The sequence below is a fragment of the Dendrobates tinctorius genome, unplaced genomic scaffold, assembly GCF_039654945.1.
Source record: "Dendrobates tinctorius isolate UK_male_01 unplaced genomic scaffold, ASM3965494v1 ptg000116l, whole genome shotgun sequence".
NCBI lineage: Eukaryota > Metazoa > Chordata > Amphibia > Anura > Dendrobatidae > Dendrobates > Dendrobates tinctorius.
The window spans coordinates 27183409-27255497 of record NW_027361784.1 but is presented as its reverse complement, the minus strand read 5'-3'; the positions used below and the strand labels follow the sequence as shown (position 1 = coordinate 27255497).

Here is a 72089-nt window from a genome sequence, read left to right as displayed (position 1 = left end):
CTAAGGCTCGATTGTTCAATTTGTCCGGGCCTGAGCGCCAAGCCATGAAGGAGTACATAGCTGAGAGTCTCCGCAAAGGGCATATCAGGCCTTCTGTGTCACCAGGATTCTTCTTTGTGAAGAAGAAAGATGGTGGTTTGCGGCCCTGCCTCGACTTTCGGGAACTGAACAAGATAACTGTTAGGAATACTTACCCGCTTCCCCTCATCCCAGACTTATGTAACCAGTTAGCTGGGGCCCAATGGTTCTCCAAGTTAGATCTCCGGGGGGCCTACAATCTGATACGCGTTCGCAGCGTCGGACTGGAACACCTTGGGCCCACCAGAGAAAATCATTCTTGGGGCCCACTATGTAGCTGCATAGAGTTACATACCAGACCACCAATTATGCGGTAAAACACGCTAATATCCGGGTATAATATAAGGTTGTACATGTCTTAATTATGTAGCAGGAGTTGGGGTAGCCCCCTCATAGAATATAAAGAAGCCCCTTCACATAGTATAATGCAGCCATCTCATAGAATATAATGCAGCCATCTCATAGAATATAATACTGCCCCCCTCATAGGGTATAATACTGCCCCCCTCATAGGGAATAATGCACCCCCTCATAGGGAATAATGCACCCCCTCATAGGGTATAATGCACCCCCTCATAGGGTATAATGCACCCCCTCTTAGGGTATAATACTGCCCCCCTCTTAGGGTATAATGCTGCCCACCTCATAGGGAATAATGCACCCCCTCATAGGGAATAATGCACCCCCTCATAGCGTATAATGCTGCCCCCTCATAGGGTATAACACTGCCCCCCTCATAGGGTATAATACTGCCCCCCTCATAGGGTATAATACTGCCCCCCTCATAGGGAATAATGCACCCCCTCATAGGGAATAATGCACCCCCTCATAGGGAATAATGCACCCCCTCATAGGGTATAATGCTGCCCCCCTCATAGGGTATAATGCTGCCCCCCTCATAGGGTATAATACTGCCCCCCTCATAGGGAATAATGCTGCCTCCTCATAGGGTATAATGCTGCCTCCTCATAGGGTATAATGCTGCCTCCTCATAGGGTATAATGCTGCCTCCTCATAGGGTATAATGCTGCCTCCTCATAGGGTATAATACTGCCCCCCTCATAGGGAATAATGCACCCCCTCATAGGGAATAATGCACCCCCTCATAGGGAATAATGCTGCCTCCTCATAGGGTATAATGCTGCCTCCTCATAGGGTATAATGCTGCCTCCTCATAGGGTATAATGCTGCCTCCTCATAGGGTATAATACTGCCCCCCTCATAGGGAATAATGCACCCCCTCATAGGGAATAATGCACCCCTCATAGGGTATAATGCTGCCCCCCTCATAGGGTATAATACTGCCCCCCTCATAGGGTATAATACTGCCCCCCTCATAGGGAATAATGCACCCCCTCATAGGGTATAATGCTGCCTCCTCATAGGGTATAATGCTGCCACCTCATAGGGTATAATGCTGCCTCCTCATAGGGTATAATGCTGCCCCCTCATAGGGTATAATACTGCCCCCCTCATAGGGAATAATGCACCCCCTCATAGGGTATAATGCTGCCCCCTCATAGGGTATAATGCTATATAGATATATAGATATAGAGTTAGATAGATATAGATAGAAAGATAGATGTAGAAATAGATAGATATAGAGATAGATAGTAGATAATGGATAGAAAGTAGATAATGGATAGATATAGATAGAAAGATTCATAGAGATAGAGATAGATATAAAGATAGATATAGAAAGAAATATAGATAGATAGATAGATAGATAGATAGATAGATAGATATAGAGATAGATAGAAAATAGATAATGGATAGATATAGAGATAGATAGCTATAGATAGAAATATATAGAGATAGATAGATATAGAGATAGAGATAGATAATAGATAGAGATAGATAATAGATAGAGATATACAGATATAATAATAATAATAATAATAATAATAATAATATAGACATATATAGATAGATATAGAGATAAATATATATAGATAGATGGCTATAAATAAAAATAGATATAAAGATATATATAGAGATAGATAGATATAGGAGATAATAGATATAGAGATAGATAGATATAGAGATAGATATAGAGACAGATAGATATAGAAAGATAGATATAGAGATAGATATAGAGATAATAGCTAGATATAGAGATATGTATAGAGATAGATAGATATAGAGTTAGAAAGATAGATAGATATAGAGAGAGATATAGAGATAGATAGAGATAGCTAGATAGATGGATAGATAGATATAGATAATAGAGATAATAGATAGATATAATAGATAGATATAGAGATAGATCAATAGATAGATAGATAAAGAGAGAGATAGAGATAGATAATGAGATATAGAGATAGATATAGAGATATAGTGTTAGATAGAAAGATAGATATAGAGATAGATAGATAGATATAGAGATAGATAGATAGATATAGAGATAGATATGGATATAGAGATAGATATATAGATAGATAGATATAGAGATAATAGATACATATAGAGATAATATATAGATAGCTATAGAGAGAGATATAGAGATAGATATAGAGATAGATATGTAGATAGATAGGTAGATAGATATAGAGATAATAGATAGATATAGAGATAGATAGATATAGATATAAAGATAGATAGAGATAGAGAGAGCGGTAGATAGAGAGAGAGATAGATATAGAGAGAGATAGATACAGAGATCGATAAATAGATAGAGATAGATATAGATAATAGATAGAGATAGATAGATAATAAATATAGAGATAACAGATAGATATAGAGATAGAGTAAGATAGAAAGATATAGAGATAGGTAGATATAGATAATAGAGATAGCTAGATAGATAGACATAATAGATAGATATAGATATAGATAGATATAGAGATAGATAGAAAGATAGATATAGAGATATATGTAGAGATAGAAAGATAGATATAGAGATAGAGCGATAGATAGATAGAGATAGATATAGATAATAGATATAGATAGATAGATAGATAGATAGAGAAAGATAGATAGATATAGAGATAGATATAGAGATAGAAAGATAGATAGATATACAGAGAGATAGATATAGAGATAGAGATAAATAGATAGATATAGAGAGAGAGATAGAGAGAAATAGATATAGAGATAATAGATATAGCGATAGATAGATATAGATATAGAGAGAGATAGATACAGAGAAAAGATATAGAGATAAATAGATAGAGATAAATAGATAGAGATAAATAGATAGAGATAGAGCGATAGATAGATATACAGAGAGATAGATATAGAGATAGATAGAGATATATAGATAGATAGCTATAGAAAGAGATATAGAGATAGATATAGAGAGAAATAGATATAGAGATAGAGATAGATATAGAGATAGATATAGATATATAGATATAGATATAAAGATAGATATAGATAGATATAGATATAGAGATAGAGCGATAGATAGCGAGAGATATAGATATAGAGATAGATAGATACAGAGAAAAGATATAGAGATAGATATAGAGATAGATAAATAGATAGATAGGTATAGAGATAGATAGATATAGATATTAGATAGAGATATATATAGATAAAGATAGATATATATAGATGGTAGCTAGATAGATAATAAATATAGAGATAATAGATATAGAGATAGATAGAGTAAGATAGATAGATATAGAGATAGATAGATAGACATAATAGATAGATATAGAGATATATATAGAAAGATATAGAGATAGATAGATAGAGAGATAGATGTAGAGATAGAAAGATAGATATAAAGATAGAGCGATAGATAGAGATAGATATAGAAAATAGATAGAGATAGATATAGAGATAGATATAGATAATAGATAGAGATAGAAAGATAGATAGATATAAGAGAGATAGAGAGAGAGATATATAGAGATAGATAGATAGATAGAGAGAGACAGATAGAGAGAGCGAGAGAGATATAAAAAAAAAAACAAAAACACAATACTCACCTCTCCTCCTCGCTCCCACGCTGATCCCGGCTTCAGTGTCAGGAGCTGCCCCCTCTGCCAGACACACAGCGGGTGCGCGATGTAGTGACGTCATCGCGCACTGGCTGTGAGTAAGGAGCAGAGAGGACTGAGGGCGGCGCCGGCCCTGATTTACAGCTGTAGTCTGCAGAGCGGCTTACTGGGCTGGGGGCGGGGCCTCTGGGGGGTGGAGACTGTGAAATGATATTCACTGCTTCGCAGTGAATATTCATTTCTCTTTAGCAGCGGGGACAGGGGCTCCTGCCTCCTGACACCCGCTGCTGCTCCGCTGGCAGGGGCCCCCATAGCAGCTGCATGGTGTGCGACACACCACTGGCTGGGGGCCCCTGGAGCAGCGGGGGCCCTAGGCAACTGCTGGCCCTGTATGCCAGCAGGTGCCAGGGCCCACCAGATGCCAGGGCCCACCGGAGAATCCACCGGTTCTCCGGTGGGCCAGTCCGACGCTGCGCGTTCGGGAAGGGGACGAGAGGAAAACTGCGTTCCTCACATCAGAAGGACTCTTTGAAAACCTGGTAATGCCGTTTGGGTTAACTAATGCACCCGCTATTTTCCAATTTCATCAATGTTGTGTTTTCTGACCTGATAGGCCGATTTGTTATTATTTATTTGGATGACATTTTGGTGTATTCCCCGGACAGCCAATCTCACTTGCAACATCTACAGACAGTTCTCCAGAGACTCAGGGAGAACCAATTGTACGCTAAATTGGAAAAATGTTCGTTTTTTGTACAGGAACTGTCTTTTTTGGGGTTGATTGTGTCCTGTGAGGGGTTTCGTATGGATCCTAAGAAGGTGCTGGCGATCACTGACTGGGTTCAGCCCCCAGATCTTAAGGGGCTCCAGCACTTCTTAGGATTTGCAAACTATTATCGGAGATTCATTAAAGGTTTCTCACAAGTGGTTAAACCACTCACAGATCTTACCCAGAAGGGTGCTGATGTTAAAAATTGGTCTGTACTCACTAAGGAGTCCTTCTCAGCTATTAAGAAATGTTTCATGTCCGCCCCGGTGTTGGTACAACCAGACCCGTCCAAACCATTCATTGTGGAGGTGGATGCTTCTGAAGGGGGGGTGGGGGCTGTGCTGTCCCAGGGTCCGGCCACCCTTACCAATCTCAAACCCTGTGCCTTCTTCTCCAAGAAGTTCTCTTCAGCCGAGAGAAACTATGACGTAGGCAATAGAGAACTTCTTGCGGTCAAGCTGGCGTTTGAGGAATGGATACACATTTTGGAAGGGGCCGCTCACCCTATCACGGTTGTCACGGATCACAAAAATTTGGCATACCTTGAATCTACTAAGAGGCTTACTTCGAGACAAGCCCGTTGGTCACTTTTTTTTTTTCACGATTTCAATTCTCCATTACTTTTCGACCGGGGTCCAAAAATGTTAAAGCGGATGCCCTGTCCAGAAGTTTTGACCCGGTGTCTCCCCCCGAGCAGCCATCCTCCATTCTTCCCCCAGGGGTGGTAGTGTCGGGGGTCTCATCTGAGTTGGAACAAGAGATTCTAAGGGCTCAGGCCCTAGCTATGGCAACCAGGCCAGGAGATAAATTGTTTGTTCCAGATTTATTGCGGCCTAGACTTCTGCAGGAGTTTCATGAGTCTAGGTTGAGCGCTCATCCAGGTATCACGGCCACTAGAGAGGCAGTAGCCAGGGGTTTTTGGTGGCCTTCACTAAGGTCCAATGTCAAGAAATTTGTTTCTGCTTGTGGTGTGTGTGCCCGTACCAAAAGCTTGCATAACCGGCCGGCTGGGGAACTCATACCCTTACCGGTTCCTGATAGGCCATGGACTCATCTTTCCATGGATTTTATTACTGGCCTTACACCTTCCAGGGGCAATACCGTGATCTGGGTGGTGGTCAATAGGTTTTCTAAACAGGCCCATTTCATTCCCTTGGCAGCATTACCCTCAGCAGAAACATTGTCAAGGTTGTTTGTGCAGTATGTGGTCCGATTGCATGGGGTACCCCTGAATGTTGTGTCTGACAGAGGTGTGCAGTTTGTGGCCAAATTTTGGAGGGCGTTCTGTATGAAATTGGGCATCTCACTCTCCTTCTCGTCGGAATATCACCCAGAGAGTAATGGTCAGACAGAACGCACCAATCAATCCCTGGAACAAATTCTCAGGTGTCTGACCTCCGCCAGACAGGAGGATTGGTGTGATGCGTTACCGTTGGCGGAATTCGCTTTTAACAACCGGGTGAGTCAGTCCACCAACATGTCCCCATTCCTGACTAACTATGGGTTCAATCCGCATTTTGGGGAGTTTTCAAGGGTGGATTCCGGTTGTCCAGGGGTAGAGGGGTCCGTTCAACGGTTAAAAAACCTCTGGGCTGAAGTCCAGCGTAATATCTCTCGGGCCCAGGGGAGGTACAAATATTTTGCTGACAAAAAGAGAGCCTCGGGAGACATGTTTCAGGTGGGACAGAAGGTTTGGCTTTCCACACATAACATCAACTTGAAGGTACCATCAGCTAAATTGGGACCAAAGTTCATTGGTCCGTACGAGATTATGGAGATAGTCAACCCAGTGGCATATAGGTTGCGTCTCCCCGCCTCCTTAAAAATATCCAATGTGTTCCATAAATCTCTGTTGAAATCCGTAGAGTCTGTCAAAGAAGACTCCGAGCCTGTTGTTCCTCCAGTGCTGGTGGAGGGTCAATTGGAGTATGAGGTAGGACATATTGTGGACTCTCAGCGGGTGCGCCGCTCTTTGCAGTACCTGGTCCACTGGAAGGGATATGGACCAGAGGAGCGCTCATGGGTGCCTGCTCGCTCTGTACATGCAGATCGCCTGGTTCGGGCTTTCCATGCCAAGTACCCGGGGAAGCCTGGGGGTCCAGAGGCCCCCCCGTTGAGAGGGGGGTACTGTCATGATCCCAGTGCAGGTTTTTGAGCTGCACGTCAGGGGTTAATGTCTGGAGCTCAGTGCAGGTTTTGACCTGCACACCTGGGGTTAATGATTGTGGCCTCTCTATGGTTCTGGGAGAGCTTCTTAAACCCCTGGGAAGCTCCAATCCCTGTCAGTTATACTTTTGCCTTTGGCCGAGTGTGGTGACCTCTGTGTGCCTGTTCGTTGTTATAGCTTGTTTATATGGTTCTGACCCGGTTCTGTTCCCCATTGTGAGTTTGCCTGTTGATTCTGTACTTCGCTACTCTCCCTGTGTATGACTCATTGCCTGTGATCTGACTACTCTCTGCTCGCCCCTCTTGTACCTTGCAGCTATCTCTGTGTATGACTCATTGGCTACGTCCTGACTATCCTCCCTGTCTATGCCCCTTGGTAACTTTGTCTCGCAGTTACCCTGCTATGAGTTCTCGTGTAGCTCCTAGCTCTCTGGAGTTTATGCCACGCCCCCAGCAATCACATGCTTGAGGTCCTGCTGTTCTGAAGTACGCACCTACTCGGCTGCTGCCCCCTCTACAGGTATCTTTGAGCACAGTTCGCTTTACTCAGGACACGTGCACTGGCTCAGTGAGCAAGTGCAGTGCGGTGTTCTTGACACTCCAATGGCCTTACTAGTTTGGCCATTTTGGCCCGGGGCTTCAGGGTGATATCCTGATCTTCCAGGTTGACACAACATACGAAGACGGTCCCCTCCCGCACTGTGGCCAGGGAGCGGGCCACCAGGATGCCAGGGTGCAGGCGCTCTGAGTAACATGGTTCCATCTGCACCTCCATGCCCTCCAGTGGTATCGGGGCGCGGGTCGGCAGAGCCACCACCGTCTGCCCTGGAGGAAGCACGAGCGGGTGGGCCGCGGCGCGATGACCTTGCCCAGCGCCTCACCCTCCTGACACTCCTGGAGCACTCGTGCCTCCCGCACCAACCGCTGGAAGACCTGCCCCTGGGCCGTGCGAAAACCCCACTGACTTAGGGTCTCCTGAGTGGAATCGTTGAGGAGTAGATTGCCGAACTCCTGCCGTACATTCATGCCCAAGATGATCGGATGACGGTCGTTAGTCTCTCCTTGAGTCAGGACCACTCCCCGGTGACCGAGGGATTTACCACACAATGTCATCTGAAGCCACACCACCCCGGCGACAGGTACCGGCAGTTGGTTTGCGGCCACTAGTCGTATCATGGGTACCAACTGGGGCCTTGCTGCTTCCGAGAAATGCTGCCGGAAGTACGTTGCCGGCATGGTCGTCACCTGCGACCCCGTATCCACTAGGCACCGCACAGCATGACCCTCAACTTTGGCCCATACTATTGGGCACTTAGCGACCAGTTCTTCGGGACTTCCACCACCCCTCGTTGTGGCTTCTGGCTCCGAGTGACGTCCCCCATGCCCGGAGCCCTCTAATTTAATACCCGCCGGGGTGGGTATCTCCCACGCCGCGGACACTCCCGTGCGAAGTGGCTCAGTGCTCCACACTCATAGCACCGGGGCGGTGAGGCTCGGCCACCCCGGGTATTGCGAGGCCCCCAGGGCCCGGAATTGTAGCCAGGTCGGCCGGGCGCGGGCTCCGTTCTTTTTTCACTTCGGCCAGCTCGCCCCGGATACTCTTCAGTTCTTGTCTCATTTCCTCAATCCATTGAGGTTCTTCGACAACGCTTACGGAGGACTCCATGCCCCGGGACTTTTCCACAGGAGGCGCCAACCCCTGTTATAGCTCTCGCACCCGGGCCTGTATCCCCACTTCGGAAAAGGCTAAACGTGGGTTCACTCGGACCTGTTCCCGCAATGCCTGCTTGATTAGCGGGTCCCGGAGTCCAGTCACTAGCAGGTCACGCAGGGTAATGTCGATGGGCCCTACCCCTATTCCGTCCTTCCTTTCTATGGCGGTGTGTAGCTCCTGGAGGGCGTTCATATATTGGGTGGTAGTCTCCCACTCCCCTGCATCCGACTGAACAACCGGGTTCTCAACTCTCCCACTTCTGTTGGATCCCTGTGGGTCTCTTCCAGGATCTGTAGGACCCTGGCGAAGGTGTTATGATGCCCCGGGGGTTTCAATATTACCGACTTCCGGGCCTCCCCATCTAAAGTAGCGCCATAAGGGCCACCTCAGCCTCTAAATCGGGGGTCAAGGGGTGCATGCGGAAAAGGCCCCGCATACGTTCTGTCCAGCTCCACAACAGCGTATCTGTGAGGCTGTGAAGACTCCAAAGATGAACCCACAGGACCACGACGACGAACCTGCCCCAGGGCGAGCAGGCCAGGTGTACCACCCCCTATACAGGGAGTGTTAGGGGCAGGCCCGGAGGAGACTATCGCCGCGGAAGCTGGTACTTGGGGACAACTGGAGGAGTAGACAGGCAGACACTGGGCTGGAAGGCAGGCTGGCGAACACAGGAGGGATGGCTGCAGGACTGAACGGAGAGCAGGCAGGAGGAACCAGAGTAGGCAGGAAAGGATCAGGAAGGCACACACGGGTGACGACAGGAACGGACAGGAATGGCAGACTCTGGAAGGAAATACAAAGACGGAGAGAGGTCAACTGAATAGACAAGGCAGGTTACAGGCACAGGGCTGGATACTAGCGGGTGAAACGCAGGAGACGGTGGACCCGAGAATCTGTCGTGGGACACAATAGATAATCAGGCATGGGTCTGAAGGGGCAGCTCCCTTTTATAGGAGCAGGACTTCCAGGTCAGACCTCCAGGATCACGGGGGCGGAGAGATGGGCTGAGACAGTCTGTGCTGAGGTCTGGGGTGAGAGGAGCGCATGCGCCTCGGGCAGATCACAGAGGCTGACAGCGGGGCAGGACGCAGGAGAGCCGGCGGGCGCGCGCCTGCTACAGTAGCGTGCCGGGAGCGGCGGGCTGACCGCGAGGCAGGATGCAGGAGAGCCGGCGGACGCGCCCGGAGGCCGTGGACAGCGCGGGCCCAAGAATGGAAGCAGCGGCAGGAGCCGTGGGCGTGAAGGAGGCGGCGGGAGCGGGACCAGCGGTAAGCATGACAGTACCCCCCTTCTTACGCCCCCTCCTCTTAAGGCCGGAAAGGAACTTTGCCAAAATCCGAGGAGCCTGAATGTTCTCCCGAGGCTCCCAAGATCTCTCCTCTGGGCCAAAACCTTTCCAATCGATTAAAAAATTTTTTTTACCTCTAGATCTCTTCATGGCAAGAATGTCCCTAATTTCAAAGACATCTTGACCGGAAACGGGCGCTGGAGAGCGGCCAGCAGAAGCATGGAAGTGGTTAAGCGCGACAGGTTTCAAGAGGGAAACGTGGAACAAATTAGGAATTCGTAGCGAGGCCGGGAGTTTTAACTTGTAGGCCACATCGTTGATACGAGCTAAAATCTCAAAGGGTCCGATGTACCGGGGGCCCAGCTTGTACGAGGGAACTTTGAGGCGGACAAATTTTGAGGATAGCCAGACTTTATCTCCAGGGTGGTACAACGGGGCATCCAAGCGTCTTTTATCGGCATGTTTCTTAAAACTGTCACGTGCCCGTTCAAGCGCGGTTTTGGTCCCCTGCCAGACCCTGGAGAACTCGGTCAGAAGATCGGCCACCGGCACACCCGAAGCCGGAAGTACTGGCAGAGGTACACCAGGATGTTGTCCGTAGACAATAAAGAAGGGCGACTTGGCAGAGGATTCACTGGTATGATTGTTGTACGCGAATTCGGCCCACGGGAGCAAGCTGGACCAATCGTTCTGGTGGGAGTTAGAAAAATGTCGGAGGTACGTTACGAGAATTTGGTTCGTACGTTCTGCTTGACCGTTAGATTGAGAATGGTAGGCGGAGGAAAAGTCCAATGTTACCTCCATCAGCTTGCATAGGGCTCTCCAGAATCGCGAGGTAAACTGAACCCCTCTATCCGAGACAATATGCTTGGGGAAGCCATGAATCCAAAGACATGAGAGATGAAAATTCGCGCCAGCTCGGGGGCGAAAGGTAGTCCGGGCAGAGGGATGAAATGGGCCATCTTGGAGAAGCTGTCTACGACCACAAAAATGACTGTGTGGCCCGAAGACTGAGGCAGATCCGTAATAAAGTCCATCGCGATATGCTGCCACGGAGCCGAGGGCACCGGAAGTGGATGCAAGAGACCGGAGGGTTGGTGCCGAGGGACCTTGTTCTTGGCACAAGATGGGCATGAAGCGATGAAGTCTCAGACATCTTGAGGCAGGGAGGGCCACCAATAAAAACGAGAGATGAAGGAAAGTGTTTTCTTGAGGCCAACATGACCTGCTAGCTTGGAGGCATGACCCCAGTAGAGGACTCGATTCCTGTCGTCGTCTCGAACAAAAGTCTTACCGGGAGGTAAGGAAGTCAGGCTAACCGGAGCGACTACGATGAGCTTGCTAGGCTCCACTATGTGTGAAGGTTCCTCTTCGTTATCGGTGACCAGAAATGACCGGGATAAGGCATCCACTTTGAGGTTTTTGTCACCAGGACGGAAATGAAGCTCAAAGTCGAATCGGGTAAAGGACAGGGACCACCTAGCTTGCCGGGGATTAAGCCTTTGTGCTGACTGGATATACGCTAAATTCTTGTGGTCGGTGTAGATCTGGAGTGGATGTAGAGCGCCCTCCAGAAGATACCGCCACTCCTCCAAGGCTAGTTTGATGGCGAGCAACTCTCTGTCCCCAATGGTATAGTTCCTCTCCGAGGGGGAGAATATTCTGGAGAAGAAGCCGCAGGTAACCAGCCGTCCGGAGGAGGATCTTTGAGAGAGCACCGCTCCTGCTCCGGTGGCGGAGGCATCCACCTCAAGGGTGAAGGGCTTGTTAGCCTCTGGACGGTGAAGTACGGGAGCTGTAGCAAAGGCTTGCCTCAGGGTTTAGAAGGCGTTCTCGGCTTCAGGAGACCAGCGGTGGGGGTTAGCTCCTTTGCGGATCAAAGCGGAGATAGGAGCGGTCAAAGAGGAAAAGTGTGGGATAAACTGCCGGTAATAGTTGGCAAACCCCAGGAACCGCTGGATTGCCTTAATTCCCTGGGGACGCGGCCAGTTGAGTACCGCGGACACTTTTCCCGGGTCCATGCGCAAACCAGAATCAGAAATGATGTACCCCAAGAACGGCAGTGACGACTGTTCAAAGGCGCATTTTTCAAGCTTGGCATAGAGATGATGTTCTCTCAGACGAAGTAAGACTTGGCATACGTCTTTTCGGTGCGTAGACAGTTCCGGGGAAAACACCAGGATGTCATCCAAGTATACCACCACGCAGGAGTAGAGATCTCGGAATATGTCATTGACAAACTCCTGGAACACTGCGGGAGCATTGCACAACCCGAAGGGCATAACGAGATACTCATAGTGGCCGTCACGGGTGTTGAAAGCGGTCTTCCATTCATCACCAGAGTGAATCCGGACCAGATTATAGGCCCCCCGAAGATCTAACTTAGCGAAGATCCGTGCTCTCCGTAGACGGTCAAATAGCTCCGGAATGAGAGGAAGGGGGTATTTGTTCTTAATGGTGATATCGTTAAGACCTCTGTAGTCAATACAGGGACGAAGGGACCCATCCTTCTTCTTGACAAAAAAGAACCCGGCCCCGGCGGGCGAGGAAGACTTGCGAATAAAGCCTCTGGCCAGGTTCTCCTGAACATATTCGGGCATAGCCTGAGTCTCGGAGGGAGAAAGTGGATAGATCTGACCTCGGGGCGGAGTGGAACTGGCGACAAGGTCGATGGGGCAATCATATGGCCAATGCGGAGGCAGGCTCTCGGCCTCCTTCATGTCAAATACGTCCAAAAAAGCCCAGTAGGCAGAAGGTAACTCTGTTGACGTTCATGTTGAACGTGAAAAACTCTGCGGCTGTACGTGAGCAGACACTTATTTTGGCAAGGCTGGCCCATCGCAGAACGTCACCAGAACGCCAGTCAAGAGTAGGCTCGTGTGTTCTTAGCCAAGTAAGACCCAACAGGATGGTATGAGATAATGAAGGCAGTACGTAGAAAACAATCTTCTTCCGGTGCAAGGCTCCAATCTGAAGTTCCACTTCTTCGGTGACCTGAGTAACGGACTCCCGGAGGGGTTGGCCGTCGACCGACGCAATCTGCCGAGGGGTCTCCAGGGATCTGACAGGAATCCGAAGCCTCCTAACCGCCTCGAGTTGAATAAAGTTACCAGCCGCCCCAGAATCAATATAAGCCCATTCGGAAAAACGTTTAGAACCAAAATGCAAAAGGACGGAAAGAGTCAAGGGTAGAGAGGAGTCAAAATTACCTAGGAAGGCCTCTCTTACCTGTCCTAGAAGGAGGCGTTTCCCAGACGAATAGGACAGGAACGAAGGAAATGGGCAGCACTCCCACAATAGAAGCAGAGCCTCTGTTCGACCCTCTCTCTACGGCGCTCCTCCACCGGCTTGAGACGATCCACTTGCATGGGTTCCGGTATCAGGGCCACAGACGCTGTCACTGGGCGGGAGCGGGGCGGACTACGGGCGACCGAAGGAGCGTGAGAAGGTCTTCTCTCTCTAGCGACCTCTCGGGATCGTTCCTGAAAGCGTAGGTCGATGCGGGTGGCCAAAGAGAACAGGTCCTCCAGGGAAGTGGGAGTATCTCGACCCGCCAACTCATCCTTGAATCGACTAGAAAGACCCCGCCAAAAGGCTCCCACCAAGGCCTCATTGTTCCAACCCAATTCCGAGGACAGGGTGCGAAACCGAATGGCGTACTGACCTACCGAAAGCGTGCCCTGGTGCAGATTGAATAGAGATTCGGTGGTGGAGGCCAAACGACCCGGCTCATCAAACACCTTATGGAAGGTATCCAGGAAAAAGGAGAGTTGGGCGACTAAGGGGTCATCTCGCTCCCAGAGGGGGTTAACCCAAGCCAGAGCCTCTCCTTCTAAATGGGACACGATAAAGGCCACCTTGGCTCGATCGGTGGGATACTGTTGTGGCAGCAACTCGAAGTGTAGTTGGCATTGATTTAAGAAGCCCCTACACGATTTGGGGTCGCCACCGTATCGCGGGGGTTTCGCCAAACGAGGACTGGGAAGCGGGGCCGTGGGCTGAACCGGAGTTGCAGCTGCGGTCTGGAGAGCTAGCAGGCGGTTATCCACCGAGGCCATGTAGTTCAAAATGTGGGCCTGAGTGTCGCGTTGCTGGGCGAGCTCCTGTTGGAGACCGGAGATCTGGGAGGCACTCCCCGGATCCGAGGCCTGCAGAGATGACAAACGGGACTCCATGGATTTGAGGAAAGACATGATCCTCGCCTGATTTTCCCGTAGGAACAAAAGTTCCTTTTGGGTCGGGGTCAGGGTACCAGCGGGGTCCATGGCCTGATTATTCTGTGAGGCTGTGAAGACTCCAAAGGTGAACCCACAGGACTGCGACGACGAACCTGCCCCCGGGCGAGCAGGCCAGGTGTACCACCCCCTATACAGGGAGTGTTAGGGGCAGGCCTGGAGGAGACTATCGCCGCGGAAGCTGGTACTTGGGGACAACTGGAGGAGTAGACAGGCAGACACCGGGCTGGAAGGCAGGCTGGCGAACACAGGAGGGACGGCTGCAGGACTGAACGGAGAGTGTTGTGAGTTCATTTTCCCCTTCACTGTTGATGTCTGATGAACTCGTTCTGCTGGTGAAGAGAGGTAGTGAAATTGATTGGGTTGGAAAGAACCTGTCATCTGAAGAGGTGGAGCCTGATTGGACACCCGGAATCACTGAGTGGATATAAGGCAGCCGACGCCCTACATGGGTGCTGGTGATCCTTTCTGCTCTGAGCTCTTGCAAACCAGTTCAGTACCTGTCTTCTGAAAGCTAAGTATTTGATCTTTTATTTTTCCATGAGATATTGCCTGTTTACTTTGTGTTTGTGTTCTGCCTGCCCTTGTTGGTACAGGCTGAGCTCCATTTTTGTCTCTGGTCAAGTTGATCTTTTGCTCAGTCTTCAGAATATACCTGAGTGCTGATATAGTGTTTTTGCAGTCTAGTGACTTCAGGGCCTTTTTTCTATCAGACGTGTTGGACATTATTTTGGCAGTATTTTTGCGGATTGCAGACAGCATCTTTTCTGTCCTTTCCTATTTAGTTAGTTGGGCCCCATCGTTTGCTCATCCTGTCTTTCTGTCTGTGTTTGTGTTTTCAACTGCTTTTCACTGACAATACATGTTGGGGGCTGTCTATTGTTTTGGGGTCTGCTCTGGGGCAGTTTAGATTTCCCCTTTCTTTCTTTAGGCTTATTTAGTTCTCCGGCTGTGAATGAGGGGTCTAGGGCACCGTAGGAACCCCCCACGGCTACTGTTAGTTGTGTGAATAGGATCAGGGGTCTGCAATCCGATAGCTACCAACCTCTCCGGTTTTCTGGACTTAGCTTGTATTTTTGTTTTTTCCTCCTTCGGTGACTCATTCATAACAGGAGAGCAGGCAGGAGGAACCGGAGTAGGCAGGAAAGGATCAGGAAGGCACACACGGGTGACGACAGGAACGGACAGGAATGGCGGACTCTGGAAGGAAATACAAAGACGGAGAGAGGTCAACTGAATAGACAAGGCAGTTTACAGGCACAGGGCTGGATACTAGCGGGTGAAACGCAGGAGACGGTGGACCCGAGAATCTGTCGTGGGACACAATAGATAATCAGGCATGGGTCTGAAGGGGCAGCTCCCTTTTATAGGAGCAGGACTTCCAGGTCAGACCTCCAGGATCACGGGGGCGGAGAGATGGGCTGAGACAATCTGTGCTGAGGTCTGGGGTGAGAGGAGCGCATGCGCCCCGGGCAGATCGCAGAGGCTGACAGCGGGCAGGACGCAGGAGAGCCGGCGGGCACGCGCCTACTACAGAAGCGTGCCCGGAGCGGCGGGCCGACCGCGAGGCAGGATGCAGGAGAGCCGGCGGATGCGCCCGGAGGCCGTGGACAGCGCAGGCCCAAGAATGGAAGCAGGGGCAGGAGCCGTGGGCGTGAAGGAGGCGGCGGGCGCGGGACCAGCGGTAAGCATGACAGTATCGGAGCCAGAAAACCGGGGCAGATAACTCAGCATAGCCCCCAGGGAGATGCTGGAGCGGGGACCCCCGTCATCCACCCTGCTCGCAGCCCCACTCTGATCAGGCGCACCGCCATCTGTGCTCGGAGACTGCATCCTGCCGACTACGCCAAATGTGGTATTTGCAGGTATGGAGGATGCAGTGACGAGTCGCGAGACAATTTGGTGCTTTCTAAAATAACGTTTATAAGACTAGAGGGAACTTTCCTCAGTCACGGCCTGATCACTAACAGGTGTAACACGGGTTGCCCTCGCAGGGGCTCTAGACAAGCAAACACAAATAGGTAGAACACGACTACTTCCGGCAATAGCCGGTCACTATAGGGCCACGGTATGGCCGACTACGGGTCCTGAATTGTAAATTCAACTTAGCTGTCCAGATGTCCCTCGGGTTGGTGGTCTTTCGGCGTAGTAGTTGCTGGGCCCAGTTGCTGAGCCGTTGACGGAGTCTTCGCGCCCTCCGGCGCGCTGGTGACACTGGAGCCCCACAGGCCCCGGCGGAGTGCTTGAACGGGCGGGCCGCAGGCCCCGGACTGGGGCAAGCGGTAGCGATGGGTGGTGGCGAATGACAGGCCACCTACGCAGCTAGCGGCGGCGACGGGGAGTCCGTGGTCAGCAGAGGCCCGGCCCCTGCTGCGGACCGGAGCGGGACAGTGGTGGCCACCGACAGCACGGTACTTGCCGTGGCCACGGGCGAGAGTGGGCGGCTGCGGGTGGCGGGGAATAGGCCGCAGCCGCAGGCTGAGAGGAGGCCGCAGCGGCTGCAGGTGACCGCGGGTAGGCTACAGCCACGGGCTGAGAAGAGGCGGCAGCGGCCGCGGGTTGAACTGAGGCCGCAGTGGCCGCGGGCTGGAGCGGGGCAGCAAGTCTCGGCCGGTCGCCTTGGCACCGTCCCTCTGGAGTCCTCGGTGAGCGTCCTCTCTGGCACTGGTGGGTCGCTCTAGCTTCCAGTCGCTCCCACGCTCTCCTGCAGTCTCTGTCCCGGTTTACTGACTCATCGTCTGGGGAATTCCCCTTCTCCTTTAAACTGGTCCCTCCCCCAGCCCATCTGTCTGTCAGAACGGGTGGTCCCCGAATTCTGTCCGCCGGGGACAGTTTCCCCCGGAACCCAGATGACGGCTCCTTTGGTTCCAGCCCGGACACTTGACGGGGGCCGTTCCTCCCACACATATATGACAGATGCAATCACGAACATTTACTACAGCCCGTTTTCCCACAGCAGTGTAACTCTGTCGGGTGGTTTGATTTGGTTTTGTTCACCAGGGTAAAGAGTTTCTTTGCAGGCACAGCGCAGTTACTGAGCCTATCTGTGAAAGGGCTCACAATCTACAAGGGAGCCCTCTCTCCTCCTGGAACAGTCGGAATGGAATTTCAGAATTCTGTTAGTTTATCTAGGGCCTAACCCTGTCATCATTTGATTGCTTGTATCATATACTGCAGTACCTGGTACAAATCACTGGCTGGCCTTATAGATATCTGGGGTTGCAACATAAAAATATTTAACCCATACAGTAAAGACGTAAAAAATCAAACATTCAGAATTGCTGTTTTTGGTCACCCCCCCTCCCAATTGCAATAAAAGATATGGAAATTTTGTATGTACCCCAAAATGGTACGGGGTGCGGCTCAGATATCAACAAATTATACGGTAATTAATTTTTTACAAAGTTCTGAAATTTTTTTAACCACTAATATAAAAAAGACCCTGCCGGTGACAGTATCGCTGTAATAGGAGCGGCCTGAAGAATCCTATTTTCAAGTCATTTTTACCGCACAATGAACGACGCCGTAAAAAAAAGAGAAAAAAAAGTCCCAGTCGCGAAAGGGTTAACACTATGCACCTCTGAAGTTGATTTTTGGGTAGTTTTCCGCCCCGCATATTGCACAGTATAAGCTGTGGCACAGTAACTAGTGGGCAGTCCCGTCCTGCTGATGGTTTTATTATGACCCTCTCCCGGTACACACTGACCCTCAAACGCCCCTCTAGGCAGCGCACATCGCACTGCGCATGCGTCAGTCATCGCGGACGCGCCCCGGCGTGCTCGCGTCATCCTGGCAGTTCGCCCGGACCACGCATGCGCACAGTTTGTCACTGCTGGGGCACAGAGTGGTGCGGACTCCACCACGCCTCTCTCTTCCCGGTGACAACGCTGTGCCCGCCGCTCCCGAGTCCGGGGAAACACGGCTCCGAGGTGACCTGGACGTGCTGCCTGCAGGGTGCCCCGGGCAGGGTGAGTGGCTGCCGTACCGAGCCGTGCCCCGGTGTGTAGAATGCGCGGCTTGTTATTAATCCCTCAGTGATACATTGTGTCTCCCGATGCTGGAGCGTCACCGCACACCCAGACCCTATGTGAGCAGTCGTGTCCCCTATCTATGCACGCTCACCTATGCACATTCACCCCTCCAGGGTCATTCACACTGGGATTCTTGCCTATCTTGGTCCAGGCGGTCGCTTGAAGATTGATCTATGCCAACAGACATACCGGTGAGGTTCATTTATACCGGTGACACTTGCCTATCTCGGTCCACGCAGACACCTGAACATCGCTATAGGCGGACGGAGCCACCGAGGGTCACACCTGCTGGGTAGCTACTTATCTTGGTCCAAGCAGTCACCTACTCGTCAGTTTATGCTGACGAACACACCGAGGTTTATTCCTACCGGTGAACCTTGCTTATCTTGGTCCAGGCAGTCTACACCAAGGCTCATACCTACTAGAAAACTTGCCTGTCTTGGTCCAGGCAGTCACCCGCACACTGATATATGCTGACGGACACATCTGTGCATTCTTACAAGGAAGCTTGCCTGTCTTGGTCCAGGCGATCACATGAACATTAATATATGCTGACGGACACACCTGTTCATTTTTAGGAGGAAACTTGCCTGTCTTGGTCCAGGTGATCACATGAACGTTGATATCTGCTGACGGACACACCTGTTCATTCTTACAAGGAAACTTGCCTGTCTTGGTCCAGGTGATCACATGAACGTTGATATCTGCTGACGGACATAGCGGTTCATTATTACGAGGAAGCTTGCCTATCTTGGTCCAGGCAGTCACCTGCACATTGATCTATGCTGATGGACACACAGGTTCATTCTTACGTGGAAGCTTGCCTGTGTTGGTCCAGGTGATCACATGAATGTTGATAGATGCTGACGGACACCCACAGGTTAATTCTTACATGGAAGCTTACCTATCTTGGTCCAGGCAATCACATGAACGTTGATAGATGCTGACGGACACACAGCGGTTCATTCTTACGTGGAAGCTTGCCTGTCTTGTCCCAGGCAATCATCTAAACATTGATATATGCTGACACAGACCAAGGTTTATTCTTCTTGGTGAAGCTTGCCTATCTAGGTCCAGGCAGTCACCTGTGTATTGACTATTGGCACTACAAGGACAATGTCCATGCTTGCACTGTTGAGCCGGACTGTTCTGCGTCCCGCTATCTCTCCCAAGCCGTGGAGCTGGCTGGGGATGAGCGTCAGGAGACATCCCAGGAGCTGCCCCATCTTGCTCCAAAGCTGCCGGCTGTTGGGCACGCACCCGAGGAAGGAGCCCATGGAGTCCCTGAACACGGCACAAGGAGCCAGAGACTTCATCTACAGCCTGCACTCCACCGAGCGGAGCTGTCTGCTGAGGGAACTGCACAGATTCGAGTCCATCGCTATTGCACAAGGTAAGACGCAACAGATGCCGGTCGTGTATGTGGCGCCAACCTATGCCGTAGCGCTGCATTAGTTTATGTTGTCTACTTTGGGGCTTGCCGTCTATTTTCCCATGTGGGATCATGTTATAGTGAAACAGTCCTATGTCAGTGTGGGAGTAAACTGGGGAGCCCTCAGGGAGTGAAACCCAACCATGGCTGCATCTGTAGAGGACGACGTGTGTGGCTCACAGAGGATGATGAGGCTGTGACGCTACAGATGGGAGCTTTATATCAGTTTCCTTTCTCCTCATCTGTTGTTATTACACAATAGTTATGTTTCCCAAGCGGACTGACAACCAATACGACACCAGTACTGATGCCACAGAGGTTGTCACACAACTTTCCGGGTTCCAGATGGGAAATGTTCTCCGTTCTGGACGGTGCAAAGCCAAACAGGTTGCGTATTACTGACCGCGGGAAAGTGGGGTGACTGCTCCGCTGGGATCCAAGTTGGCAGCGTTATTGATTAGGGTCGAGGGTCAGGAATAGTCACAGGTGTCGCCTATAGACTAGGACATGTCGGGTCACATACAGTCCGTCCATGGCGTTGGAGAAACGTTTTGACAGTGATCTGATCAACATCAGCCGGTGATGGCTGACTCCGAGAGCGAGGAAAAATCCATCAATGCCCATAATCGTATGATCTTAGGAGGGATCTTGTGTTTGTGGATGTAGCAGAGCTGAGTTTGTCATTTGCCCAGGCACCTGATGAGATGACTTCAGTGAAGGGTGTGGGTTTACCTCTTGTCATCTTTGATGTAAAATTATAATGTAGCAGGTCGTAGTCGCCGTCTTTCTTGTTCTGGCAGCCGGCACTGGAGGTTTCTGGTGCATCTTCTATATCTTTCAGTTTCCAGGGACTCTCCCTAATGAATAGTTGGCAGGAATCTATTTTTTTAAAGTGCATTATTGCTTTGCACATAAAATAAATGCCAGAAGAGTCGACAGACAAACTCAGCTCTGCTGCATCTGCATATCCATATAGTACAGGGTCAATTTGTCATTAAATGCTATATAGACTGCATTCTTTGTGCATCTTAATAGGACGATGTTGAAGGTCCCCCCCCCCTCCGTGTAATACTTGTAGATGTCGCTGTGCATTGTGCCACGTGACAAACACCGCTCAATCTATATAATTTATATCCAGTCTATGCTTTATATCCCATATACAAAAGAACGCAGTCAATGACTGCTTGTCAAAGTTATTGCTTGATCTTTCATATGTGATAAGCTACAAAGAAAAAAATCGATTTATAGTGATCCGGCCCTTTAAATGATCCATGATTTAAATGGCTCCTGCTGCTTTTGTAAAAGAACCTGTAGAGCAAGAGTTGCCCATTATCTGCCATTTACTGGCATCGATTGGTTACAGAATGAAACGTTACCAAAGCATTGAGGTAGACAATGCAGGAGTAGATACAGGCAGCCATAAAACAGCCGATGTCTCCAGGGATGCCAAATGGAATGCGATTTTCTGGACATACAATATTATGGAATTGTCATATATGCAATTGTCTAATACAGTGGTTTGCTCTCAAGGTGGCTGACATACTGCAACTCCCTGTAGTTCGAAAAACATTAGAAGGCAGATTGAGATCCACACCCTGCATAAATTGATGGGCAGTGTGGATTTCTGCATACGTTTGCTATGGCAAGAGCAAAAATTTGTTGTGGATTGTCTCCATTAGCTCATACATCAGCACAGCTTTTACCCTGCACTCATTTCCTCTCCACATGCTTTTTTTCCAATTCTGGAGTCTGTTTTGCCTCCCTGTGACTGTAAATGCTTTCTCTCCTCTCCATATTGTAAATCTGTATATAATCCCTGCCTGCCTTGCTGTCTAAAACAATTAAAGAAGGGATTTGCAGAGCATCAGATCCAGGAGATCTGACAGATAAATCACTTTTTTTTTGAGGATCTTTGTTGTGCCATACCAGGCAGGAATGGCTTTCTCCATGCTGTGAAGTTTATAGTAGCGTCTACAAGGTTAAGCTGGTCTTGTCTATATCATTATTGCACTCATTTCCTGCACTTTCATCCTAATCTGTGTACAGCCCCTGCTCTTTCTCTGACTGCTATCTCTAACAGAGAAGGGAGGGGGTAGCAGAGGGCATCAGATCCAGGAGCTCTGACAGATATGGCACTCATTTCCTCTCCCTGTGCTTTCTTACTAACCTGTAGCCTGTTTTGCCCTCCTTGAGACTAAACGTGCTTTCCCTCCTCTCCACACTGGAAATCTTATGTATTCAACCCCTTCCTGTTCCCCTGCTTCTATCTCTAACTCATAGAGAAGGAAGAGGGGAGCAGAGAGGGATTAAAATCCAGGAGCTCTGACAGATAAAGACTAAAGAAAAAGCTGCTTAATTTTGCATTTAGGATGCAAAAAATAATCTGAGAGGCCCAGAGTTGCAATACCAGTCACAATTCGTACAGACCCTTTAAGAAAAGCATAAAAATGCAAATAAAGCCAACAAATAATATTGTGTTATGTGATTGAATTCTATTAAATTCAAGCTTTTCTTAATTTTTACCCCATTAATCTCGGCCTCTAGGTTTTTTGGGACGTTGCGGTAGAATCCCGCCAGATACAGTGTAAGTGACTAGAGGAGAACTACAAGTCCCACCATGTGCTGCAGGAGAATGTTGTCAGAGGCGTCTGCGTTCCTTCTGTTCTCAGGGCCAGAAATAACTCGCTCTTTGTAGCCGCTGCCTTTTCTTCTCCGTTTTCAGTCGGCTCTATGCGTTCTATGGAAAATGTGAGGCGTCATCCCCGGGCTGAGGCTGGCAGTCGTCCCTGGGCTGGGGCTGGCAGTCAGGGCGCTGCCTCGTGTGCTCCGCCATGACTGAGGCGAGTCAGCCGGTGTCCAGAGCAGTGATTCATACGTCTCCGTGTGCTGGAAAGGTGTCAGGCGGCCTCTCCCCAGCCTGACTTCTTAAAGCCGCGCTTAAATCTAAAGCAGTCGTCTACTGTGCGGCGGGCATTAGTCACGGTGGGGTACGGGAAAGTGTCTGAAGTTTCTGGAAGTGACTGAAATCAGTGCTCCTGGTGGGCCGGGGGACTCCCTGAACATCCTGTCATATGCTAAAACCAGTGGAAAGAACATAAACAGTCGCCACGGCAACAAGGCAGAACTTTAGTCTAACCTGTATGGGATAAGGTTTGAAGATGTGTTCTGTTGCTAGGGGCGACGGTTCCTTTTACTTTTGACCTATTTAGTCTTCAGTCCTTCTCAGCGACACCCTGGCTGCCTTAGTATAAAAAATGGCGTACTTTGCACCAAATCTTTAGTGCCCTCTTTTCTCTTACTGGAGTACGAGGGGCTTAATTCATAAAAGGGGGCGTCCATCTTAATGAGTTTGGCTCCTCTTCTGAGTTGCCTGCTCCTCCTTGCGCTGCATCGGTAATGCTGGGAGTAACCTTTCTGGGGTACGAAGCGCGGTCACTTTTAATTTGGTGGCCGAGCGTGACCAGACCCCGGCGTGGCTCTTCCCCAGCGCTGTAGCCGATTCTAATTGGTGTGAAAAAGCCAAAAAGTGCGAAATATTTGCTCAACTCCCCGTTAATCCAAAACATTTTGACTTTTCAAAACTTTAATTCCAGTTTTCTGGAGTAAAAGCTTTGATAAATCGGCACTTGTATCTTTTTTTTTTTTTTTTTTTCTTATTTTAATTAACTAAAAGGGACAACCCCTTTAAGAACAACCACCATGACGTAATTATGAATGCTGCAGCCTATCGGCAGCCACTGACGGACTTCAGTGGTCGTAACGGTTTCCATGTGGGAGGAGTTTATTGGAGTGGGTGGGGTTTATTACTATAGGATCTATAGAGTAATTTTACAAAAACTTGACGACACATAACTTTGGGCCTCACAAGTAGATAAGAAGTGGCAATACTATGGTCGCTGGGTCCTGTGGATGGATGCTCATTTTCTGTCATGGGGGAAGGGTCTAAATGCAAATTTGGTCTCAAGTGTCCGCTGTGCGTTACCAGACCTTGAAAATGTCCTGTAGGGTCAGTTAGGGCCTCTCTGTTGATCAGTGTGGATGACGCTCCAGCTCTTATATTATGGAGCTGCAGCAGGGGTTCCAGCGCAGGCGCAGCCTTTATCCTGTGCTGCGGGCAGAGAACCCGTCTCCTGCACATGCTCTGTATTGATGCACACACCAGGCACAGCAAACTGCACATGCTCCAGTTTCTGGTGGGGAGCAGGCTGTGGTGTTTAAGATGTTTATAGTATCTCCCCTTTAAATAAGCCCCAATTTTTTTTTTCACTTTTTTTTTTTTTTTTTTTTCTTTGTAGAATATTACAGATGGACTTTCCAGTGCTTGAGACAAGAATGTGATGTAAAACTGTTTGGAATGTTACAGAAGTTTTTTTGCAACACGTGCAAAAATTACATGATTTTTTAAAGTTTTTTTACACCAAACTTTTTAAGATTAGGAAGAGCTTAGCGGTGTGGGGGTGTGGCTGTAAAATTCATCTTAGTGTACAGCAAAAAAAAAATGACTGAAAATTATTCCAGACTGTGATGGGGGTATCTTTCTTGATGGATTGATGAATTTATTGCGTGCTGCTCCAGAGACTGTTCATCAGTGGCAGGCTTGATGAATCGGGCTCAGAATGTTTCATACTAATGTTGGTACATACGTACATGTATCTACGGTATGTGTGTGTAAAAATGTGTGTCTGTATTAGTATGTATAATGCACATGTTGAAAATATATATTTTATTGCACACATATATACATATTATACACATCTGTCTATGCATATTGCATGTGCAATATACACTGCACACACATTATACATACACAGTGTGCCCGTAATAAAATGTGTGTGTATATATGTATGTATACACACACGCACATATACTGCTCAAAAAAATAAAGGGAACACTATTCCATTTGCAACAGGCTGTTTGAGTTCCCCTTACCGTTTGATCTCTCTCTTTATAGGTATATTTTTGAGTAAAGTGTGAATTGCTCTTTTATTATATAAACTATTGACAATACTGCATGTCTCCAAATTTCCAAGCAATAAACTTTATTTATTTTCAGAAAATGAGAAATGATAAAAATAACAAAAAACACAGTGCTTTCAGACCTCAAGTAATGCAAAGAAAACAAGTTCATAATCATTTAGAGACAACAATACTCATGTTTTAACTCAGGAAGAGTTCAGAAATCAATATTTTGTGGAATAACCATGATTGCTAATCACAGCTTTCATGCCTCTTGGCTGCTCTCCACCAGTCTCACAATGCTTTTGGGTGACTTTATGCCACTGCTGGTACACATATGTAAGCAGTTCTTCTTTGTTTGATGGCTTGTAACTATCCATCCTCTTGATTACATTCCAGAGGTTTTCAATGGGGTTCAGGTCTGGAGAATGGGCTGCCCATGACAGGGATTTGATGTGGTGGTCTCTTAATTTGTCAGAGCTGTATATATTTATAATATAATGTTTCTTGCTGTGTACTATGCCTTTAAGGTTACGTTCCGGCTCTTTCCCCGGGCTGTCTTGGTTTTCTTCTCTTTTTATCAGTCTTGCAGCTCCCTATAATTTGCTGGCGCTGGGTGGGACACGTTGCGCTTGATGACTAATCTGATGGCTGTGATTGATTTAATTGTAGGAAATTGTTCTGATAATCGTCAGTTTCGGAGGCCGCATTGATTTTGTGCTCGTCAGATGCTGCTCTGACGCCCGGTGAGTGATCAGCTGTTCTGTATGACGCTGAGCTTTTTGTTTCCCTGTTATTCTTCTTTTGGGCCTTGTGCACACCGGGCGTTTTCCCTGCGGTTTATTCTGCATTGCGGTTTTCCTGCGTGGAGCGGATAGTCAGGGTTAGCATACTAGATAATACCAATAAAAGGCTCGGAGAACATATCTGCTCCATGAGAAATGTAGGGGTGGAAAAATTGTATCACTGTCGCTTCCATATGACCTGCACATTCTGTATTAGGGGCACTGAGGATTTCAGGAGCGCAGGGCGTTGGCTTTGCAGCAGCCAGTGACCCACCATTATATCAGTAAAGACTTTTCTGTATGTGGCATCAGGGGAATATAGACCAGCAGATCAGATTGCAAAAACTGAGCTCTCTCAGCAGCACAGAGTATTTTAGAACTATGAATATTTTGTGTGGTTTTGACGCAGCAGATTTTCTCTATAATTTCTGCACCAACTAATGAATTTTGGTTACGGTACTTTCCTTAGATTTTTTTTTTACCTGCTTTTTAGTACGTTTTTCACCTGCATTTTTTTTTTTTTTTTTCAAAGTTCTGTTTTTAAATAAAATCTTTGATGCGGATGATGTGGACGGGTCTTATTTGTTATTTATGGGGAATTTTCATTCTGTTGCTCTAATTTCCCAGTGGATTAATTTACTTCTGACCCGGAGCGGAGATTCGTCTGTATGATCTGTGCGGTGAAGCCCCCATCACAGACTCTGCCACCCAGATGTTTGCTGCTTGATAATCCTACACTTCTTAGTAGGTAACTGCAGGGAGATTACACTGAGGATCAATGACAGGATACAGCCGCCCCAGGACCACCATCACGTTTATGGAGGTCCGCAGCCTGCAGCTTCCAATGACGCTGGCACTGATAATCGCTTTATCAGCGTATTCTAAAATAGGAAAGGGTCCTTTATAACTCTTTTTGATCCTTTCAATTGGGAAATACTGTATGTATCAAATGCCTCCTTTATTTTGCAAGTAAACCTACCATGTTATTTGAATTGTGGACCTGAATAACTAATACTGCCCCTATGTACAAGAATATAACTACTATAATACTGCCCCTATGTACAAGAATATAACTACTATAATACTGCTCCCTATGTACAGGAATATAACTACTATAATACTGTCCCCTATGTACAAGAATATAACTACTATAATACTGCCCCCTATGTAGAAGAATATAACTACTATAATACTGCTCCCTATGTACAAGAATATAACTACTATAATACTGCCCCTATGTACAAGAATATAACTACTATAATACTGCCCCTATGTACAAGAATATAACTACTATAATACTGCTCCCTATGTACAGGAATATAACTACTATAATACTGTCCCCTATGTACAAGAATATAACTACTATAATACTGCCCCCTATGTAGAAGAATATAACTACTATAATACTGCTCCCTATGTACAAGAATATAACTACTATAATACTGCTCCTATGTACAAGAATATAACTACTATAATACTGCTCCCTATGTACAAGAATATAACTACTATAATACTGCCCCTATGTACAAGAATATAACTACTATAATACTGCCCCTATGTACAAGAATATAACTACTATAATACTGCTCCCTATGTACAGGAATATAACTACTATAATACTGTCCCCTATGTACAAGAATATAACTACTATAATACTGCCCCCTATGTAGAAGAATATAACTACTATAATACTGCTCCCTATGTACAAGAATATAACTACTATAATACTGCTCCTATGTACAAGAATACAACTACTATAATACTGCTCCCTATGTACAAGAATATAACTACTATAATACTGCCCCTATGTACAAGAATATAACTACTATAAGGCTAAGTTCACAGGTAGCGGAACTCTTGCGGAAATTTCCGCTAGAATTCCGGAATTCCATTCCGCGGGAAAATCGCATTTTAAATTCCCGCGATTTTCCCGCGGAAAAACTAGCATTTTGCAAGCGTAATTAGCTTGCAAAATGCTAGCGTTTTCCAAGCGATCTGTAGCATTGCTTGGAGAACTGATTGACAGGTTGTTCACACTCGTCAAACAGTGTTTGACAAGTGTGACCAACTTTTTACTACTGAGGCTGCCTATGCAGAACGATCAGGGGAAATGAGGAATTACACCTCGTCCATTCAAATTAGTTGATTGGGGCATAGTGGTCAGTCTGGAGAGTCGATGCTCAATTTTTGGCCACCCCTCTCATCCTACCTCTAACTTGATTGTCAGCGCTGTTAATCAGGAGAACAGGAGGCGTAGCTGGACGATTGAGGGGTGGTGATTTTTAGATTGTTTTATGAGTAGTCTAAATCCCATGCCCAACTCACCCCCCCCCCCCAGAAAAAATAAATGCAAAAACAATAAAGACCCTCCGTAAAGATCCATCAATGAAAGGAAAGTTAAAGAAATTTGCAAAAATGATTCAAGCATATCAGAGCCACCCCCCATTAAATACCGACATTTTTTCTTATTTTTCTTAATTTTTTTTTTTTTTTTTTTAACCAGCACATTATATAGTAAAAATTTTTTTTACCCTGGGCTGGAAAGGGTTAAAGTAAACCCACGAGCTGCTGCGATGTAGGATCCATGCGGTGACTGATACAATGGGGGGGGGGCGCGCACACAGTAATGATAGGTTTGCTCTTTTTGGTAGGAGCTATGGCTTCTTCCTACACCTTTTTGGATTGGATCCAACGTTCTACTTTCTGGTTGTGAAAGAGACAAAGATTCTCAGTTCTGAGGATTTTCAAGATAATTGTCGTTTCATGTCGGCATCGCAGGATTCAGGAAAAGGGAGAATAAACAATCAGCGATTCTTGTGTCGGGGGGGGATTTTTTATTGCGGCTGAAACTTTAAAGGGGTTCTCTACTTTGGACAATTCTTACTTGATCAGAAAGTGTCGTCCTGCTGTGATCGCTGCAATCTGTGTGACTTTCTCTGCAGCACTCCCACAGGGGAAATGAGGAATTACACCTCGTCCATTCATATCTCTGTAATCCCAGGACTAGACAGGTCCTCCTGAACGAGGACACTCTTTATACGTATTTACCTCTCCAGAATACCCCCACTGCCCTTAGCCTTCTATTAACTTGGGGGGGGGGGGGGGGGGGGGTCTGGATATCTTTTCTTCCGCTCACCCACTATGACACCGCTCCATATTAGAATGGTTTATGCAGAGTAATATGGGCCTGAAGGGGGCGGTAGTGAGTGTGACTGCTATAGGTTTATGATCATCCAGCCGTTCCCATGGGTGTAATGTGAATCCATAATCTGCTCCATTAACATTCCCGACCTCCCTGCTCCTGACCGTTATATATATATATATATATATATATATATATATATATATATATATATATATATTACCCTCACCTTGCCGGAATGTGGCCGGTGGAGTATTAGCCCTAATATCGCTACATATCATGGAAGCCATAGGGGCTGGAGATCCTTTTTTAAAAAGAAAAACTTTATTATTGTCATTTTATACAGATGGTAATCTTTGAATTGTGGAACGCACAGGGTCATGTATGCATCAGCAGAACTGGATGTGTAACCCACCTATGTGGGTATCGCTAATCATACAAGCACTGCTGGCCAATATATATTCGGATGAGGTATGTTCAGGATCGGTAGCTGGACAGTATTGTACATTCTGAGGTCCTGCCTAAGAATAATGCCCTAATACAGCGCCCAGATGATGCCGTCCTGGGGGCGCCTGGACAAATCCGGTCCTGGTAGGCGCCCGGACAGATGCGGTCCTGGGGGGGGGGGCACCTGGACAAATCCGGTCCTGGGGGGGTGCCCGGACAGATGCGGTCCTGGTTGGTGCCTGGACCGATGTGGTCGTGGTTTGTGGCCGGACAGATGTGGTCCTACGGCCAATAGTAGATCTACATCGCCCAAGTAACAGGACCACACGGGGCACATTTGGGAGAGTTCAATAATGGCCCAAAATAACAAAACCGGAAGATGTTTCAAATGTCCGAAAAGTTTAAACTCAACAAAGGGGTGTAGCCGACCTACAGAAGTATTGGGCACCAGCTATGGGACGGGTGGGTGCATTTTAGTCCTACCAGACCTTCAGAAGACCCCCCCCCTCCTTCTTTACTGATGAGTAAAGCCTCACATAATCTTCTACTTCTTGTCACCACTAGGGGGTGCTCTACCTATATGACACCGATTGACCTGAATCAAATCTACATCCAGATCGCCCCCTAGAGGCCGCAATAGCCATGGCGCTCTGCACTGAGAAAAGGAAACCAGTGGAAATGTTCCCAGCGAGTTTACTTTAAGAGGTTTCTTCTTGTAGCTCCTCATATTCATATTTCATCTCTTGCAAGGTAAATAGTTGTACTCCAGCGTCCTGTTTGAATAGCAGAGCTCCTGATCTGACGGCTCATGGCAATGAATGCGTTCATTTATGTGGAATTCCTGCTGATGCTCTCGCCAGAGTAAACACTGCAGAGTTGGTGCGCGGCCCCGGGAGACGTCTATGCTGTAAAAATCGCCTGAAAGAAATAAACTCGGGAGTATTTGTATTTTAGAACGAGAGAAAAAAATAGAAGATTCAACAATTTCTATATATTGGTGTTAGGTAATCGGGGGTTTCTCTGCGGAGGGCAGTGGTGTGGAGTCAGCCATGGGGCAGTGTGATCATGGAGGCCGATGTTCACAAATGATCAGACACACACAACGATCTACTGGTTCCTGGATAAAGCAGTAGGAGACTGCCCAGAGGTTGCCCCTTCAGTCTGCCCAGAGGTTGCCCCTTCAGTCTGACCGTGAAAATCAGCCTGTACTCACATAGCTCAGGGGAGAAGCAGCTGCAGAAGATCGTTGTGATGTACAGAGCCCTCAAAGGAGGAGACAGGAGCTGACACATCACTGCCATCATCTGTACTCCCAATCAGTACATTCCTGATATCAATACAACTAGAGGCAGGAAATGGGGTTTAGAAGACATTTACTTGCAATTTGTTACAGGAATGGCGAAAAAGAAGATGCAGAACTGAGAACTGATTTGTCACGCCTGTTTTACATAGTCTGGTCACAAATCCTCAGCGCCTCTTCCTGCTGGAAAGTGAATATTATGAAATCTGAGAGTTGTATCAGTACTTTGCAGATTTAGGCTAAGTTCACACTGTGTTTTTCACCCGATTTTCCGTTTTTTTTTTTTTTTCGTTCGATTCAGTGGGTGAAAAACGCTGAAAAGTGACACGCTCCGTGTCCAAAAAAAACAAGCAAAGCACTGATAACAAAAACCAATGTGTGTGCAGGAGATTTCTGAGATCTCATAGGCATTGCTGGTAATGGAAAACGCAGCTAAAAATGCAGCAAAAACGCCCAGTGTGAATTCCACCTTACAGTCCTTCTACACCCCAAGGGTGCACATATTTTATAGACAGGTTACCATCTCCATCTTTCTGTACTTCTTCTTACGTTTTTTTTTTTATATTTTGTTTGATTTCCTTCCTGTTTTCAAGATCTCTGCTGTAAGTGAAGGAGACAAATGGGTGTTAGCACTCATCTGGTCAATGAGGCGTGTCCCTACAGTCAGCTCTGATTGGACAGTTCCAGAGTAAGGACCAATGATGCAATGTGCAGCTGTTCTTGGGTTCACGGGCGGTCCCAGCAGCAGTACCCCCCTGATCAGAGAGCTACCTCTTACTCCATAGATAGAGAACTTTTAAGGTTGGCCCTTTAACCTTCCTTTAGCATGAGCCTGATGTTCATGTCGGTGATATGTTGCAGGGAGGAGCGGCCCCTTCTATGTTTGCTGTGGGACGTCTGGAATGTCTTGCTGGCACTTTCCTGGGTACGCGCTCCATGTAGGATTTCCCAGCATAAACACAGCGGCCGGGCTGACAGTTACTGCCGACCTTTATGCCTCATTTCCCAGATATTTTCATAGTCGTCGAGAAAATTTATGCAAAATAATTTTATCCCTTAAGTATCAATTCCAGGATTTTTTTTTGGTTTCTTAGTAGCTCACGCACAACTTCCAGATCCAGTTATTTTCGGTGTGTGTTTCTTTAAGATTGCATACCAGATCACAAAAACGTAAAGGAGTTTACTAGTTTGGAACCAATGGACTTTGTGATGAGTAGATCATAAAGTGTCCTCAGTGATCAGAGTAACTGTTATAATTAGTTTTCCCATCGAAACGGAAATCAATAGTTCACTTGAAAGTCAGCAAATTTGTAATATATCTTGTCAGAGAAAACCGCTTCATTCTCCCCCTGGACTGATCAATCATTCTCAAAATTATCAATTCATAAGCAAAATGTTTCTTCAGTGAATAAAGACTTTCCCATTACTGTGATAAGAGATGGCAGTTGATTCTCATAAAGGTCTATGCAGAGTGGGAGGAGCTGGAGGCAGAAACATCTGCAAGTTTTCCTGAAAATAAGTTACATTTAGTTTTATACTTGTATAGCGCCATCTTATTCCACAGCATTTTACAGACATCATTATCACTGTCCCCATTGCGGCTCTGTCTATATTCCGTATTATGATGTCACTTGAGTGCGGGAAGATGCCAAAAAAGCCAGAGAAAACCTATGCAAATGCGCAGAGAACCTAGATACTCCATGTAGATTTTGTCCTTGGTGGAATAAAGATAGGTAATCAACAATCAAATCCTGGAAAACCCCTTTAAAAATAAAATGCATATATATGTGTTGGTCCAGTGCACCTAATGCTAAAAATAAGGCAAATAGTCTTCATTAAAAATCAGTCACAAGAGCCCTACTTGGGCATTGCCCCCAGAGCTCACTATACATATATAATAAGCTAATATCCCCAGCGGATTGATGGCCATAATCGCAGGAGTGTTGATTTATCATGCTTGAAAATGATTGCTTTTTGTTCTGTTACAACAATATCTGGAACAGATCTCTGTTGTGAGCTCATTTTCTCGTTCTCCTTTGATGTCCGATGAACTCCCTCTGCTGTTGAAAGGAGGTGGTGAAACTGATTTGGATGGGAGAAACCTGTCACCTGAACAGGTGGATTGCAATTGGACATCCGGAATCTGAGTGGATATAAGGCAGCCGACGCCCTGTAGGGTTGCTGGTGATTTCTCTGCTCTGAGCTCTGGCCTCCAGTTCAGTTCCTGTCTTCTAAAGCAAAGTTTTGCTCTGTTATTGTTCCATGAGATTTTGTCTGATTTGCTTAGTTTTGTGTTCTGCCAGCCCCGGCTGGGGCTCTGCTGAATTTCCATTTTTTGTCCCTGATTGGTTAAATCTCTTTTGCTCTGTCTTCAGAATATATCAGAGTGCTGATATAGGGATTTTGAAGTCTAGTGACTTCAGGGCCGTTTTTACCATCAGACGTGTTGGGACATTTTTGGTAAGGTTTTTGTGGATTGCAGCCAGCATCTTTTCTGTCCTTTCCTATCTAGTTAGTTGGGCCCCATCGTTTGCTCTGCCTGTCTTTCTGTCTGTTTGTGTTTTCATCTGTTTTCACCGACAATACATGTTGGGGGCTGTCTATTGCTTTGGGGTCTGCTCTGGGGCAGTTTAGATTCCCCCTTTCTTTAGGCTTATTTAGTTCTCCGGCTGTGAAGAGGCATCTAGGACCACCGTAGGAATGCTCCACGGCTACTGTTAGTTGTTGTGAATAGGATCAGGGGGTCTGCAATCCGCTAGCTACCAACCTCTCCGGTTTTCTGGACTTAGCTTGCATTTTTGTTTTTTCCTCCTCTGGTGACTCATTCATAACAGATCTCTTGGGTTGAATTGGTGCCCGTAGCGGTTCCTAAAAAGGGAACTGTCCTTCAATGTAGATTCTTTGGTTTAGAGCAGGGGTTTCCTCTGGCCCACGGGCTGTTTACGGCCCTCTATGACCTTTTTTCAGGCAGTTGTGTTTTGACAGCTGCCAGCCCATTTATTTCTACTTGCTCTATGAGCACATGTGCGCAGTGTTCACTACTGAACGCTGAGGCACATGCAAGGAAAGATTACGTCCTGACACTAGTGTCAGGACGTACTTTGTGGGCGGCGTTAGTGCTCAAATTGTACGGATCCCAAAGGTCGGTATACATATCGAAATGGTCCTTGACCGAGAAATAGATTACCTACCTCTAGCCTATAGTGTGGGTATTGCTCATCTCCTGCTTCATAATTATGCCTACCTTCATTGTGACTCATATGACGGTGAGGAACAAATACCCGCTTGGTTTATCATGTCAGGAGTGGATATAAAAAAAAAAGCATATTTCAGAAATCTCTACCTATGAAATACAACATGATCCTCCATGTATGTTTAAAGGGAGTTGTACGAAGTTTGGGAGTTACCCCCTCTCTGTGCTATAAGGATAAATTACCTATCACTGTGGGTCTGACTACTGGGATTCCTACTGATTCTGAGAATTGGGTTTTTCAAAGACCATCTAAATTGAGGAAAGGTGGCGCATGCGCACCTCTGCTCTGTTCATTGTCTATGGGACTTAAGCACTATAATCGTCTGTTTCCTTTAACTCCAGCAGTCACTTAAAGAATGAATGGAACAGAAAATAAATGTATACAGTTGTGGCCAAAAGTATTGACACCCCTGCAATTCTGTCAGATAATACTCAGTTTCTTCCTGAAAATGATTGCAAACACAAATTCTTTGGTATTATTGTCATTTAATTTGTCTTAAATGAAAAAACACAAAAAGAATTGTCCTAAAGCCAAATTGGATATAATTCCACACCAAACGTAAAAAAGAGGGTGGACAAAAGTATTGGCACTGTTAGAAAAATCATGTGATGCTTCTCTAATTTGTGTAATTAACAGCACCTGTAACTTACCTGTGGCACCTAACAGGTGTTGGCAATAACTAAATCACACTTGCAGCCAGTTGACATGGATTAAAGTTGACTCAACCTCTGTCCTGTGTCCTTGTGTGTACCACATTGAGCATGGAGAAAAGAAAGAAGACCAAAGAACTGTCTGAGGACTTGAGAAACCAAATTGTGAGGAAGTATGAGCAATCTCAAGGCTACAAGTCCATCTCCAAATACCTGAATGTTCCTGTGTCTACCATGCGCAGTGTCATCAAGAAGTGTAAAGCCCATGGCACTGTGGCTAACCTCCCTAGATGTGGACGGAAAAGAAAAATTGACAAGAGATTTCAACGCAAGATTGTGCGGATGTTGGATAAAGAACCTCGACTAACATCCAAACAAGTTCAAGCTGCCCTGCAGTCCGAGGGTACAACAGTGTCAACCCGTACTATCCGTCGGCATCTGAATGAAAAGACTGTATGGTAGGAGACCCAGGAAGACTCCACTTCTTACCCCGAGACATAAAAAAGCCAGGCTGGAGTTTGCCAAAACTTACCTGAAAAAGCCTAAAACATTTTGGAAGAATGTTCTCTGGTCAGATGAGACAAAAGTAGAGCTTTTAGGGCAAAAGCATCAACATAGAGTTTACAGGAGAAAAAAGAGGCATTCAAAGAAAAGTACACAGTCCCTACAGTCAAACATGGCGGAGGTTCCCTGATGTTTTGGGGTTGCTTTGCTGCCTCTGGCACTGGACTGCTTGACCATGTGCATGGCATTATGAAGTCTGAAGACTACCAACAAATTTTGCAGCATAATGTAGGGCCCAGTGTGAGAAAGCTGGGTCTCCCTCAGAGGTCATGGGTCTTCCAGCAGGACAATGACCCAAAACACACTTCAAAAAGCACTAGAAAATGGTTTGAGAGAAAGCACTGGAGACTTCTAAGGTGGCCAGCAATGAGTCCAGACCTGAATCCCATAGAACACCTGTGGAGAGATCTAAAAATGGCAGTTTGGAGAAGGCACCCTTCAAATATCAGGGACCTGGAGTAGTTTGCCAAAGAAGAATGGTCTAAAATTCCAGCAGAGCATTGTAAGAAACTCATTGATGGTTACCGGAAGCGGTTGGTCGCAGTTATTTTGGCTAAAGGTTGTGCAACCAAGTATTAGGCTGAGGGTGCCAATACTTTTGTCTGGCCCATTTTTGGAGTTTTGTGTGAAATGATCAATGTTTTGCTTTTTTCTTCATTCTCTTTTGTGTTTTTTCATTTAAGACAAAATAAATGAAGATAATACCAAAGAATTTGTGATTGCAATCATTTTCAGGAAGAAACGGAGTATTATCTGACCGAATTGCAGGGGTGTCAATACTTTTGGCCACAACTGTACATCCAGACACTGAAAAAGCCCCGAGGACCTAAGGGTGTGTTCACGCTGCGTCTTTTTGCTGAGTTTCTGGAGCAGAAACTCTTCAAACTCCTCCTCAAAAATCTAAAACCTGTTAATCAGCGTATTCTTTATGTTACATCTACAGATGGAGCAGAATTTAGTGCACATTATGACATTTGCTGCAGATACAGTGGAAGAACTAAAGTCCGCTCCATTTGTCCAATAGTTCATTGTGGTGTATTGACTTGATATTGATAAACTTTGTAAAGACAGGTATAAATCCATTTACTCTCACATTTCTTTCTAGCCTCTCGATACCCTAAAACCCCTCCGTATTCAATGCAGGCGCCTGATGTTCAGGTGGTGGCAGCAGAAGATGACCGTGGTATGATGCTGTGATTTTTGGTGTGTGGCTTGGCAGCTGAAGGATTTTATGCATGACTTGTGCATGACGGCCGAAGTGTGAGTTTATTCTGGTTTATTAGTGTACACTTCTGCAACTTTTTTTTTGGCATTATAGCATCTAAAATAATGTATCAGCTTTGCCAAAAAAAAATCTTCAATGTTGGCTATTGTCAAAAGTTGTTTCATTTTTATTTTAGATGAATGCTGGCATTAAAAAATAAATTTTGTATACAGTGTGAGCCCCCACACAGTCCCCATATATTCAGTGTGAGCCCCTCACAGTCCCCTTGTATACAGTGTGAGCCCCCACACAGTCCCCTTATATTGTGTGAGCCCCCCACAGCCCCATATACAGTGTGAGCCCCCTTATATTGTCAGCCCCCCACAGTCGCCTTGTATATTGTGAGCCCCCCCCAACATAGTTTCCTTGTATACAGTGTGAGCCCCCACACAGCCCCCGTGTATACAGTGTGAGCCCCCACACAGCCCCCGGTATATACAATGTGAGCCTCACCGCGGTCTCCCTGTGTACAGTGTGAGCTCCCTATGGTCCCACTGTGTATTGTATGAGCTCCTATATACAGTATGATCCCCCCCACTTATTCCCCTATATACTCCCGTCACTCCTGTTACCTTTCGCTCTGCTCCGGTGCACTGACCACTCCGCACGGCAGACGTTATGTAGTGATGTCATCGCGTCTGCTGTCTGTCGCATGGTGATTGGTGGAAGGACGAGCTGGCTGCTCCATCCTCCACCAATGTGTGTGCTATCTGCATCCTGGGGTCCTGTGTAGATGCGAAGGACGTGGTGTCGCCCATGGGACACTTTTTTCAGCCATTCGGCTGTATTGGCCGCACTTTGCTTTAAACGAAGGTGAACTCTTATATTAAATATACATATCTTCTTATCTTTATCGATCTCATTTCTGTCCTTGGCGGTTCCATGGCTCGGAGTACTCAGTAGCGTCGTGGCTTCATACCTACTTCTTGATCTTCTCACTTGTTGCAGTTGATATTTTGATCTAGAATCCGGCATTTTCCCGATCCAATTTCATCAATTAAAAGCTGTTTATTTAGTTTTCGTAATTGATGACTTCTTTCATAAAAAAAAAAAAAAAACAACCTGCGCAAAAGACCTTACATAGTCAGCCTTCAGGTACCTACACGCTTTCCTGCTGACCCACATACATAAGGGCTTATCATGGGTATCCATGTGCTTTCAATGGGGAGAGAGGAGTAAACTGCCGGATTAATCTCACAGAAGGATCAAATATTGTCATTTTTTTATGACCGATCCTTCTTTCCCCCAACATCATCTGTTGAGTAGTCCCCATACACATAAGATAGACGGCCAGTACTGCCCAAAGTTATCACACACATTGGCCATTTTTGTTTGTACCCATCTGCACAATCCATAGATAGGAACCGACCCTATAACATTTTAATTTTCTCACTCCAGGGTCAAAGCTTACAATCTTAAAGGGGGTTTTCACCTTTCTGAAAATCCCTATCCTTTAGCTTGGAAAAAAAGTGCTTTATTCACCTTCCCCAGGTCCAACCCAGAATCTATGCTGCTTTTCCTTGTGTTTGTTATTGGCTGGCATTGTTGACTGTGAGATCACCGGCTCTAAACAGGCAGAGCCACTAAGCTAACTGACTGCAGCGCTGTCAACGTAATGTCAGTGCTGTAGGTGATCATGGACACAGGGAGGGCGAGTAAACTGTTCCCGGGAACCGGGATTTTCTGAAAGGTAGCAACCCCTTTAATTCTAGTAGGATTATGTCACAGCAAGGCTCCTGCCCTCCTTTCTTGTGGATGCCATATAATCTGGTGACCTGGTCCCTTTAAGGCGTGCTGTTTGGCGCTGTTTCTCCTGTGCACAGATTATGTTGTCGCGTTCCTCGGGTTCTCCTGTATCTTCTCGCTGAGACAACGGGAATCGATCGGCTGTTGTAATTAGGCGGATACGTTGTCAGCCGTCCTGGCAGCCCCATCTGATCTCCGGCACGGCATCTGGCAAAAAGTCTCCAAAAAAAATGAAATTCAGGGATCAGTGGCGCGATGACTAGAGAAACAGACGTCACACTTACAGGATTTGTGTAAACGCTCAGAACTATTATTATTCCTCCTCCCTGTACTCAAAGCGCCATTTATGCCAGGTCAGATGAGATTATAAGAAGCCAGTTAAAGGGAAAGTCGCGTAATAAATTAGACTTTTCAATTCCACTTAAGCCTGTAAATGAAATTCTGCAGGTTCATTCTTTTTTTTTTTTTAAAAAGAAAATTTCCGTTATGTTTTTTTCCCTCCTGTTTGGGGTGGCTATATTGGCAACAAACACCCTCTTCCTGTTTTATCTGTATAGACAATGCGGAAGAATGCAAATGCTTTATGGCAATTGAATAAAAAAAAATTATATATACATTAATTATTCTGTCTATTTACACTGATATTTGCAGCAACTTTTGTATCTCCCAGGACATCCCCAGACCTGTATGTCATAGTTGCACCTTTTGTATCCCCAGACCTGTATGTCATTCAGTTGCAAATGTCATCCTTAGGGCCCCCATTGTAATCCACTCTTTCGGGATCCTTGGGCCTGATAGAGATCTGTGGACTGGTGTGCACTGGCAGACTGAGAACTTGCAGTGTATATTGACCATTAATGGTCAGAAAATGATGCGTCTCCAGGGAGAGGTTGAGTACAGATGGTGAGCAGGGAGCGGCACTGGAGCTGCATACACAGCTTTATGCATATAGAATGGCTGTCCTGATCTAGTCCTCTATACAGTGCAGCTGTCATTAAAGCAGCGCTGCTGCTCCTCCTTCTCCTCCTCATTGTCCTCCCATCAAAGTTTTTATTCTCTTAATATATTGCAGATGTCATATATAGCACTGTGCGCTTAAAATTGCTCATTTTGCCTTTCTACCCAGTTAATTAAGAGGATACAAATTTTGATGTGAGTGGTTTAATTAGAGGATCCTGCTCACCCTGCTTTTTTGTGATATTAAGATTTCTCTGCCCCCTGTTGATGAGATAACTCTACTAAGCCTGTTGACGAATGACGTGACTGTTGACTCTGCCCTCTATTGATATGGGATGACTCTACTGACCCTGCCCTTTATTGATATAGGATGTCTCTGCTGACCCTGCCCTCTATTGATATGGGATGTCTCTGCTGACCCTGCCCTCTATTGATATGGGATGGCTCTGCTGACCCTGCCCTCTATTGATATGGGATGGCTCTGCTGACCCTGCCCTCTATTGATATGGGATGGCTCTGCTGACCCTGCCCTCTATTGATATGGGATGGCTCTGCTGACCCTGCTCTCTATTCATATGGGATGGCTCTGCTGACCCTGCCCTCTATTCATATGGGATGGCTCTGCTGACCCTGCCCTCTATTGATATGGGATGGCTCTGCTGACCCTGCCCTCTATTGATATGGGATGGCTCTGCTGACCCTGCCCTCTATTGATATGGAATGGCTCTGCTGACCCTGCCCTCTATTGATATGGGATGGCTCTGCTGACCCTGCTCTCTATTCATATGGGATGGCTCTGCTGACCCTGCCCTCTATTGATATGGGATGGCTCTGCTGACCCTGCCCTCTATTGATATGGGATGGCTCTGCTGACCCTGCCCTCTATTGATATGGGATGGCTCTGCTGACCCTGCCCTCTATTGATATGGGATGGCTCTGCTGACCCTGCCCTCTATTGATATGGGATGGCTCTGCTGACCCTGCCCTCTATTGATATGGGATGGCTCTGCTGACCCTGCCCTCTATTGATGTGGGATGGCTCTGCTGACCCTGCCCTCTATTGATGTGGGATGGCTCTGCTGACCCTGCCCTCTATTGATGTGGGATGGCTCTGCTGACCCTGCCCTCTATTGATGTGGGATGGCTCTGCTGACCCTGCCCTCTATTGATGTGGGATGGCTCTGCTGACCCTGCCCTCCATTGATGTGGGATGGCTCTGCTGACCCTGCCCTCCATTGATGTGGGATGGCTCTGCTGACCCTGCTTTTAAGTGCTAATGTGATGTCTCTGTTGCTCCTGCCCTCTTTTTATAACATGACTGCGTTGTGTTGACCATGTCCTATGTGATATCTCTGCTTACCATGTTCTTGAATAAAATTGAGAACTCTTCCCATCACTTTCCTCAAATGATATGACTGTGCTGACCGTCCCCTCGAATGATATTGAGATGACTCTACTCACCATGCACTCAGATGATTGTGAGATTACTTATTTTACTCTTACTCTCTGTTAATAATGAAATTACTCCGCTGGCCCTGCTTTGTATTGACAATGAGATGACTCTGCTGACCATGCCCCAAGCTACACAGTAAAGTTGAATAGTCTCCTCCAGTGACTGTTTAATGTTGGGAAATATTCTCATCATCGCTTCACCTAGCTGCAACTAGAAAAACATGCACAGGGTCAGAGGCAGTGTCCACATCGCTACTCTTCCTGTCAAAATGACAGACACCATAACAGTACAGGTTTCTTTGATATGGGTAATGCATCAAATCCAGTATGCCGCCATGTTCTTCTTTCTGCTTCAATGATGAAGCATTAAACCAGAGCCTATATTGGTATTTCGGGCCAAAATGTCCAAAACGAGAACACCTTGTTGCCTGTAGCAACTGAAGCTTAGATTTTATTTTAAACTATTGTTCTGTTAAAATGAAGGAGGTGATGGGTTGCTAACGGCAACAAGGGCAGTTACAGTTTTGAATTTCAAATTTATAATTGTTTAATTTATAACTGTCTCACCTGTACATTGTGTGCTGTCTGTGACTGTAGAAGAAAGCCACGGAGTGTACACCGGCCACATTCTGACTAGACGTTTCCGGCCTCGCTCAATTCACTTGTATTAAGTGAGACCGCCCACAACTAGTCGGTACGTGACCGTGTGTATTCAAATCACATACTTGTGGTCGCGGTGCTGACATCAGAGAATTCTGACAGTACACACACTACAAGTGACTGCAAACTTGAGCCCCAAGCCTGGACAACCCCTTTAAGATTAGGAACCCACCATGAGGTTCTTCTGTCACGTGGCGGTGGACTTCATGCAGTCTGATCTGAGTGTTAAGCTAAGAATCTCGTGTTCAGTTTTGTGACTTTTTTTCAAGATCAGTTGTAGGCTTCTTGGTTGTTCGTCCATGTTACCTGTTTATTGTATGTTGGCCGCTCAGCATTTTATATTTGCCCCGTGTCTGGTTAATATATAAGTTCTAAGCATTTCTATTGACAAATCCGTACGGGACACATGTCAGCATTTCCGTCCCTCGTCCTTTCTGATATCGCCCTGACTCTGCAGTTTCTCGGCTCTCTGACGTTTCGCTTTGTGCTGGGATAATTGCTCACGGACTGTGTTTGCTCCCTAAAGCTGACACTAATGTTATTTGTGACGATTAATTGCCTCTGTCCCCTTTTTTTCACAGGTGATTAAATGACTGTGGCCATCAGGCTTAAAAAAAAAACAAACAAAACCAAACAAACTAAAAAAACAAACAAACCTCATTTTTAGCAACTTTCCCAACTTGTCACCAATGGGACAGATGTTCATAACCAATCACGGGGCTGCATCATTTCACAGCCTGCTTTAGAAATACGACAGCGGCAATCTGGTGGTCAAGACTGCTGACAGTGGTGGTTGGCAATATTATTCTACATATTTGCCAACTTTTAGAAATTGTCCTCCTGGAGAATTTGTTTTCGGACATGACATTTATTTCTAACCCTGCCCATGCCCCATTCCTTCCTCCTAAATCTAGATTCCGAACTGTTTCCAATACGGTATTACAAGTCAGATATGCCATTCTAGTGTAGCTACAAAGTGCATCTAGTTTCTTTTTTTTTTTTTTTTTACTTAAATGTCTATTTTGCGCTAAAAAACCCCCCAAAACATTTGTTCCTATTGGGTTCCATTACAAATTTTGCACCATTTGCTTTCTGTAGCTGCTTATGCTGTCTATTGCTGGTTGCAGAATCAGTCAGCTGAGAATCCATCAGTGACCTCGTTCCAACAGGAGCATTTGGAACTCTTTTATCCCCCTTTTACAGAGCAGATTTATGGCCTCAGACCACATAAAAGTTGATAGTACAGGAAAACAAAGAGCCCGTAAAAGCAGTGTGACATCTAATATATAAAGCTCAAGTGTGTGTGTTTGTCCGGGATTGGCATCCGCACCGTCGCAGCTACAGACACAAAATTTGGCACAGTCACACGTCTGGACCCAAAGAGCGTCCTAGGCTATGTTGTGAGGCGAAATTTTAACCCCGCGCGTTCCAATTCACCAAACAATTTTGCCCCTATCTACATAATGGGGGAAAAAGTGTGTATCAAGCCCCGCCCCTTATTATGATGTCATAATGGTTGCCATGGCGACACTGATGTCGTCATAGGTTGCAAGCCCCGCCGCTCATTATGATGTCATAATGGTTGACAATGGGATGGAGGATGTGTGATGGGTATATGGGAACTGGACTATGGGATGGAGGATATGTATGACGGGTATATGGGCACGGGACTATGGGATGGAGGATATGTATGATGGGTATATGGGCACGGGACTATGGAATGGAGGATATGTATGACGGGTATATGGGTATGGGACTATGGGATGGAGGATATGTATGATGGGTATATGGGCACGGGACTATGGAATGGAGGATATGTATGACGGGTATATGGGTATGGGACTATGGGATGGAGGATATGTATGACGGGTATATGGGTATGGGACTATGGGATAGCGGATATGTATGCTGGGTATATGGGCACTTGACTATGGGATGGAGGATATGTATGATGGGTATATGGGCATGGGACTATGGGATGGAGGATGTGTGATGGGAGTATGGGTATGGGATGGAGGATGTGTGATGGGTGTATGGGCATGGGACTATGGGATGGAGGATGTGTGATGGGTATATGGGCATGGGACTATGGGATGAAGGATGTATGATGGGTATATGGGCATGGGACTATGAGATGGCGAATATGTATGATGGGTATATGGGCACGGGACTATGAGATGAAGGATGTGTGATGGGTATATGGGCACTCGACTATGGGATGGAGGATATGTATGATGGGTATATGGGCACGGGCCTATGGGATGGTGGATATGTATGATGGGTATATGGGCACGGGACTATGGGATGGAGGATAATTATAATTTGCTATAACTAACCACAGTTAGTTACTATGCCTGGGCAGCGCCGGGCTCTTCAGCTAGTTTGTGAATAAAACTCAATTAAAAAATTATTGCATTTAGGCAGAAAAAAATATCCACAGTAAGACGCTGTGTAATGCTTTAATTCTCCTATGGTGGCGCTACAGGGAATTGTAATGCTCACTTTCAGGACTAGCCACAGGTTACAGCTGATTTGGGGTCTGGGATGTTGCCCTCAATAGAGAAAACAGAAAAAGAGCAAAATATAATATTTACAAAATTGATAACCTTTAGGAATAATTATTAAATATGTAAATTGACTCTTCAGAGTGGAAGAGGAATAGAACTCTAACGCCCCCTATAGGAAGCAGGGATCCTAAAAGTCAATGTCGACCCTTTAACGAGCCTTGGGATGACAGTCAAACCAGAATCTCAATTTGCAGACACAATGTTTCGGGGTGTTGCCCCTCATCAATGCAAAGTATGACAGATAATTTAGCTAGATGAGAGGCTCTGTACTGGTGTTTAAGGGGTAACGTTTCTCCTTGTGGAGAGTGACAAGCCAAGCCTGGCACGTCAGAGTGAGGAGACTTATGAGTCTTGCATGCTTCTCCTGAGAGATTAAATATGTAAATAGTTTCTTAAAGAGTCGACATCTACTTTTAGGATCATGGCTTCCAATAGGTGGCGATAGTTATTTAATTTCCCAGAGGAGCATTCATGGCTTATAAGTCTCCTCACTCTGGCATGCCAGGCATGGATTGTTACTTTCCACAAGGAGACACTCTAACCCCTTAGATCACAGGTAATATAGTTAAAGGGAATCTGTCACCAGTTTTTTGGCCTATCAACTAAAAATATCATCTAATAGTGTGAGCTAGACATTCCCCAACTACTTGTGAAACACCCTGACTCCCCATGAATCCCCCATAAAAACCTTTTTATTGCTCCCGCACTGTATGTAAATATCCTCGGTCCGGTCCGATGGGCGTTGGTTCTGGTCCCTCTCTCCACCCCAAATCGGCGTGTTGCACGCATTCTGTTCTGTGAATAGTGTTGCTTGCGTTCAGGTCCCGCGCGTGCGCAGTATGATAGCCCAACTGCGGGCAAAGCCAAAAAGCATTAGTGAACATGCGCTGAAAGTACTATGTCCCGGAAGTATTTCGCTGTGTTCCGGGACATAGTTCGCCGGTGCATGCATACTAATGCGGCTTTGTCCGCAGTTGGGCTATCATACTGCGCACGCGCGGGACCTGAACGCGAGCAACAGGACTTTTACGCGTGCTATTCACAGAACGGAATGCGTGCAGCACTCCAATTTGGGGTGGAGAGAGGGACCAGAACCAATGCCCATCAGACCGGACCGAGGATATTTACATACAGCGCGGGAGCAATAAAAAAGGTTTTTATGGGGGGTTTATGGGGAGTCGGGGTTTCACAAGTAGTTGGGGAATGTATAGCTCACACTCTATTAGATGATATTTTTAGTTGATAGGCCAAAAAACTGGTGACAGATTCCCTATAAAATTGTATTGTTGGCCATAAAACGTTAGGGATGAGCAGAAAGCATGTAGTGTCCGGCCTGTACGATCTCCAAAAATAACAGGTTTAGAGGATTTATAGCAAGAAGGAAGCAATGTGTCCCAGGAATGTGCTGATGCTGGATGGAATTGTTCCAGGTGATGAAACCCACAATCGCGTATTTTTATCAGTTTTCTCCTGAGGATGGCAGCGCTCTGCCCATGAGTGTACAGCGGCGTATTCTTTGCCATTCCTCATCTTCATATTTATCGTATTTGAGTCATAGTAATGATTTTCTTCACCCATTTTCTGCCTGAGCCTGGTTTACACTGACAAAAACAGGGAAACAATGTTTGGAACTTTTGACTTTCAGGCTCCATAATCTCACTTTTAGGTCTATCACTGGGGTGCATGCAGTGGGATACCTTATAGTTAGCTTATTTTGCTTCTTTCTCTCTGATACCATGCTATAAGTTCTGTTTTGCCTTTGTTGTTCACACTCTTTTAGAAGCTGCTTTGACCTGCTGATCTAGCAAGAATCTGATCTGCACTCAAACATTTTACATACTAGTTCGCAACCTGAGCATGGGGGAAGAGAGCAGAGAAGCACACATAGCGATTGTGGTTTTTTTTTGTAAGTAGCATTCGAACATAGATTCTTGCTAGAGCAGCAGTTCAAAGCAGCTTCTAAAAGAGCATCAACTAAGCAAGTAAAACGGCACTTTATAGCGTGGCGTTTCAGGAAGGAAAATAACGTGGAAAACTTTGCAAAAGCTGATCAATAATAATGAAAATTGCTTCTAATTTACCAAAATTGTAAATTTGTGGCAGTTACATTACAGCAATATTGTTTGTTTTAAAAAAAAAATAGTAAATTGAGCACCTGATAGTGTTGGGTTCTGCTTTTTCCTGGACTTCTGTCGGCTACATCATGTTATTATACTAGTCACGTCATATTCTAGTGCCTAGAGATTGGCAGCCGCTGAATGACTCGACCTCTGCAGCCTCCTGACTTTCCTCCACCATCTTAGTCCAGAGTTCTGCATTTATTTTCTGACTCGCTGCTGTAGATCGGCAGCCGGTCACTGCAGGACATTCCATGACTTGGATCATTATCAGCTGCTCATAATTCAGAGCCATTTCCATTCTGACTGTGCCGGGAATCTGATTACTCAGCTTAGAATAACCGGAGATGTCGGAACATAAGAAAAGTGTTCTGCTCTACTCACATCCAAAGCTGCACTAAATAATCGTGCTGCTAGGAATCCACATTTTGCAGACCTGTAAAGCCCAATCTGTTCAGGAGGGGCCTTAGATCGCTTTGTTCTCTGCCGCATTGGGACGTGCTAATATTTTAATTTGCGGACCAACCTCATTAAAAGGAAAGCCAAAGTTCCGCCTTAGAATTTTGCCAACGATTCCAGAGCAAAGACGACATATACATGCTCCAAATGAATATATTCCTATCATTTAGTTGTATTTAAAGGAGGATGTCAAGGATTTTTCTGTTATTGATCTATCCTAAGGTCACCAATATAAGATCGTGGGGGTCCGGCATCCTGTACCCCCCATGGATCAGCTCTTGGCAGCTCCTTGTGCCATTGGAAAAAGTGTCCCGAGCTCCATCCATATAGTGGCCGTTGTCGCTTATTACAGCTCATCTCCTGTTTACTTCAATGGGAGCTGTGTTGCAGTACACAGGATTGGTCACTACTTGCTGTACGATGCTGTTCTGCAGATACATTGTGTACGTCCGGCCCCGAGGGACCTGTTGCAGGCTGATCAGTGGGGGATCTAGGTGTGTGATCTCCACTGATCTGTTATTGGTGACCCGCCACAATTATAGGTAATCAATGTCCTTAGTCCATAAATGTTTCTTTAGAAGGAGGAAAACCCCTCCAAGGATTGAAAGGTCAGTAGGAAGAGGCATGATTCCCTGATGGCAGCTGTATGTGGCGCTATATGGCGGGGTGATACATCCCGCTTTTTGTACACTGAAGCCTTTTCTGCCGGTTTGTTTCTCCATAGATGATTTGTCATAAGCTGAAGCCTCGGCTGAGATGTTCATATAATTACCCAGCACTCAGCCTGGGGACGGCTTCCCATGGGCCGGGTGTAGACGTTGGCAGCCAGCAGTGTAATTACTGTGCCAGCCCTTCCCGCAGATTGCTCTATATTATCATATAGAATTTGCTGCAGCAGTTACTTAATATATCTTCTTTTATTGTCTCCCAGAACAACTTGAAGCCGCCCCACCTTCCTCCAAACAGCTGAAGCACGGTAAGACTTCCATAGGATTATACTGTTATGGGTGGGAGCACGATGGGCCGTGTACATCTGAGGCCTATACATAATGTCTAGATTCAAGGCTATGTGTCTTCGTAAAACAAGGTTTTATGTTTTTCTAATTTGACAAATCACTATATTTAATAAAAAATCCTGACATCTTGCAGTTATCTCCCTGGCAACTCTTGCAACTATGTGATGTCACAGCTCACCTCCTCCCCCTGTACAATGACTGATAACACCGCTATATACAGTAGATAACACAGGATCCACCATTCACAATAGGGGATGTCACAGCTCACCACCTCCTCCTGTACAATGACTGATAACACCGCTATATAAAGTAGATAACACAGGCTCCCCCATTCATAATAGGGGATGTCACAGCTCACCTCCTGTACAATGACTGATAACACCTCTATATACAGTAGATAACACAGGATCCACCATTCACAATAGGGGATGTCACAGCTCACCTCCTACCGACAGAGCGCTCAGATGATAGTTGTAGAAGATCTATGGTTAAATTTCCATTTAAATGTGAAAATAAATGTGACTTTCCCACTGATCCGCACCCACATGTTACTATTTAATAATGGCTCTTTACCTTCTAAAGGTCACCCGGACAGAGATGTCACGGTATTTACATTCTCAGTTTGGTGCCATTTGTCATTAAATTTCCTACAAGATAAAAATGAGCAAAATTTATATATAGTATCGATCCTTTTTTTTTTTTTTTTAAAGACTTCACCTAAACCCCCCACCCTAGTACATTTCAGTCTTGGAGTCATCCTCACACTGGGTGGCCACCATTACTGCTTTAATAGGGGGTTGTAATGCTGCTCTTCCATAATCCTGTATGGGGATCACGTCATGCAGGGTCCTGGGAGAGCAGGGTACAGGAGTCATGATTGGGACTAGATTTGTTCTAGATCTGAGAAGTAGCTGAATAACATTTTTAAAGTGGACTTTTCCTTTCCAAAAACAGCGCCACTCTTGTCCACAGGTTGTGTGCGGTATTGCAGCTTAGATGATTGACTTCAATAGTTATGACCTGCACTACCAGATGCGACCGTTGGTCTTGTGTGGCGCTGTTTTTCTTATTTAACCAGCCATGTTTTTCTAATTCTCTACCGCCATTAATTCCATAGTACGGCTATAGTGCTTTCTAATTGTTACCGTTCTGATTTTTCCTCTTTGTATTCCAGTTTTCGTCCACAACGCACTACCGTTTATTGGCTTCGGCTTTTTGGATAACGCTATTATGATCGCTGCGGTAAGGGCTTTGTTTTCTTTTATTTCTCTTCTGAATCGTCACCTTTAGATGAATATTTGTAATATGTTTTCTTTTTCTTCACTTATTTTTATTTTATTTTTCAGTTTGTTGTTTGACTTTGTCCATCGTATTGAACAGATTTGTAGATGCTGGAAACTGTTAGCGTGGTGCGGTGTCCGGACCTTTACGTGGTGCGGTGTCCGGACCTTTACGTGGTGCGGTGTCCGGACCTTTACGTGGTGCGGTGTCCGGACCTTTACGTGGTGCGGTGTCCGGACCTTTACGTGGTGCGGTGTCCGGACCTTTACGTGGTGCGGTGTCCGGACCTTTACGTGGTGCGGTGTCCGGACCTTTACGTGGTGCGGTGTCCGGACCTTTACGTGGTGCGGTGTCCGGACCTTTACGTGGTGCGGTGTCCGGACCTTTACGTGGTGCGGTGTCCGGACCTTTACGTGGTGCGGTGTCCGGACCTTTACGTGGTGCGGTGTCCGGACCTTTACGTGGTGCGGTGTCCGGACCTTTACGTGGTGCGGTGTCCGGACCTTTACGTGGTGCGGTGTCCGGACCTTTACGTGGTGCGGTGTCCGGACCTTTACGTGGTGCGGTGTCCGGACCTTTACGTGGTGCGGTGTCCGGACCTTTACGTGGTGCGGTGTCCGGACCTTTACGTGGTGCGGTGTCCGGACCTTTACGTGGTGCGGTGTCCGGACCTTTACGTGGTGCGGTGTCCGGACCTTTACGTGGTGCGGTGTCCGGACCTTTACGTGGTGCGGTGTCCGGACCTTTACGTGGTGCGGTGTCCGGACCTTTACGTGGTGCGGTGTCCGGACCTTTACGTGGTGCGGTGTCCGGACCTTTACGTGGTGCGGTGTCCGGACCTTTACGTGGTGCGGTGTCCGGACCTTTACGTGGTGCGGTGTCCGGACCTTTACGTGGTGCGGTGTCCGGACCTTTACGTGGTGCGGTGTCCGGACCTTTACGTGGTGCGGTGTCCGGACCTTTACGTGGTGCGGTGTCCGGACCTTTACGTGGTGCGGTGTCCGGACCTTTACGTGGTGCGGTGTCCGGACCTTTACGTGGTGCGGTGTCCGGACCTTTACGTGGTGCGGTGTCCGGACCTTTACGTGGTGCGGTGTCCGGACCTTTACGTGGTGCGGTGTCCGGACCTTTACGTGGTGCGGTGTCCGGACCTTTACGTGGTGCGGTGTCCGGACCTTTACGTGGTGCGGTGTCCGGACCTTTACGTGGTGCGGTGTCCGGACCTTTACGTGGTGCGGTGTCCGGACCTTTACGTGGTGCGGTGTCCGGACCTTTACGTGGTGCGGTGTCCGGACCTTTACGTGGTGCGGTGTCCGGACCTTTACGTGGTGCGGTGTCCGGACCTTTACGTGGTGCGGTGTCCGGACCTTTACGTGGTGCGGTGTCCGGACCTTTACGTGGTGCGGTGTCCGGACCTTTACGTGGTGCGGTGTCCGGACCTTTACGTGGTGCGGTGTCCGGACCTTTACGTGGTGCGGTGTCCGGACCTTTACGTGGTGCGGTGTCCGGACCTTTACGTGGTGCGGTGTCCGGACCTTTACGTGGTGCGGTGTCCGGACCTTTACGTGGTGCGGTGTCCGGACCTTTACGTGGTGCGGTGTCCGGACCTTTACGTGGTGCGGTGTCCGGACCTTTACGTGGTGCGGTGTCCGGACCTTTACGTGGTGCGGTGTCCGGACCTTTACGTGGTGCGGTGTCCGGACCTTTACGTGGTGCGGTGTCCGGACCTTTACGTGGTGCGGTGTCCGGACCTTTACGTGGTGCGGTGTCCGGACCTTTACGTGGTGCGGTGTCCGGACCTTTACGTGGTGCGGTGTCCGGACCTTTACGTGGTGCGGTGTCCGGACCTTTACGTGGTGCGGTGTCCGGACCTTTACGTGGTGCGGTGTCCGGACCTTTACGTGGTGCGGTGTCCGGACCTTTACGTGGTGCGGTGTCCGGACCTTTACGTGGTGCGGTGTCCGGACCTTTACGTGGTGCGGTGTCCGGACCTTTACGTGGTGCGGTGTCCGGACCTTTACGTGGTGCGGTGTCCGGACCTTTACGTGGTGCGGTGTCCGGACCTTTACGTGGTGCGGTGTCCGGACCTTTACGTGGTGCGGTGTCCGGACCTTTACGTGGTGCGGTGTCCGGACCTTTACGTGGTGCGGTGTCCGGACCTTTACGTGGTGCGGTGTCCGGACCTTTACGTGGTGCGGTGTCCGGACCTTTACGTGGTGCGGTGTCCGGACCTTTACGTGGTGCGGTGTCCGGACCTTTACGTGGTGCGGTGTCCGGACCTTTACGTGGTGCGGTGTCCGGACCTTTACGTGGTGCGGTGTCCGGACCTTTACGTGGTGCGGTGTCCGGACCTTTACGTGGTGCGGTGTCCGGACCTTTACGTGGTGCGGTGTCCGGACCTTTACGTGGTGCGGTGTCCGGACCTTTACGTGGTGCGGTGTCCGGACCTTTACGTGGTGCGGTGTCCGGACCTTTACGTGGTGCGGTGTCCGGACCTTTACGTGGTGCGGTGTCCGGACCTTTACGTGGTGCGGTGTCCGGACCTTTACGTGGTGCGGTGTCCGGACCTTTACGTGGTGCGGTGTCCGGACCTTTACGTGGTGCGGTGTCCGGACCTTTACGTGGTGCGGTGTCCGGACCTTTACGTGGTGCGGTGTCCGGACCTTTACGTGGTGCGGTGTCCGGACCTTTACGTGGTGCGGTGTCCGGACCTTTACGTGGTGCGGTGTCCGGACCTTTACGTGGTGCGGTGTCCGGACCTTTACGTGGTGCGGTGTCCGGACCTTTAAATTTGCTTCTCTGTCACCATTGTGATGTACTTGCTGATGGTTTCCTGTTAGCAACATTGGCGAAACATTTTTAACCCTTTCAGTATCAGGTGATTTTTCATTTTTGCATCTTTCATTTTCTTATTTTTTTAAATATTTTACTATTTTTAAATTTTTCCATTAATATGACAATGTGAGGCCTCGTTTTATGCCAGCTAGTTCTAGTTTTGGATGACGCCATCTAATGTACTTAAAAATGGGGAAGAAAAACTTTACAGCGGTGAGTTATTGACAATATGCAATTCTGACTTTTGCTTGTGTTTTTAGTTTTAAGAGCATTCGTAAAAATGACTTAGCGACTCGACTTGTTAGGTCATTACCATTACTTAGATGCTTTATTCTTATTAACATTTTGGTCAACTTACTAGTTTGTTTTTTCATTTTTTTTTTTTTTGGGTGGGGGGGTGAGTGGGGTGTGGAGATTGACAGCGGCATCTAAATGGGTGTCAGTTTACTTTTAAATTAAGTACTATTTTTTGTTTTCTTAGTCTTTCCTTAGGGGCGTGGCTCGGAGGAATTATACAGAGCAGACTAAAGACACACCCTAGAACAGACCTGGGCAAAGTGCGGCCCACGGACCAAGACAGCTGTGGGGCTGGAAATGAGAGGTCTACGGGCCTCACCGTTTCCGCCCGCTCGCTGTCTCCATCTGCGGCTCTGCACTGCGCCACTGACCTTTTTGGTGGAGGTGGGGCACCCGTCCACTTCCTCCACCAATCAGCGTGTGAAACAGCTGACGCAATGACGTCATTGCATCGCGTCAGCTATGTACTCTGGAGAGTCAGTACACTGGAGGCAGGGAGAGAAGCAGAGCGCCGGGGAACGGGCCCTAGTTGAATGTGGTGTGTTTTTTTTTTTTTTTGTTTTTTTTTCTCGTGTGTATGGGCTGTTTGGGTGGGCATGGGCAGGCTATGGGGGGTGTGCCATGGTGCTGCACACATGGGGGAGGTGCCATGGTGCTGCACACATGGGGGAGGTGCCATGGTGCTGCACACATGGGGGAGGTGCCATGGTGCTGCACACATGGGGGAGGTGCCATGGTGCTGCGCACATGGGGGAGGTGCCATGGTGCTGCGCACATGGGGGAGGTGCCATGGTGCTGCGCACATGGGGGAGGTGCCATGGTGCTGCGCACATGGGGGAGGTGCCATGGTGCTGCGCACATGGGGGAGGTGCCATGGTGCTGCGCACATGGGGGAGGTGCCATGGTGCTGCGCACATGGGGGAGGTGCCATGGTGCTGCGCACATGGGGGAGGTGCCATGGTGCTGCGCACATGGGGGAGGTGCCATGGTGCTGCGCACATGGGGGAGGTGCCATGGTGCTGCGCACATGGGGGAGGTGCCATGGTGCTGCGCACATGGGGGAGGTGCCATGGTGCTGCGCACATGGGGGAGGTGCCATGGTGCTGCGCACATGGGGCTGCATATGACGGCGACATGCGGCACATGGGGAGACTTGTTGGGGCTCATGCAGTGTATATAGGGCGGGATGTATGCATGTATATGTGCATGTGTGTATATATATATATATATATATATATATATATATATATATTTACATCTACTGTATATATAATATATACCGCTACGTCATCAGAGGTTATTCACGCAATGCAACACTGTGAACGGAACTTGCCGACAGAGGGTAAGTATATCTCTATTTTCTATTATTTTTAACATTCTATCTTTTACTATTGAGGCTGCATAGGCAGCCTCAATAGTAAAAAGTTGGTCACACTTGTCAAAGGCTGCTTGACCAACCTGTCAATCACTTTTCCAAGCGATGCTTCAAATCCCTAAATCGGACTTTTCCCTCTCCGTGGGTGGCACTATAATAACACCGCGGCAGCAGGCGCGCTGTCCGGGTGTTATGTTTGACACCAATCTCTCCTTCACATCCCATATACAATCTCTTGCCCACTCTTGCCACTTACATCTAAAGATCATCTCTAGAATCCATCCCTTTTCTCACCATGGAAACAACAAAACCCTCAGTCGTCTTGATCCTCTCCCGCCTGGATTACTGCAACGCTCTATTAATTGGCCTCCCCGTTGACTATCCCCTCTCCAGTCCATACTTAATGCAGCAGCCAGGATCGTCCATCTGGCTAATCGGTACTCGGACACGTCCGCTCTTCGCCAGTCCTTACATTGGCTGCCCATTCATTATAGGATCCAATTTAAAGTACTTGTTCTCACCCACAAAACTCTCCACAGTGCAGCACCCCCTACACCTCCTCCCTCATTTCTGTCTATCGTCCTAACTGACCGCTGCGCTCTGCAAAAGACTTTCGACTAACCTCTGCACTAATCTGCACCTCCCACTCCCGACTCCAAGACTTCTCCTGCGATGCCCCAATCCTCTGGAATGCTCTACCCCAAGAATTAGGAGTATTCACAATTTGCATAGTTTTAGGCGCTCCCTCAAAACACATTTGTTCAGAGCGGCCTATCACGTTCACTAATGAAAGTCATTCTATGTGTAAGTGTGCGTGTGTACCCCGTTCACTATCTCCATCCATCCCTCACTCCCTCAAGATGGCTGGACCATCATTGTAAATACACCATTGTAAATACACACCTGTACTCTGTATCTCTCCCACCTCATTGTAGATTGTAAGCTCTCACGAGCAGGGTCGTCTTATTTTGCTTTAATTATTGTATTGTTAACGTTGTTACTTATGACTTGTGTTTTGAAACTGTTAAACTGTAAAGCGCTGCGGAATATGTTGGCGCTATATAAATAAAGATTATTATTATTATTAAATCGCTTGGAAAAGCGCACGCATTCTGCAAGCTAAAAACGCTTGTGTTTTGCGGGAAAATGCATGCAAATTCCACATGCGTTTTAGCAGCGGCGGGGAGTTGCGGAAATGCTGCGGACAATTCTGCAGCATTTCTTCAACGTTGGGCACATAGCCTAAGAGTTGTGCGCAGCGCGGAGAGTGTGCCGTCACGCCGCTACGTCTTCCATAGTTTCTTACTTTTTTTTAGTAACACAATTGACTTTCTCTCCTGGAAGGACAGACTCCAGGGAGGTCACGCTAGGACATGTCACACGTGAATAGCCTAGGCCTCCGGCCGAATCTTCTGATAGATGATACTTATGTCTTTTCACAGATGTCAGTGTGCTGGGAGTAAAGCCACATATTTATCATATAGTTCTGTGCCGGCATGAAATCACATTCTGCTTTTGTCTAGAACTAACGGGCTGAGGCCAAACCCTGAAAGCCATGACCATAGCATTATCCTCCTCCACCAAACTGTACAGATACCAGAAAGAGAAGTGTGATCCGTCAATGCACAGAACACGTTTCCTCCAGAGTCCAGTGGTGGCGGCTTTATACCACTCAATCCGATGCTCAGCATTGTGCTTGGTGATGTAAGGCTGCATGTAGCTGCACGCCCTTAAAGCTCCTGACGGGGGGTGCACGGTTTGTACTGATTTTAATACCAGAGGAGGTCTGGAGTCAGCAGAGCGGTGGTGACTTCTGCCCTCTGCTCCTCAGCACTCGGTCCCCCGCTCTGTAACATTACGGGGTCTCCACTTCGTGGCTGAGTTGCTGCGGTTCCTTCCACTTCGCAATATCACTCACACGTGATGGGAGAAGAAAGTTCATGGACGGCCTTCTTACCCCGGTGGCTTCTATTATAGGACCGCACAGGTATAAGTAATGGCTGTGGGCCGGAGGTTATATACTGGGGGCAGTGAGCTTGGATGTTATACGCCGGGTGTAAGATGCCATGTCACATACCCTTAGCATTATTCCCAAAAGCTTGGCTTTCCTTTGCAGACTTATAGAGAGAAAGTTCAGCAGTGGCTGATTAGCCCCCATTCTCGGGCTTTGTGGGGGTCCAACCATATTTGTCAGTGTGTTGAAGAACCCATTAATAATGCAGAGCAGTGAAAGTAAAGATTTCCCACAATAAGCACACATTCATATCCATAAGTGTCCACCTATGGAGACTTTGGCATCCTACGGGTCAATACAGGTATACGAAACACCTCTCTGTATGAATCTGGGCCGTAGTCATTTACTTTAATAATCGTATATTTTATTTTTTTTTAAATAATTGCAGATTTATTTTAAAGAATCTTTCAGGGTTTTTTCTTTTTTGCTTTTTCTTCTTAATACAACGTTTTAGCATGTTGTGATCATTGCGTGTGTTTCTTTTTACTACAATTTATAAATAGTAGTAATAATTAGAGATGAGCGAATCGATTGGCAGCACCATAGTCCAGTGTCCACATCCGTGTACTGTGGCTGCCGGCATTCCCGGCTTTCCTTTTGATCAGCTGGCCTGGTGCGTATCATGCTGCAGTGACTACATGATGCCAAGCCAGCTAATCAATAGAGCTGAACAGGTAGGAAGCAAATCACAGGACTCTCTCCTGGCAGCTACATAATACTGATGTGGTTGCTGGAGCAATATTAACGTGTTTATTAGCTGCATTAGAATTTACGCTGTAATTGTCGTTTCAGCAGAACCTGCAGCAGAATATCCGTGTCTTCCTCTAGCTCCTCCCCTCTCCATAGAATATCCGTGTCTTCCTCTAGCTCCTCCCCTCTCCATAGAATATCTGTCTTCCTCTAGCTGCTCCCCTCTCCATAGAATGTCCGTGTATTCCTCTAGCTCTTCCCCTCTCAATAGAATGTCCGTGTCTTTCTCTAGCTCCTCCCCTCTCCATAGAATGTCTGTCTTCCTCTAGCTCATCCCCTCTCCATAGAATGTCTGTCTTCCTCTAGCTCATCCCCTTTCTATAGAATGTCTGTCTTCCTCTAGCTCCTCCCCTTTCTATAGAATGTCTGTCTTCCTCTAGCTCCTCCCCACTCCATATAATGTCTGGCTTCCTCTAGCTCTTCCCCTCTCCATAGAAAATCCATGTATTCTCTAGCTCCTTCCCTCTATGTAGAATGTCCGTGTCTTCCTCTAGCTCCTCACCTCTCCGTAGAATGTCCGTGTCTTCCTCTTGTTCTTCCCCTCTCCATAGAATGTCCGTGTATTCTCTAGCTCCTCCCCTGTGCATAGAATGTCCGTCTCTTCCTCTAGCTCCTCCCCGTCCATAGAATGCCCATTTCTTCCTCTAGTTCCTCCTCTGTTCATAGAATGCCCATCTCTTCCTCTAGCTCCTCCCTTCTCCATAGAATGCCCGTCTCTTCTAGCTCCTCTCTTCTCCATAGATTGCCCGTCTCTTCCTCTAGCGCTGTCCCTTTCCATAGAATGTTATGAGCACCAACTGTCATCTCCTATCTCTGTAATGGGAAAATTTTGTTTTCACTGAATACAGCTTTTACCCCTGAATTGAGAACAATCAGTCCAGGAGGAGAAAGAAGCAGATTTCTCTGATAAGATATATTACAGAGTTCTTTATTTTCATGTCTGTACAGTTAGGTCCATATATATTTGGACAGAGACAACATTTCTAATTTTGGTTCAAGACATTACCACAATGAATTTTAAACAAAACAATTCAGATGCAGTTGAAGTTCAGACTTTCAGCTTTCATTTGAGGGTATCCACATTAAAATTGGATGAAGGGTTTAGGAGTTTCAGCATCTTAACATGTGCCACCCTGTTTTTAAAGGGACCAAAAGTAATTGGACAGATTAAATAATTGTAAATGAAATGTTCATTTCCTAGTACTTGGTTGAAAACCCTTTGTTGGCAATGACTGCCTGAAGTCTTGAACTCATGGCCATCACCAGACGCTGTGTTTCCTCCTTTTTGCTCTGCCAGGCCTTCACTGCGGTGGTTTTCAGTTGCTGTTTGTTTGTGGGCCTTTCTGTCTGAAGTTTAGTCTTTAACAAGTGAAATGCATGCTCAATTGGGTTGAGATCAGGTGACTGACTTGGCCATTCAAGAATATTCCACTTCTTTGCTTTAATAAACTCCTGGGTTGCTTTGGCTTTATGTTTTGGGTCATTGTCCATCTGTAGTATGACAGGACGACCAATCAGTTTGGCTGCATTTGGCTGGATCTGAGCACACAGTATGGCTCTGACTACCTCAGAATTCATTCGGCTGCTTCTGTCCTGTGTCACATCATCAATAAACACTAGTGACCCAGTGCCACTGGCAGCCATGCATGCCCAAGCCATCACACTGCCTCCGCCGTGTTTTACAGATGATGTGGTATGCTTTGGATCATGAGCTGTACCACGCCTTCACCATACTTTTCTCTTTCCATCATTCTGGTAGAGGTTGATCTTGGTTTCATCTGTCCAAAGAATGTTCTTCCAGAACTGTGCTGGCTTTTGTAGATGTTTTTTAGCAAAGTCCAGTCTAGCCTTTTGATTCTTGATGCTTATGAGTGGCTTGCACCGTGCAGTGAACCCTCTGTATTTACTTTCATGCAGTCTTCTCTTTATGGTAGATTTGGATATTGATACGCCTACCTCCTGGAGAGTGTTGGTCACTTGGTTGGCTGTTGTGAAGGGGTTTCTCTTCACCATGGAGATTATTCTGCGATCATCCACCACTGTTGTCTTCCGTGGGCGCCCAGGTCTTTTTGCATTGATGAGTTCACCAGTGCTTTCTTTCTTTCTCGGGATGTACCAAACTGTAGATTTTGCCACTCCTAATGTTGTAGCAATTTCTCAGATGGGTTTTTTCTGTTTTTGCAGCTTAAGGATGGCTTGTTTCACCTGCATGGAGAGCTCCTTTGACCGCATGTTTCCTTCACAGCAAAACCTTCCAAATGCAAGCACCACACCTCAAATCAACTCCAGGCCTTTTATCTGCTTAATTGAGAATGACATAACGAAGGGATTGCCCACACCTGTCCATGAAATATCCTTGGAGTCAATTGTCCAATTACTTTTGGTCCCTTTAAAAACAGGGTGGCACATGTTAAGGAGCTGAAACTCCTAAACCCTTCATCCAATTTTAATGTGGATACCCTCAAATGAAAGCTGAAAGTCTGAACTTCAACTGCATCTGAATTGTTTTGTTTAAAATTCATTGTGGTAATGTCTAGAACCAAAATTAGAAAAATGTTGTCTCTGTCCAAATATATATGGACCTAACTGTACATATTAGTGTATACGTGTGTGTGTGTGTATATGTGTGTGTGTGTGTATATATATTAGTGTATACGTGTGTTTATAGATATATACACGTTCACTACATGCTAGGTTTTCAGCTTGTGCCCGGCTCTCTGATGCTTGCTAACGTTGTCTTGGTATCTGTGGTAACAGGGTGGACTTGGGTATTAAAGTTTTTCCTTAGCTCAGTGTTAGGGTGCAGGAGGCCTCCCCTGAGGCCGGTTATTATACCGCTCTACCTGTCAATTATCTCTGCAGCATCTGTCTGTGTATATCTGTGTGCGGCGCTGATCAGCTGCCTCCTGACACGAGATGTTAATCCCTGTACTGAACATCCCAGTCGTCTCCTGCTAGTAAATGGTTAAATAACCACCCCCCATCGCCCTCCCTTTTAAATATGAATCCTTGTCTGTCAGGTTATTAAAGGGATATTCTACATATTTACAAAACAAAACTTCTGAGATTCTAAAACGCAAAAATAATCTCCCAGGACACTTCTTAAGGTCTCACGCGTTTCACGATCTCTGCTCGCTGCGGCTCTGAGGGGACCTTCATTGTTTAGTTCCTGGGCCGCAGAGGCGCAGGGAGCAGAGATTGTGAAAATGGTGATAACGCGGTAGATTGGAAAACAAATAAAGACCTTTTCTCTCTACAGCAATTAAATCCAAACAACCGACCTGGCAAAGAGGAAACCCAGTATTGGGAGACGTCCATGACCTCCAGACATCAGACAGTCTGTGAGCCTCACATTAGAGCTGAGAGCGCCCACATCAATCTCACGGTACCGGAGAGGGCGGCAAAATCCATCATCGTCCAAATACTAGTGGTTTTGTTAAAGGTTTTTCTCTTTTTTTTTTTTGTTTTTAGAACATGAAGAAAAAAAAAATCACCACTTGGAAACCAGCAAGCAGCCCTCTTTACTCTAAAAATCCTCAGCACCAACTGAATTCATTAGCTGCTTGATTGTGGACCCGACAAACATAAAAAGCAAAAAATTTATATATATATACGCAAGCAAAAAAGAATTTAGAACTCCCGTTGCCGCATGTATGACAAAATATTAAATAAAAATGTGGAGTGACTGATATCAGCGCGGATTATTGGATCCGTCACCAGGATCTTGTTTATGGTTTCTGTGTAAACATCATGGAACATATAAACGATTTTTTTCATTGATCAGAATGAATATTTATATTAACTGAAAAAGGTAGTTTTTTATATAAACGTCATCAGCTGTTTTGGAGCGCTGCAGAACCTCTGTAAAGGACGAAGTGTGTACTGTTTCGCTAATTATATATATATGTTTTGTGTTTTACTTGCAGGGAACACAGATAGAATTCCATATTGGAGCTCTCTTAGGAATTTCCACAATGGCAGGTGAGAGTCTGCACACCCGAAGAGGCTACAGGGCTCCTCCGCACGGGGGGGATTTTGGCGGAAGCCTAGTCTGTATGTGGGGTGGGGTAAGGACAAGGTATCGGAACCGCTCACCATTTCTTAGTTCCAGATTTGTCAGAATTTGTGGAATTTTTTTTATCATTTTCATTTAATTACCAGTTAGTTCGCTCATCTCCGAAATCGTAATTTCCATGAATTCGCCATTACTTCTGTAAAGTTGGTTTGGCAGTGCAGTTTCTGGAGGAGTGGCATGCTGGCACTTGTGGTGCCAGGTAAAACAGACGCTCTGCAGGTCATTTTTTAAATGGTATTTATTATTGTTAGGGCATGGATAGAGATTGTCCTCTACTTGCATAAAACCTCGCCATACAGAAATCACGTAAAGAACATTCTGCTCAGAAGTCACCCATACAGCTTCCACACTTGTTCAGATGACAGGGATCAGACATATTGAAATCCAACATGCCCAATCCTCCCTTCCACCCAGCAATCACCTGGCCTGCAAACAGCACAGCTCCTTAAAAGCTCAGTATATAATAAATTATTTTTTAATATACTTTTTTAAATGCATTAACGATTTCTCAGTCTCTACTTGCTGTCAATGAATAGAAACATTATTTAGATCTAGAGTTTATCATAAGTGACACCTGTGTCCCATATAAAGAGTCCTCTGTGAGTTTAGCAGCTCTGACTCCAGGCTTGGATCCATTATACTTGATACATTATGGCAAACTGTCACATTTTTTTTTTATTTCTGATGCATTTAAAGGGGTGGTCATGCGGTGCAAAAATCGTTACCATAGCTACCATATATAAGTAACATTCTCACTAATTAGTTCCTATTAGCAGAAGCCATGATCTCCTGAATGGTGGAGTGGGCACGCCATACCGGACATTTAGTCATTTTTCAGATTGCCTTCTCTTGGCATATGTGGTCCCAGCTATCGAGGATAATGAAGGGGGTTCGCACAAATCCAACCACTGCCACCAGTTAAGGGGATTCAACTCCGCTGGCTCCAATCATCAGGACAATTACACAATTGGTTGACAAGTTATGAATGAGGCCGCGTCTGCTTCCGCTACTAAGCCAGTTATTGAGGGACTCACAGTGAGCGTATGGTATATACACCTACCCTGGTATGGTCACTGCCAACTCCAAACTAACAGGGAAAAAATAAGAAAACACTACTATCTGCCATCACCAACCGTTTAGACAGGCCGATTGGACACCCGTTGCAGGTAGCGTATGGCTTTAGGGGTGCGGTTTACAGAGCAAGAGGAACGGAGCTATTACATCTTATATATTTAATCCGGAAAGGTAGCCAGTGTTTATTAAACATATACAAAGATGGTACATGATGGGAGCAAAATAATACGGTATATACCATCGCATGAAGAAAAAAGGAATAACAAAACTTACTAAACCTTATGTCATGGAACGGTCTCAGAGCTTAGTGGAGTGAATCTCTCCGATTGGGGAAAATCGAGCACATGCACAGTGAACTATGTTTTCCAATATGAACAATGACAGACACCCAAACTTTGATTTTTATTAGTTCAAGGCTACGCCCACATATCCCCCTTGATGAGCTCATATGGGGGCTGGTTGTGGGATGTGCTAGGTTGTCCACAATTCCATGAGATCCCCAACTTACACGATATCTTCTCCCCTGGAGGTCCCAGGCGGTAGATATTGTAGTCCTGTTTCTTATCTCGATTTTATCTGTATGTAGAGATGAAACATCGCATTTATAGCATCATCCATCAGGCCATTATTATGTTGGAGGTGTTAGACTGGCATATGGTTATGCGAGTGAAAGCATTTTGTCCGTCCCTTCGCTACGACGCCAAAAATATATCTCCCTTAAATATTGGATGGATGCAAAACCACAATATTCATCACTGACCACTGGTTCCAAAACGTCTAAGAAGATTCTTTGATCTGAGGAAGCCTTATCCATGGGGAAGGTACTTCCCCATCTCTGCGTAAACAGATACTAGTCTTGTGGTCTTCTTCCCAGCAAATCTCCCTGTTGTAATTATCTAGTCACTGCAGGAGGCCCCTACTTTAATGAAGGTTGGAGTGTTGGCTTGCTTTCTCTTTCCGAGTTTTAATTAGTTTTTCTCTTCCCAGCTATAATTAATCCCATATGTTTAATGTTCTACTTTAATACTTTAAGGGAGTTTGTAGTGTTAGTTCTTTCTCTCTTCTCTTATGTTTAGTGGGAGGGGGACACGTCTCCTCCCTTCAGAAGTCTATAAATTTTCATTTTTCTCTGACACTGGCATTCAACCTTCCCCCATTCCCATGCTTGTTTAGTCCTGTGTAATATACCATCCTGCCTGTTTTATCCACATGACCATTGATCATATGAAACTTTTGCCTCGTTGTGTTTGGGTCCAGTTACGGGACAGAACATACAGCCCTGATCCTGCGTCACCACTTTATGACGGGCTACAACTTCCAAGATTATGCGGGTGATCGAGGAGGCGTCTTTACTAACGGAAACTCATTAGCAAACTCTATACTTTTATTTTATAAAGGCAATGATCAAATCTTTTTGCATCTCTTTAATGTTCAAAAGATTACCTAGAATGCCAAACTTTCATCTCTGGGCTGTTTGGGACCCGAGGGAGGCGGTAAAATTGCCAAGTGTCCCAGATAGATCTGCCTCTTCTGTGATCTTCTGGTGGGGTGTATGGGGACATCATTAGATCTGCAGGTTCCATCCAGCTTGACCCAGAGTCCATCAAGTGTTCTCGCTGTGTAGATCCGAGTGTGACCGTTCGGTGCTAAGCTCTGGGGCTTTTATAAGAAAGTGCAGCTATTTCTGGAAAGGTGAGGGGTGACCTCTTTTTTTCGAGTTGATAATGACTTCCTGCGCCGACACCCCTGGGGACGCCGAGCAGCGAGAGCGCTGGATGGGGTCATAAATGAGTCATGATTTGATCTCGTCTCTGACTCTCGGGCGACTGCAGTTTCTAGGTCGGTAAAATGCTATGATGACTTTTTACAAGATCGTGTAGGACAGGACATAATAAGATAATATACTGAGAATGAGGCTTATTACATTCCCAGAATGGGGAGATGTAGTATTTCATGCTGACCAGTCAGATAAATGGCCGACTATGCAATGCAAGGATGGTTCTGGGTTCTCCCAACTATCTCATTGCTTATAGTGGAGGATCCCGTAATACTTTCAAATTTCAGCACTAATTAATTTTTTTAATACACACATTTATAGTGATCAGAGTTATTCTTTACTGACACCGAGCTCCAGATCTGCATGGACTCAACATATTGATGCAGCCACCACTAGAGGGAGCTCACCACATACACTAGACTGAGTTACCTGCGGCGCTGACGTCTCGTCAGCAGCTCTATCCATGTGGACAGCACAATCTCCTTAGAGCTGCTGAGCTCAAGACAGTCAATCGGTGAGCTCAGCAGCTAAGATCTAGAGCAGGGTACTGCTTTCTAGTAAGTGTCTCTCCTCTGTGCTGCATTCACAGCCACACTGCTCAGTGCTGCTCTATATTGTTCTCTATGTTGCTTCTGTTTCTGTACCCAGTAGCTCAGAGACAACTGAATATAAAAAAGTTGAGCCTGCTGAGAGGAAAACTGGTGAAAAATGCAGGATGCAATTCATCTAATGACCAGAAAGAGTCTCACTTGGAAGATTGTTGAATTGTATAAATGTGTTATTTCCAATATAATCTTTTTTTTTTTTTTTTTTTTGATGTGCAGCTGCTGCTCTAGGAAACCTGGTGTCGGATCTTGCCGGTCTTGGGTAAGTTCCTTAAGACTCCGTTGAATCTACAATTTCTTTGTCTGCTATTTAATTGTGTTCTAGCCAATAAGGTAGCCATAAACCTGAAATCTCTCTGATGGTGACTTATCTCCTGAGGAAACTCAGGATTGGACATGTTGAACTCCAACATGCCCAGTCCTTCTAATATCTACCATCAGATGAGATTCAGAACACATTCCAACAAAATAAAAAGTTGTCCGGTCCCAATGTAAGCAATCGATTGACATCTAGTGAGTATGGGCACCATAATGTAGAAGAAAGAGGGGCAATCGGAGATTTACCAGAGAAGGCTAATTTCAGCCAGAGGCGTAACTTGAAGCTTGTTGCTCCCAATGCAAAAATCTGGAACAGGGGCAGCATTTATAATGGCCGCTGTCACTTTGAACCTTCTCCGGCACCAGGGCCAGTGGCGTAACTAGAGTCCAATGGGCCCCGATGCAAAATTAGGATCTAAGCCCAATTTTCATGTTGTTCAGATGTATGGGCCCTTGCCGCGTTCTAGATCTAAAGTATTGGCACTGTTCGAAAAATCATGTGATGCTTCTCTAATTTGTGTAATTAGCAGCACCTGTAACTTACCTGTGGCACCTAACAGGTGTTGGCAATAACTAAATCCCACTTGCAGCCAGTTGACATGGATTAAAGTTGACTCAACCTCTGTCCTGTGTCCTTGTGTGTACCACATTGAGCCTGGAGAAAAGAAAGAAGACCAAAGAACTGTCTGAGGACTTGAGAAACCAAATTGTGAGGAAGCGTGAGCAATCTCAAGGCTACAAGTCCATCTCCAAAGACCTGAATGTTCCTGTGTCTACCGTGCGCAGTGTCATCAAGAAGTGTAAAGCCCATGGCACTGTGGCTAACCTCCCTAGATGTGGACGGAAAAGAAAAATTGACAAGAGATTTCAACGCAAGATTGTGCGGATGTTGGATAAAGAACCTCGACTAACATCTAAACAAGTTCAAGCTGCCCTGCAGTCCGAGGGTACAACAGTGTCAACCCATACTATCTGTCGGCGTCTGAATTAAAAGGGACTGTATGGTAGGAGACCCAGGAAGACCCCACTTCTTACCTCGAGACATAAAAAAACCAGGCTGGAGTTTGCCAAAACTTACCTGAAAAAGCCTAAAACGTTTTGGAAGATTGTTCTCTGGGCAGAGGAGACAAAAGTAGAGCTTTTTGGGTAAAGGCATCAACATAGAGTTTACAGGAGAAAAGAACACGGTCCCTTCAGTCAAACATGGTGGAGGTTCCCTGATGTTTTGGGGTTGCTTTGCTGCCTCTGGCACTGGACTGCTTGACCGTATGCATGGCATTATGAAGTCAGAAGACTACCAACAAATTTTGCAGCATAATGTAGGGCCCACTGTGAGAAAGCTGGGTCTCCCTCAGAGGTCATGGGTCTTCCAGCAGGACAATGACCCAAAACACACTTCAAAAAGCACTAGAAAATGGTTTGAGAGAAAGCACTGGAGACTTCTAAGGTGGCCAGCAATGAGTCCAGACCTGAATCCCATAGAACACCTGTGGAGAGATCTAAAAATGGCAGTTTGGAGAAGGCACACTTCAAATATCAGGGACCTGGAGCAGTTTGCCAAAGAAGAATGGTCTAAAATTCCAGCAGAGCATTGTAAGAAACTCATTGATGGTTACCGGAAGCGGTTGGTCGCAGTTATTTTGGCTAAAGATTGTGCAACCAAGTATTAGGCTGAGGGTGCCTATACTTTTGTCTGGACCATTTTTGGAGTTTTGTGTGAAATGATCAATGTTTTGATTTTTGCTTCATTCTCTTTTGTATTTTTTTCATTTAAGACAAATTAAATGAAGATAATACCAAAGAATTTGGGTCGCATCCTGTAAGAAATGTCCCCCATCCTGGATCGCATCCTGTAAGAAATGTCCCCCATCCTGGATCGCATCCTGTAAGAAATGTCCCCCATCCTGGGTTCCTATTATAATGTCCCCATCCAGGGTCCCTTCCTGTTATAATGTCCCCATCCTGGGCTACTCCCTATTGTAATTTCCCCCATCCTGGGTCGCATCCTGTAAATGTCCCCCATCCTGGGTTCCTATTATAATATCCCCCATCCTGGATCTCATCCTCTAAGTATGTCTCCCATTTTGGGCTGCATCCTGCAAGAAATGTCCCCCATCCTGGGCTCCTAATATAATGTCCCCCATCCTGGGTCCCTTCCTATTATAATGTCGTCATCCTCGGTCCCTTCCTATTATAATGTCCCCATCCTGGGTCCCTTCCTATTATAATATCCCCATCATGGGCTACTCCCTATTGTAAAGTCCCCCACCCTGGGCCGCATCCTGTAAGAAATGTCTCCCACCCTGGGCTGCATCCTGTAAGAAATGTCCCCTATCCTGGGTCGCATCCTGTAAGAAATGTCCCCCATCTTGGGTTCCTATTATGTCCCCATCCAGGGTCCCTTCCTGTTATAATGTCCCCATCATGGGCTACTCCCTATTGTAATATCCCCCACCCTGAGCCGCATCCTGTAAGAAATATTCCTCACCCTGCTCTGCATCCTGTAAGAAATGTCCCCCACCCTGGGTCGCATCCTGTAAGAAATGTCCCCCATCCTGGGCCCCTTCCTATTATAATGTCTCCCATCCTGGGCCCCTTCCTATTATAATGTCCCCCATCCTGGGCCCCTTCCTATTATAATGTCCCCCATCCTGGGCCCCTTCCTATTATAATGTCCCCCATCCTGGGCCGCAGCTTGTAATAATGTCCACTATTCTACTGCTTATTCCAACACACAAACAAAATAAACGATTCCTCTTACATGCTCCTCTCTCAAACAGTGGCGTCCACCATAGCCGGTAGAGATGCTGGCAGCTGACTTGGCGGCCCAGCTGCTGGCATTGCTTGTCTTTGCTGCCATGCGCAGGCTGTGACGGGCACGCGGACATCAGCTGCAGGCCTCTGGTTGGCCAGTGGCTTGTATTGCAGTGCAGGGATTTGTTAGGTCTCTGCTCCGCAGTACATGTCAGCTCAGTGATCGTCCAGCTGAAATAGGCGCTCGTCTCGGTGGTCCGTCCTCCCGCCTGTGCCACCCTCTGTGACCACCATTGTTACACCCCTGACCAGAGCCAAGGTACTAGCGTGCCCTCTCCACATCCTACAGGTAGGATCAGCTTTGCTCGTAGTTGTACTTTGTCACCAAACATTAATTTCTCGGCTCAGATGTAGCTATAATCTGAGTTTGGTTTTCAGAGGCGGGTGCAAACAATGGACCGGAGCCAAACGAAAATGGCTTTTCACTTATCCGATGATCATGTCACAAACAAGGGAACTTTGCTCCGTCCATATCTAACATTAACCCACCCTTTATCATCCACGCTGCGATCCCGACCCCCAGCTGCTGTCCGCCGCCTCTACTTCCATTCCTCACAGTTCACACATGACAGCTGTAGAAGCCTCGTCACTCTTCTGTCACATTTCCATTCTATTCATTTAGAAGCCTACAGAACTCATAATCCCGCGCCTGTTACAGGAATGCTAATGAAGCAATTGCATAAACTTTCCTATTTCTTGTTCTGACCAATTAAAGCTGGTTTCTAGACCTGACTCATTGACTTCTATGGGAGAGTGTTGTGGTCACGCTGTTATCTGTGCAGAGAAGGGAGGGAGGTGAGCTGTGACATCACCTATTATGAATGGAGGATCCTGTGTTATCTACTGTATATAGAGGTGTTTTCAGTCATTGTACAGGAGGAAGTGAGCTGTGACATCACCTATTGTGAATGGTGGATCCTGTGTTATCTACTGTATATAGAGGTGTTTTCAGTCATTGTACAGGAGGAAGTGAGCTGTGACATCACCTATTGTGAATGGTGGATCCTGTGTTATCTACTGTATATAGAGGTGTTTTCAGGCATTGTACAGGAGGAGGAGGAGAGCTGTGACATCACCTATTGTGAATGGTGGATCCTGTGTTATCTACTGTATATAGAGGTGTTTTCAGGCATTGTACAGGAGGAGGAGGAGAGCTGTGACATCACCTATTGTGAATGGTGGATCCTGTGTTATCTACTGTATATAGAGGTGTTTTCAGGCATTGTACAGGAGGAGGAGGTGAGCTGTGACATCACCTATTGTGAATGGTGGATCCTGTGTTATCTACTGTATATAGAGGTGTTTTCAGTCATTGTACAGGAGGAAGTGAGCTGTGACATCACCTATTGTGAATGGTGGATCCTGTGTTATCTACTGTATATAGAGGTGTTTTCAGGCATTGTACAGGAGGAGGAGGTGAGCTGTGACATCACCTGCTGTGAATGAGGAATACTGACTGTGTTATCTGTATAGAGATGTTATCGGTCATTATAATCCTTTCTGTGCCGATAATGAAATGACTGCTGAGATGTGATTACTACAGAACAGGAGCTTTCCGCTTATTAAGATGCTCCGTTTCAAAAACCACCTAATATTTTTAATCCTGTTTAACCTAAAAGCCCCTTTCTGTGAATTGAAATGGGGACATGAGAATTGTAGATATAACGTTAAGCTTCTTATATTATCAGCTGATTATTACTGTTAGTGAGCTTCCTTTTCTTGTCATTGCATATTATTGTACTGTGTGTCTTAGGCCTGTTTCACACTTCCGTTTTTTCTGTCAGTTAAAATCAGCCAAAATAGCGGAAAACTGATCCGCAGGCGGACTGACAGAAACGGGGATCGGCGGATGTAAAAATTTAACCGCGCCTCGGGAAAAGGAGAGAGATTTGTCAATTTTGTCCAGCAGTCAGACAGAAACACGGGTTAAATCGGCAAATAGCGGATCCGGACACGAAAAAAGTTACATGCTCCGTCCGGTCCGCTGAGCGGACGCCAAAATCATGGCGGATCCGTACAAAAAACGGATCAAACGGACGACCATCCGTCAAGATCCGCCGATAATGCACGTCTATGAGGAAAAAAAACTGAACCGCCAAGAAAAATGGCGGATCCGTTTTTTTTTCCAAATCGGCGGGTCTTGACTGATGGTCACAAACGGAAGTGTGAAACAGGCCTTATATGGAAGATTTTATGTTTGATCTTTAACACCTATGTTTCCTATAGGCTGGCGGGTTACGTGGAAGCAATATCTTCTCGGTTGGGTTTACCGATTCCAGATTTAACACCCAAACAAGCCGATATGTGGCAGACACGTGTTAGTGCACACATGGTACGTTGCTTCCTATGTTCCACCTTATTTATCTACCTGTATGGTGTCAGATATATATATATTATATTATATTATATTTTATTAATACAGGACTATGGGAATCTATGAGCAGGTATTTGCTATTTTATCTGAGAGCAGCATGGTGTAGGGGCAGAGATCCTGATTCCATCGATGTATTACTGGGCTGCTTGGTGCAGTGTTGATAGAATCCCTGTTTTCTCTCTTGTAGATGTAGCAGTGGTCAGAATACTGAGCTCTGTATAACCCCGCCCACTCCACTGATTGGAAGCGTGCCTACTTTGTACACAGGACGCTTCCAATCAGTGTTGGGGGTGGGGTTATACATTAGCTGGACTGCCTGGCATGAGACACCTTGTCCTGCCCTGATAATCTACTGCTGATAAAACACTGATTGTATTGAAACTGCCTCAAGCAGCTTAGCCAGTGACCCTTGACTGGAACCAGGGTCTCTGCCCCAACATCATGCTGCTCTCAGATAAAAAAGCAAAATCTGCTGACAGATTCCCTTTAAAGGGTTATTCCCAGAATCAAAAACTTATTTCCTATTTATTGGCGACTCATACTTGACCACCACTCTGTTCATTGTCTTATCGGCTTGGCGGAAATAGCTCGGCACTGTACTAGCCTTTCACCTGCATTACCGAGATCTGATCTTCGTTCTCAGACCCCAAGCGATCAGCCAGGGACCCTCTATTCTGTGAATAAAGGATAATGTTGATTCTAGGAATAACCCTTTAATCGTGTTATTTCCACCTGCAGTAAACTGTGTGAGAAATGACCAAAATCCCCCATATATATAGATTCAACAATCCCAAAGTTAGCCAATGAAAAATAACCCCTCCTCCCTGTCCAAGTGGTGCTAATAACAAGGTGTAGCCAAACGGGGCTTAAAACATAGGCTAAAGCTTATAAATGGCCGTGTGCTCCTGCTCTAAAGCATCTGACTATCTAACTCCTGATGATCCGATTAGGAGAAACGCGTTGAGGTTTTCTTCATCAACTACTAACCTTGAGTACCTTCACTGTTATCAATATGATTTATTAATTTTTTCCATATGAGCCACAAATTGACCGTTGGATTAAAATGTACCTTAATTTAACATTTTGCTACCCTATCTGGTATAAGATTAGCCACATTAGGGACTGAAGGGATAGCCGTCGTGGAGCGGGGGCGCCATTCCGCTGTCCAGTAGGGTGCCAACCTCTGCTGACAGGAAGGTTTCAGGCACAGGGAACAGTATAGTCAGGTACTCATCTGTTTGCACATGTCACTTTGTCTTGTGTTTCTAGCACTTTTTTGCACTTTTTCTATTGTTGCCTATGAATCTACCTACGCCGGCAACAACTATATTCTCCTTTCCTGGTCAAATGAGTGACTGCTTGCTGCACAAGTCCAGGGTCATTTAGGAGTATCGGGGTCAGCCACCGTGTAGCGGGGGCGCCAATCTCGACTTTTTTTAGGGTGCCAACCTCCGCTGGTAGGTAGAAATGATCAGGGCCCCAGTGTAGGGCTATTATAGGTGACACGGTTAGTTGTTGGTTTTCTGTGTGGTTGTCTTGTTTTTGAATAAAGGTTGTATCTAATAATCTGTATATTTGTATAAGTAAGTCTCCTCCCAATTGTACAATTGATTTCTGAGCTTACTTTGGTATTTGATTTAGATTCTAGGAATAACCCTTAAATCAATGTTATTTCCCCTGCTGTAAGCTGAAGTTTACACACTGCCTGCGACGCGCGTGCGTCTGCACAGGGCACGGTCTGTAGCCTCTCCTGTGCCTTGGACCTGAATTGAAGTCATTTTTAGCTTCAAGAGATTATTGATATTGACTGTAAGTTATTTTTTGTTTTCCTTCCTCTTTAGGGAAAAGCAATAGGAGTCGCCATTGGCTGCATTTTGGGAATGTTCCCCCTCTTGTTTTTCAATTGGGACGACGAGGAGAAATCTGAAAAAAAGAAAAAGTGATGCTGTTTTCGAAAACTCATACCTCAGCCACGTATGCAGAGATACTTAGAGGACACTTATATCTGGGAACAATCCGATGTTCAGCATGACCCGACCCCACCGATTCTTGGCTTCCATGTACTCGGAATGCATGACGGAATCATCGGACTTGTCTACTACGCACAAAGACACATTCACTATTTACCTTCCTTCTGGTTTGGAATAAATTGGAACTTTTACTTCAAGAATCTTGGTCGTCTTTGTTGACCGTTGCCGAAAACTGGAGAAATTCTCGGGTGTCCAATTTCTGTTGGACCTCATGTATCAAAATTTGTTTTTTTTTTTGTGGTGAAGATTCTGGATATCGATTGCTAGATTTTGTTGAAACCCCCCCCCCCCCCCCCCAAAAAAAAAAAAAAAAAACTATTTCGACACTTGAGGCCCATAATAATTCCCATATAATACCGCAATCTGGTCTTAAGCCGAATGTTGCAATATCCTAATAGAGGTTCTTACTATATAAAACTGATACAGCAATGACTTTCTTTTTTTTTTCTTTTTTTTTGCATGTTTTTTTTATAGTGTTTCTTTCACATGGGCATGCCTTACATGGGACTGATCTACATATTATATATATTTTTTTTTAGGAAGGATAAGACGTTGCTTTTTTTTTTGTTTAAAAAAATATTATTTTTTTTTCTCCTAAAAATGAAGAAAAAAAATTATTTAATGTTTACCAGCCAGTTTTATTGAAGACGGGGAAAATGTAGCAGAATTAAATACACGGGTATAGTGACAGTGATTTTTGTAGGTGGTCGTACAATGGATGGGGGAGGTGAAGGAGCTTTTGATTCAGCCCTTTTTCAGATTTTTTTTCTTGAATGTACCTTTTATTCTTGTGATTGGTTGCACTTACCATCCTTGCAGCTAACGCTAACCAATCACAAGAAAGGGGTGGAGCTGACAACTGCTGATTGGATTATGGTAGTTTAGAGAGTAGTCAATTTTTTTTTTATTTTTTCAGATGGATGCTATAAGTTTGTCTTCCCAGGCTTTGCAGAACACAGATTTGCGTGAACATATGTAAGTTATATATAAAACTATCGGGACTCATTAAAGCCTCAAACGAACAACGTTTTCCTGTTTCTAACCATTTATGCTGTAATGTTATAGGTGGGGAATTATTTTTTTTTGTTAACTGCTTTATTAGTTTGCTCATTTTTATGAAGAATTGTATATATTAACAGTTGTCTGATAAAATATATAAATTAGACCTTATACTTGCAACTTGTCCTCTCTGTATTTTCAATTAATTCCACAACCTGAGGATTATTTTCCATCCTTTAATGGAGATTTGAGGAGGCTACAATTTTATTTTTATTTCTTTTTTTTTTGCAGCTAGTAGTTCTCACTGCCAAATTGTGTGAGCTAAAGTGCATTTTTTAAGGCTTTTTTCAGTCATGTACACCTTACCAAGTAATGTGATGATAATCCTGTTGTTCCCAATACCAAATATGCATTTTTATTTTTTTTTATTTTTAGTTTTTTTTTGTATGCTTTTTTTCCTTTATTCTTATTT

The 72089-nt window shown here is 46.1% G+C and overlaps 1 protein-coding gene across 1 annotated transcript; it reads left to right on the top strand.

The window, feature by feature from the left end:
• Positions 1 to 17914: 17914 nt before the first annotated feature.
• On the top strand, positions 17915 to 71788 carry TMEM65 (transmembrane protein 65). The gene is made up of 8 exons (XM_073590301.1): positions 17915 to 18168; positions 18810 to 19624; positions 46915 to 46959; positions 48174 to 48241; positions 59478 to 59532; positions 63302 to 63344; positions 68441 to 68546; positions 70430 to 71788. Exons 2-8 carry the CDS (start codon positions 19348 to 19350, stop codon positions 70529 to 70531), a joined length of 696 nt encoding a protein of 231 aa, XP_073446402.1. The 5' UTR covers positions 17915 to 18168; positions 18810 to 19347; the 3' UTR covers positions 70532 to 71788.
• The last annotated feature ends 301 nt before the right edge of the window (positions 71789 to 72089 follow it).

Excerpts from the sequence above, each read along its gene's own strand:
- TMEM65 (XM_073590301.1), top strand. The coding sequence starts at position 19,348 with ATGTCCATGCTTGCACTGTTGAGCCGGACTGTTCTGCGTCCCGCTATC. Across the intron at positions 46,960-48,173 it reads CTCCAAACAGCTGAAGCACG|TTTTCGTCCACAACGCACTA; the intron begins GTAAGACTTCCA and ends TTTGTATTCCAG. Across the intron at positions 48,242-59,477 it reads ACGCTATTATGATCGCTGCG|GGAACACAGATAGAATTCCA; the intron begins GTAAGGGCTTTG and ends TTTTACTTGCAG.